This window comes from Neovison vison, chromosome 3, assembly GCF_020171115.1.
Source record: "Neovison vison isolate M4711 chromosome 3, ASM_NN_V1, whole genome shotgun sequence".
Lineage (NCBI taxonomy): Eukaryota > Metazoa > Chordata > Mammalia > Carnivora > Mustelidae > Neogale > Neogale vison.
This window is the reverse complement of record NC_058093.1, coordinates 123,666,853-123,731,220: the sequence shown is the minus strand read 5'-3', so window position 1 is coordinate 123,731,220 and position 64,368 is coordinate 123,666,853. Positions and strand designations below refer to the sequence as shown.

At 49.7% G+C, this 64,368-nt stretch overlaps 1 protein-coding gene across 2 annotated transcripts; it reads left to right on the top strand.

The window, feature by feature from the left end:
- The first annotated feature begins 23,829 nt into the window (after nucleotides 1-23,829).
- ADNP2 (ADNP homeobox 2) lies at nucleotides 23,830-51,446 on the top strand. 2 transcript variants are annotated; one of them, XM_044242762.1, is made up of 4 exons: nucleotides 23,830-23,852; nucleotides 29,843-29,964; nucleotides 42,276-42,365; nucleotides 46,795-51,446. In XM_044242762.1, the coding sequence occupies exons 2-4, from the start codon at nucleotides 29,857-29,859 to the stop codon at nucleotides 50,020-50,022; spliced, it is 3,426 nt and encodes a 1,141-aa protein (XP_044098697.1). In that variant the 5' UTR covers nucleotides 23,830-23,852; nucleotides 29,843-29,856; the 3' UTR covers nucleotides 50,023-51,446. The 2 variants fall into 2 exon arrangements, with proteins under 2 accessions (XP_044098697.1, XP_044098696.1); XM_044242761.1 differs by lacking the exon at nucleotides 23,830-23,852 and adding an exon at nucleotides 25,584-25,889.
- The last annotated feature ends 12,922 nt before the right edge of the window (nucleotides 51,447-64,368 follow it).

Sequence of the window (64,368 nt, the reverse complement as noted above, 5' to 3'; positions counted from 1 at the left end):
TCTCCCACAGACCAGTCCTGCAACTCCCCGACCCATCTGGGAGTCTTGCCCTGGACTTCTGAGCTGACGCTCACTGCTAGAATGTGCCCACGCACAGACTGACTCTCAGTCACACTTGGGGGGGTCCTGGCTTGTTGCCCCACGGGTGACTCACCAGCTGTGAATCAGGGTTCCCACCACCGCTCCTGGGGTCCCACGCTTCGCTAGGGCTGCTGCACGCAAACCTACCTTTACCGGCTTATTACATAATAAAGAGCGTGACAGACAGATGAACAGCCAGAGGAGAGCCACCTGGGGTCCCACGCGGGGGAGCTGCTGCCCCCGTGGAGTTGGGGTGGGCCGCCTGCCCCATGTGGAAGCGCCCCAGGCCCAGCCTCCGGCTCCATCTCTGGGCCCCTCCCCTCCCTGGAGGATGGGGCTGGGCTCCAGGCTTCTGCTCTGTGAGGCTCTGGGCTGGGGCCATGCGGGGTTCAGAGTGTAAAGGAGGAGGAAAGGGATTGTTGGGAGTTTGGCGGGGAGCTGAGCTCCCTCTCCTGTCGTGGGGCTCTGGAAGCAGGAGGCCGCACCCCAGGGCTCCCAACCTGGCCTCTGCCGGCCCATTCTGGGTGGAGCTCGGCATTCTAGCCCCTCAGCAGTGCCTTGGGAACCCGCATCTGCGTCCCCAAAAGTACCCGTAAACCCCCAGCTTTGGGGGTCCTGGACCTGGAGCGCCAGGCCAAGAGGCAGGGGGTGAAGCCGGGTGGGGGCCGGCGTTGCCGGAGTGCAGGGGCCTGAGGGAGCGGGTCTCAGAGGAAATCATCGTCGGGAAGCTGTTTCCCCGCGCCTGGCCAGCCTTCCCGTGGCCACCCAGCTCCCGGAAAACCAAGTGGGGCTTTCCCTCCTCTTCTGTGCTGCAGACGCGGGGGGGGGCCTGTTTGTCCCGGGAGGGAGAGCAGTTCCGAGGAGCAGCGGCCGGGAAGGCGGCCGGCAGGTGCGCACGGACGCCGGTCCCCGTGGGGCTGCAGCGCGGGGCTCCCCGTGGGAAGACCCCCGCCCCCCAGACTCGCTCTCGCCCCCGTGGTGAGCTCCGGCCCCAACCCCCACCGAGGCCCGCTCCCGCCCGGGCGCTGGTGCCCGCAGGTGCCGCCCGCCGAGCAGGTGAGTCCTTCCGCAGCCTGGGCCGTGCGCCCTCCCCGTGCCCCTCGCACCCCCGCTGTGCTCTGTCGCGGGTCCCACCAGCTCCACCCGCGGGACGCCCAGAATCCCACCGCTCACCACCTGCGCCTCCGGGCCACGCTCCCGCCGGGGTCCGACCGCCTCCCGCGGAGCAAGCGCACCGCCCGCGGATCCGCCCGGCCCGACCCTCCGCCCCCACCTCTGCCTCGCTCCACCAGCCAGGGCTCCGCCGCGATGCCACCTCGGGGCCTTTGTGGTCGCAACCCCCTCTGCCCGGGGCCACCCCAACACTGACCTCGGGGCGGCCCCCTCCCGCGCACAGCGCGGCCGTGCACCCGGCGCCGGGCCTCCACCGTCTCTCTCTCCTCCCAGCACCGTGCCGGGGGCGCCCACGGCTCCGCTCCGCCCCCAGGGCAGGTGGTCCCCTATATTTAATTTTAAAATGAAATCATAAACTTTTCCTCCCAATAATTCAGAAGTCAGTTTTCTTGTTTTTGTTTAAAAACAAACTCAAAGTGTGTCATATGTAAATGGACAGAAATCTCCCCGGTTTCAGCTGCTTGAGGCCAGCGTTTGATAGAAGGGAAGGAAAGGGGTGAGGCAGGCAGAGCAGGGAGCTGGGTGCGGGAAGCTGAAAGCTCCTGGAATCCCAGCGGCTGACGGCGAAGACGGCCTCGTGATGTAAAACTGCGTATGGCAGGTGGGAAAGTCCCAGCCTTTCGGGGGTGGCTGTGAACGTGTCCGAAACCAGGAAACGAGGCGCTGTCGGATGCGGGGGAAGAAGACGACAGTAACCGGAGACCGGGAGCGCGTGGTGAGAGCCGCTGGGCCCTGGGGTGTCGGTGGCTGCTCCTTCGGCGCCCGGTGCTGGTCTGCCCGCAGTCCTGCCGCTGTCCGCCGCGCCGGGCTCGGTTCCGGGGCCGAAGCCCAGCGAGGAAGGGCAGTTCTCCGGGAAAGGTGGGAAGACAGTGCGCGGAGGCCCAGGGCCGGCGGGTCGGAGGTGCGCTCTCCTCGCCTGTAAAATCAGACAAGAATTCAATGTTAATGCCTTCTTCTTTCTCTGCACTATATGACAACTATGTGTTTGTTTTTTATTTTGGGGATCAGGCATATATTGAGTGTAAACCGATCTGTAAGAAGATTTTCTGTGTTTATTAGAGAGAGAGAAAGCGTGAGCAGCGCTGGGGCGTTGGACAGAGGAAGGAGCCTCACCCGCTGAGCAGGGAGCCGGATGCGGGGCTTGAACCGGCCCCGGGATCATGACCGGAGCGGAAGGTCATTTAACCAATGGAGCCATCCAGACAACCCAAGTGTAAACCAATTTTTATTTTTTATTTAAATTCAGTTAATTAACATACAGTGTATTACTAGTTTCAGAGGCAGATGGGTCACGCACCTCCCAGGGCTCCTCCCGCGTGTGCCCTCCGTGCCCCTCACCCTCCGGTACCCTCAGTGTGTTTCCTGGATTTGAGAGTCTCTGAACCAATTTTCAAACGATGACTTTCTTCTCCTGAAAACATTCGTATCCGTCTTCTAAGAAAACCTTAAGAAGACCACCAGGAGGCCAGTGACTCCAGGTGTTTCGTTATTCTTCTGTTAAGGCAAGTGAATCTGGTCCACAGCGTCCGGGAGACTGAACTCTGGAAAGCCCAGGCAGAAGGGAATCCCTGGAAGAGAGACTAGAAACACTGGAGAAAACGAGGTGACAGCCCGCAAGGCCCTGTGCTTCCGAGAACCCCCGCTTGCCCTGCGGCTGGACATCGGCTTCTGTTTTCTCTCCCGCCAAAGGGGAGGGCATCATTCTGGAGATGGAGGAGGAGACGGAGACGCCCGAGTCCCGCAACGCTGGGCTGCCGCCACGCGAAAGCAGCCGTCCACGCGGAACGAGGGAGTCTCAACCGCTGCTCCTCGGAAGCCGTGTCAGGCTCCCGCACGCCTCTGGCCCCCGCGTGCTGCGCAAGCAGTCCGCACGAGACTCCATCGCTTGGTGTTTTCGTTCGGAGACGGCCGGAGTAATGTGTGTCGTCCGTTCGTCCGCGTCGGACCCACAGCCAGCAGGGCCCTAAGCTCCCGCACGCAGCCCGTCCCGCACACACGCGCTCCGGCAGGGACCGCCTTCCTGCGCGTGTACCTGGGGACTTTCTAAACGCTGAGGACGCCACGAAAAGGCACAGAGATGCAGTGACAACAGCAGCAAGAAACACGGCTCTGAACAGAGCTCGGGGAGAGCACGTCACAGTGCGGCTGGACCAAGAAGGCAGAGTCCGCCCGCTCCGCCCGCGGGGCCGGGGCACTGGTGCGGCGGCCGGTGGGCGCCGAGGAGCGAGCGCCTGTGAGCCAAGGGGTGAAGCTGGCCAGCTTGACGCTGCGGAGCCGGCTAAGCCCCCTTGGGCACACACGGGCTGCCGCTTCATGAGCGTCCCGCGCCTCACTGCTAACAGGCTTCTGTGGACGGCAGCGGGTCTCAGCTTCTGTCCAAGCCCACGGAAGTCGGGCTGCGAGCAGCCGGAGGGCCTGCGCTCTTCTCTTGCTCTGCTGCGGCTCCAAACCTGGCTCAGCCCTATGCTTGTTAAGAATGTCACAGCACGGCCCCTGGGTGGCCCAGTGGGTTAAGCCTCTGCCTTCGGCTCAGGTCCTGATCCCAGGGTGCTGGGATCGAGCCCCGCATCAGGCTCTCCGCTCGGCGGGAAGCCTGCTTCCTCCTCTCTCTCTGCCTGCCTCTCTGCCTACTTGTGGTCTCTGTCTGCCAAATAAATAAATAAAATCTTAAAAAAAAAAAAATGAATGCTACAGCGTGCGTTCCAGCTCAGCTTTGCTGTTACTGTGAGGCGGGAGCCGATCACCTGCTCCCCGTCCCTGAGCTTCGAACTTCACTCCTGGTGCTCAGCCGCTCCCCCCGCCGCTGCCACTGCTGTTGACGGAGACACTGGACAACTTTGGAACCTCTCTGCTCCCTCTTTTCTCTGAATGGCTCTGTAATTCCTTTTAAAGGGAAGCATAACTTCCCTCCTTTTCAAATTTGTCTACTAACTCACTTCCTAAAAGGGTCAGACCTTTATTCTGGCTTTTGAAATCAAACAAAGCAAATCAAATGACACTTCAACTGACAACATTAAAAAAGTGTGTTTTCTCTGAGCTTCTGAGAGAAACTCTTTACACACCTCTAAGAGAAGCCCCATGAGGACCCCCCTCAAGGGTGAGGGAACCTCAGGTTTGTCTCAGATGACTGGTACGGTGGAGACAGGAGTACAAAATGAGGGGAACGACCTCAAAAGGAGAGCTCAGATCAGGAGGCTCAAGTAATAAAAGCAGGGATTGTCGAAAGGGGCCGAAAGGGAACCTGAGCTGGGCACACAGAGCCTTGCACGTGCCAAGGGGTGAGGGGCTCCACAGGCCAGGCAGGGATTTCCTGGGCACGGAGGCCGGAGGACACCAAGCTGCTGACACCTTCATAAGCTGTTCTAATTTATAGTCAAGAGCAAGTGACTGGACCCCAAGCTGCTTGTGCTCGACCCAAATCTTATCTTTCAAGTTGTTGAAGAACAACCCAACTTGACAGCACAGCCTCTCCAGGCGTTTTACCGAAAGTTAGGATGTTGACTGGGGAAGCGTGGAGCCCTACGCTTGGAGTGGGGATCTTTCAGAGGACTGTGACGAATATGAGAGCCCTAGCTTCCGATTCCACTGCACCTCTCTCTCCGTTAGAATCCAGTGCTTGTTCCCCACCTGAAGTCGGCATTCCGTTGCTGAAGGCTTTGCAGTGTTCTAATCCAAGAAATTAGCTTGAAAGAGAAGGATGTTCTCAAGGCCCACCCCACCCACCTTCTGCGGCCTCCAGACCACTTCCCTGCGCACCATGGGAGATGAGGACAAAATCTAAACTGGGTAAAGAGACATGGACGAATATTTTCTTCTGTAGTTATCAGAAGAATCTTGGATTAAACGTTTGGAAGTGATTTTATTGACATTATACAAGAAGGAGTAGACCGTTGGCTTGAGCTGAATTTACGGATACAGATGTACTTAGCAAATACTTGGGATTCATTGTTAGCATGAGCAGTTGATTGTGACTCGTATAGTTTGCTCTGTTGGTTGACTGATAGCTTGGTGTCCACATTAAATGAACCTGAGATCCATAACTTCCTTGATTTAATGTAAAGGAAGGAATCTCTAGTCTTAAGAAGTTAGAAATGATGGAATAGATTTATGGTAATAATGGAATGGAGTGATACCCCTCGTGCATTTTCTCACTTGGTTCTGCTAAGAGGGCGCTGAAGCATTCTTTTTACCGAAGTACGGAGAAATATATTAATGAAAGGAACACTAGTCTCCTTGAAGAACTTATATAAACCATTTTCTACTTGGTAGTGGAATGCTGCTGGGCATGTCCAATTTGGTGCCTCTCTTGCCCAGCCTGACTGTGGTCCTGAGGTGGGCATCCCTGATCCAGCATTCCAGAGTCAAGCCTAGTTAGTGCTTCGTCCTTGGGTACCAGAAATCCTGGAGAAGTTGCTCATTTTGGATATAACCAAAAAAGGTGGTAAGGCTTTTCTGTACACATGAACAGGAGAAAAATTAAGGTTTTCTTGAGATGTAGGTGAACTAAAACATCTAGAGAATTGGCACCATGGTGATAGCATGTGTGTGTGTGTACCTGTGTGTGGTTACAGATAAGCAGTCTCCTTCCATCTTCGCACACGCTAAGACTTTACCTAGAAGGCTTTTACCCTCCTGTTTTGGTGGTAGTGGTCTAAACCTTCATTTATTTTCTAGATTCAAGTCAGACCTCATAGTCTCCAGGAAGTTTTCCTACACCTCCCTTCTCCCAGAAGATAGAGTATAAAGATTTATCAGCAGATTATCATTGTGTGTTGTCAACATGGATCCTCTTGACTGTCCTTCCCGCTGACGTCCTTCTCAAAGACAAGGGCTACTGGTGCTCAGTAATTGTGCTCTGGATGCTTAACGAGATATAACAAACTCTCAATTACAAAAAGGTGAATATTTCAGCAAATGGTGGACTTTTTTTTTTTTTTGTTTTACTCTTTTGGTAGAAGATTCAGATGTGAAGTCTCTGAAATATGTTTCACAGTTTATTGGAAACTAATAAACAAAGGTGATAACAAGAGCTTCACTTTGTTCCTTTTTGCATCTTCTCATCTGCTTTCCTCCTGTGACCTACTTTGTAGTAATGTAGACTAAATAAATATAGTCATATCAAAATCAACATTTGGTCTTGTGGAGAACATTTATGAGCAATGGGAATGTATGTCATTGAGCTTCTTCAATATGCTGGTATCAGGAGAGACAGTGGACTTGTCAAAAACAAGACTTTTCCCATCCCAGATGTGAGAGGTATACCTCGCCCCCTGGGAAGTTGGCAGCTGGGAAAACAGCAGTGTAATTTTAGTTCAAATGCAATTTTCTACTTAACAATCATTCTACATGGGTTTCATGCACATCAAGAAACTGTAGACCCAAGGGAATGCTTGTTTGCGCTTAACAGTATACTGAATGCCGAGTCTTCAAAGCACATTGGAAGTATTACAAATAAGGCCTGCACATGGCTCCAAAGACCCAAATAAGTAATTTTGGGTTTTTTTTCTTACCAATAGCCAACTTATCCAAAGAGCGAACATTCATTGTTGATTGAAAATGTAATGATCCACATACACTTCAGAATGTGTATTCTGCTGTTGGTGAGTGGTGTGTTCTCTGTACCTGTTCTTTAATTAATTTTTAAATGCTGTTCAAATTCTGTTTCCTTGCTGGTCTTTTGTCTAGATGTTCTATTACTGAAGTGGAATATTGAACTCTTTAACTGTTAATGTAGAGTTATTTTCCCTCCGATTCTATCAATGTTTATGTATGTTTTTGGCTTCCTCTATTTAGTGCATATGTGTTTATAACTATTATATCTTCCTGATGAATTGACCCTTTTATCAATATGTAATGCCATTTTTTCTTTCTCGTAACAATTTTTTTAAAAGATTTTCTTTATTTGTCAGAAAGAGAGAGAGAGAGAGCGTGAGTGCACAAGCGGGGGGGCAGCAGCAGAGGGAGCACCAGGCTCCCCACTGAGCAAGGAGTCTGACACGGGACTCCATCCCAGGACCCCCAGACCACGACCTGGGCCGAAGTCAGATGCTAAGTCAACTGAGCCACCCAGGTGCCCCTGTTTTTAAAAATTCAATACTGCCTCCTTTTATATTTGATTGATTTTTATTTCACCTACTTTTCTGTAATTTTTTGGTTATTTTTTTTAGTGAAATGGGGATTAGAGTTAAATCCTAAATTTATATGACTCTAGATTGAAAAGAAATAAACCGTTTCAATGGTATGCACCAGCACTGCTCCTGTCAAGCATCATTTCACCCCTTACACTATTTTTGGCACTAATTACATCTTTATGTGTTGTGTATCCATTAACATAGATATATAATTATTGTTTTATGCTTGTGGGTCATAAGTTGTATAGGAAATAAAAAGAGGCGTTATCACCCAACAGTACAATTGTACCCGCGTTTATATTTACTTGTATGTTTACCGGAGATCTTTAGTTCTTTGAGTGGGTTTGTGTCACCATCCTAGTCCCTTTAGTTTCACCCTGAATTCCTTGCAGCATTCCCTTGTAGGGCAACTAATGAATTCACTTTGCTTTTGTTTATTTGGGAATGTCTTAAGTTCTCTTTCATTCTTGAAGGGTAAGTTTGCTGGATATAAAGTTCTTAGTTGACATTATTTAAATATGTTATCCCTCTGCCTTGGGGCTTCGTGGTGTCTGATGAGAAATTGGGTGTTAGTCTTAATGAAGACCACTTGTATGTTGTGGTTTGTTTCTCTCATTCTGCTTTCAAGATTCTCTCTGTCTTTTAATAGTTTATAACATGTTCCATTGTATGTTTCTTAGTTTATACTGCTTGGAGTTCATTGAACTTCTTGGATATATAGATTCATGTCTTTCATCACACCTGGGACGTTTTGGGCCATTATTTCTTCAAATATTTTCTGCTCCCTATCTCTTTCTGCTCTTTGGGATGCCCATAATTTGTATATTGGTACAGCTGGTAATGTCTTATAAATTTGTTAGACTGTGTTCATTTTTCTTCATTCTTTTTTTCTTTCTGTTCCTCTGACTGGGTCATTTCAATTGCCCTGTAGTCAAGTATCTTGATCCTTTCAGAAGGATCTGAACCAATCTGCTGCTGGACTTTGCTAGTGAATTTTTAAAATTTGAGCTACTGTATTTTCAGATCCAGAATTTTTATTTGGTTCCTTTTATACTTTCTATTCCTTTATTTGTAGTCCCTACTGTTCATGCATCATTCTCCTGATTGCCCTTAGTTCCTTGTTCATGGTTTCCTTAAGCTCCCTGAGGCCACTTAAGACAATTAAAGTCTATGTGTAGTAAATCTAGTGCCTTGGTCTCCTCAGGGATGTTTACTGTCAATTTCTTTTTTCTCCTCTCTGAATGTATTATATATTCTTGTTTCTTTGTATGCTTTGTAAATTTCCATCAAAAACTAGTACTGGACATTTAGAATATTGCTATGGGCTACTATTATTATTATTATTGCAATGAAAAATAACAAGCATTGGCCAGTATATGAATAAATTAGAACTTTCCTATATTGCTGTAAATCAGTGCAGCTGCTATGGGAAGTAGTTTGGGGGTTCCTCAAGAAGGGAAACACATGGGGCGCCTGGGTGGCTCAGTGGGTTGAGCCTCTGCCTTCCTTTTAGGTCATGATCTCAGGGTCCTGGAATTGAGCCCAACATTGGGCTCTCTGCTCAGCAGGGGGCCTGCTTCTCCCTTTCTCTCTGCCTACTCATGATCTCTCTCTCTTTGTCAAATAAATAAATAAGGTCTTAAAAAAAAAAGAGACACCCGAGTGGCTCAGTGGGTTGAGCTGCTGCGTTTGGCTCAGGTCATGATCCTGGGCTCCTTGCTCAGTGGGGACTCTGCTTCTTTCTCTGCCTCTGCCTGCCACTCTGCCTGCTTGTGCACACCGTCTCTCTCTCTCTCTCTCTGACAAATAAATAAATAAATAAATAAAATCTTAAAAAAATTTTTTTTAAAGGGCATAATTACCATGTGATTCAGCAGTTTCCCTCCTACATACATCTCCAAACAATATGAAAACATATATCCTCATAGAAACTTGTACATGAATGTTTAAAACAGCATTTTCTGTAATAGCCAAAATATGGAAACAGCTCAAATGTTCATCAATGGGTGAATAGATTTTTTAAAATGTGGTGTTTGTTTTTACTGACAAAGTTTTTTTTAATGACAAAAACTTTGTTTTACAGTTGAGTCCTCTTCAATTGTGGGAAATGCACTGGCATTAGTAACTTTTAAATCTGCAGGTCCATCACTTTGAGAAGAGGTTCTGTGGTAACGGCAGGTGTGCCAAGCCTTCCGCTGCTCCCTCTCTAGGATGCAGAGTTGGCACATGGCAGTCACAAGCTCACAAGCAGTTACTGCCCAGCTCAGGTCCATGACAGAAGAGGCACAGTGCTGCTGGGCTCCTGGATGTTAGTGAGCAGTCAGGAAGGTTGGAACCGCCTTAGGGGGCAGGACATATAACCCCTTATCTCAGACAAGCAGATCTCAAGCTATTAGACCGCCATTATCTCTTCATTCTTTTTGTCTTAGAGACTCCCCTGGGTTAGAATGTAAAGACCTCAAGGAGAACTGTGATTAACTAATACCTGGGTCACTCACCCTCACTCACCATCTGCTACCTGAGCCCAGATTAGGGGAAAGCAAAGATCAGAAGTGAGATGGATGGTGGTGGTGGTGCGGGAAGGAGCCCGTGGACTTGAGGGCCTTTGAGAGAGGAAGGGGGGGCATGTGCTCCAACATCTTCATTTGCTTCACATTATTCTGTATCCTCCTCTCACATGCTGCTGAGATTTTATGTGCTTCTGAAAAATTGCTTATTTTGTCCTTTTACCAGTGGCTGTAGGGCACCTGGGTGGCTCAGTTGGTTTAGCATCTTCCTTTGGCTCGGGTCATAATCCCAGGGTCCTAGAATCAAGTCCCACATTGGCTCCTTGCTCAGTGGGGATTATGCTTCTCTCTCTCCCTCTCTCTCTGCCCCTCCCTCCTGCTCATGCTCTCTCTCTCTCAAATAAATAAATAAAATCTTTAACAACAACAACAACATCAACAGAAACAATGGCTGTAGATCCTGACTGAGAGACTATACACACAAATGATGGTGGCCAGAGCATATATGACAATAGGACTTGGTCAGTGACTACATCTGCTCCATTTTCCATGCCTGCTTCTGGCTCAGAGAAAGCCAGATTTCCTCCCCAAACCTTGACATTGGATTCCTGAGTTCCAGAAGCCACTTACAGCATCCCCAGGTCCACAGACTCCATTGGGACATACCTGAGGTGTCCTTTGTTCCACACTGAGTCTCTGATAAACCGAGTGATGGTGGTTGACCCCTTGGCCATAGCAAGCTTTGAATAAATAACCTCTGTGTGCTCCCATTCGCCTGGTCTCCATTTACTTCCACAGTTATGCAGGCTCTGCAAGGGTCCAGTCTGCCCTGTCACTGCAGTCCCCACCTCTGACCAAGTGTAGTCCCCACAGAGGCCCCTGTGGTAAGCTGGCGGAGGGTCTGAACTCTGCAATCTTTGACTGGAATTTCTAAGCTAGCCTCATGTTTCTTCCCAGATCTTGTTATTTATTCCTATTTGTGTGGCATCCTTGGTGGGATCAGACCATTCTTTTCCTTCCCTTTTGTTGTCTTTGCATTCTTCTTTTTTATTTTTTAAAGATCTTATTTTTAAGTAAGCTCTACACCCAAAGTAGGGCTCGAACTCACAACCCAGAGATCAAGAGTTAGGTGTTCAACTATTTGAGCCAGCCATGTGCCCCTGCATTCTGGCTTTGTGTTGTGCTGTCTTAAAGTGTTTTGGTCATAATGATAAGAATTGCAGAGTGGAACTCCAGGATAGGCCCATGAGCCTGTGGTCTGAGCCAGCCTCACTGACCACACTGGTCTATAGTTCCCATGGACTGGTGTCTTCTTGGATAGACTGCTGTTGGTCACCAATGAAACCAAATGAGGTTGTCCTTCTGCCAACCTTGTGTCCTGAGAGCCTGGCTTTGATTCAGAGAGTGTCTTCTCTGGTTTTCTACCTGCAAGGTCAACAGTTAGTTGGGGGCTGAAACTCAAGGTGCACGACCATCACATACCTACCAGCCTTCACTAGGTCTCAGGTGCTGAGTCTAGAGCCTCTCCTGTAGGACAGCTCCTACTTCTTACAGGTACTCTTGTTTATGACCTGCCTGTCTTTCTCAATGATGTCCAAGGCTGATTTGGGGCAGCCTGAGGAACATATGGCTTGAAAAAAATTGTGCTTTTGAGAAGTATTTAGAAAATAAAAGAGGTAAGTTTCCTGAGGCCCAAATGTGTGGCCTTGCTTGATTAGTGTGCAGTGCCCTCCAAATTATATTTTGAATAGAAAATTATTTCACTAGAAGATTATCTAACCAAAGCTAATGAACAACTTGACACACTTTAGCAACAACCAGCTAATTTGTCACCCTGGGGAGTACCTCCTATGCCCAGGTCCCCTCTTGTCCCTGGTTGCTCTCCATTTGCATCTCCATTGACTCTGCCCTCTTCTTCCTGTTATCCAGATCCCCTACACTTTCCCAACAATTATCTTACAACCCCAAATTACCAGTTGCCTCTAGAGATTTTTCCTTCCATAAGCCAGATATGTAGGAAACCATGGAATTAATCCTTGGGCCTAAGACAAGTTAAAAACTGTAATTAAGGATTTCTCTGAACCCAAGTAAGACCAGCAAATATTCATAGGACTTAGAATTCTTTTTCATCCATATGACCCAGGGTTGTCTGATCTGTATCAACAGAATTTCATATTCTAAACCCTATATGGCAAAAGCCAATGGGACTAACCTGGAAAGGATCCAGGATCCCCCTTTACATGATAAATCAGTCCAAAGATAGTCATAAAAGTAGGTTGACATATCCTGAAAGCCATATTTGAAACATCTCCTGCAAAATTTGGACCATAAATGCACACTATAGGGACTGTTCCTTGAATCCCAGACAACTCTTGTCTTCAACACCAAGCTGTGTCTGCCTTCCCTGTGATATCTGATGCAGACCCTGAGAAGGATTTTGATGCTGTACCTGACAAGTATGAAGATTCCATGGAAATGGACATAGGAACAATAATTGGACCAGAACCTATTAAAGTTCTACTAGCTCTTACCTCGACTAGAACCATTATCTGAACTTCCCTCATATTCCTTGAAGCCAGAAGCTAAGGAAATATCCTGTCTCTTGCTGAAGTCCTCTCATCCATGGGCTTCTTGTGCCAAACACTTGCCCAAGTATACTCCTGTTCTTTAAGTAAAGAAACAAAATGGGTGAGGATATCAACATGCTCAAGGCTTTTGGGCATCAATAAAGTTGTCATTTCCCCTTCCCACCAACCCAAATACCATCCTGTTGTCAGTTCCTCCTGAAGCCACTTGTTCAATGTGGTGGGTCTTTGCACTTTCCAGTGTGCCCCTTGATGAAGACATGCAGTGCCTTTCACTTTTACCTGGGGAGCACAACAGTACCCCGGAATGGTTATGCGTTGGGGGCTCACTCTCATGAGTCAATGCTGACACTATATGTAGATGATCATCTACATTTGCTCAGAGAATGCCCGTGAAAAGGCCTCCATTCTCCTCTGCTTCTTCTCCCAAAGGCCCTGCGAGAAAAGGGACATAAAGTTTCAAAAGATAAATTAAAATTTGGAAAAACAGAGTCCATTATTTCCCTCTCAGGAGGGAAAAGACACTCTTCTGATAGACTAAAGACTAGCCAGTCTTAACGCAGACCCCTCACGAAATGACATTTGGGAGGATTTCCAGGTGTAACTGGATATGACAGACAATGGGGGCCATTTTTATCTGATATTGTGATGCCTCCTTTATGAACTGACTATGTTCTCAGGGAGGGACTGAGGGACCTTTTCTTCTAGAGCTTAAAACTGATCAGGCATTCTGGAACCTGAGGAAGGTTCTTCACCAGCCTTGTTCCCCGGCATCCCTGACTATGAAATTTCCCATCCTCTCTTCACGGAAGAGCAATCCAGACAAGCCATTGGCATTTTTAACTCAACTTCCAGCAAAGCCCAACACTTACTACAGCCCTGGGTGGAAGCCCTCCCCTCTGTGAGGTCATCAGCTTGCTCTAATGGTTTCTGGTACACTGCCTGCTTCTGAAAATAGGCTGCTTCTAGGGACTCTGTGAAGTTCAAGTTCCCTTACTGAGAGAGTCTTCTAGCTGGATGGAATTCTGGATTGCTTCTTTAGCTGTGAATCATGAGCCAAGTTGTGAAATCTGACTTTCTTGAGTTTTACTGCTGGATTTGCTGTTAGTGACCGATGGTAAGGGCGCCCCAGTGGAGTTCAGGAGAAGTTTACTCAGATGTGACTTCCCATGGACAGAACCTCTGGGTTAGGGTCATGAAGATGCTGTTGAGAAAGATTTGGTGGGAAGGCATCCTTCACCTGCCAGTGACAGAAACGCCAGGACGTGGGACCCTTGCACTATTGTGCCATGTGTGTGTGGAGTAGGGCAGGACTTGGTGTGCGAGGTGAAGACCCTAACTGTCTGGGCTTTCCCTATTGCCAGATCATAGGGTGACAGATGTGTCCTTGAGGGACTAACCTGTGTGGCTGTAAGGACTAGTGGGATACTTTTGGCCAAAGGCACTCAGGGCTTCAAAAATTTTGCTAGTTTTAATTTAAGGATGCTTTTGACTCTTTCAGCCTTTCCAGAATACTGCGGATGGCAGAGACCATATAGTTTTTGAGCAAGTAGTATCTCTTTACAGAGTTCTTTCATGATGGTTCCTATAGTGTGTGCCTTGATCACTTGATATAAAAGTTGGGATGCCCCTGGTTGGAAACAAAATCAAAGTTTTTAGCCACTGTAAAGGGCTACAACTTCTTGGCAAGAAAATAGTTCCACCCATCCTGCAAATATGCATATAATAACTAAAACATATTCAGATCCCATAGAGGGTGGAAGCTAGATAAAACCCATTGAAGATACTTAAAAGGCCCTCAGGGTTTTGGTTCCAGGTGATGTTCCAATGCGATGATTAATTTTATGTCTGGAGATTATGGGGTAAGCAGACCAAGCATGGGTTCTATGTGTGTACTTCCAGATAAGATTAGCTCCTGAACTGGTGTGCTCTGTAAAGCAGAATGCTCTCCCCAGGACGGGTGAGCACCATCCAGGGCGCTGAGGGTCTGAGTAGAACAAAAGGAAGGGAAGATTAGCTCCTTTTCCTTCTTGCCTGCCTGTGTGAGGTGGACACAGTCTTCTCCGGCCTTAGACCAGGATTCCTACCAACAGAATGTGGACTGGAATTGCACCGCTGGCTTTCTGGGTCTTCAGCTCACTCACCAGACTGTGGGGCTTCTCAGCTTCCTTAATGGTGAGAATCAGTTAGTTCCTTATCATAAATCATCCTAGCCTGTGACTTTGCCCATGTTCCTCTCGCCCAGATAAAGAATCATTTAAACTCTGTTGATCAAACTCCAGCTAATTCTAAATTTTAATTCATTAGCCTTCATAGAGCAATGGGTAAAATACCTACCACCTGAAAGAGAACAACAGAGATCCAAGTATACAATCCCCCACGTCATGGGCAAGCCCTCTGTCCCTAGACCCCCCCATGTCACAGGCAAGCCCTCTGTCCCTGGATCTCCATGTGCCCTGGCTAGATACTACTTTTTTGGGGTGTCCAGGACAGTTGGTGTTGCTTTCCTCAGACTAATAACTTATTCACTTTAGGAAAAGTACTCTGGGGCTTGTCTGTGCACAGAGGCCCTAATTCTAGAGACCACCAGGCTGGAAACCTAACTCAGACATGAGCTCCAAAATGAGGCTTTATCCAAATGAGGCACTTAATCGAGTGCCTTGATGATTCAGGCACTTTCCCTGGATGGCTTTCTGATTCACAGTGATGTCAACAACCAGAGCAGTCTTCCCGAAGGTGAGAACTCTACAAAGAGAAGGAGGGCTACTGCTTCCCCTAGAGGAGCTGTGACCACCATTGTCCTGAAGAGCTGCAGATTGGCATAGGTTGTGATGGGTGGTGGGGCTTGCTCTAGCATCCTTGCCGGCTGGTCAGGGCAGTGTCTGTGCATGCTGGTCCTCCTTGCTCTACCGGCATCACTGAAGTGTGTGAAGCAGAACAGACCGTGCCTTGCCATAAGGAACAGCCACTTGTCTATTCAACGTTAATCCTCATGGCCTACGGGATTTTTTCTCTTGTCTGGCTTGGGCACATGGGGTTCCTAGCTCCAAAGCAGCCTACAAGACTATGAATTGGGGGCGCCTGGGGGCTCAGTCAGTTAAGTGTCTGACTCTTGATTTCAGTCATGATCTTGGAGTCATGGGATTGAGCCCCGTGTCCGGCTCATGCTGGGTGTGGAGACTACTTGAGGTTCTCTCTGTCCCTCTCCTTCTGTCCCTCCACTGCCTCTTAAAAAAAAAAAGTCAAAAAAAAGGCAATAGATTGTTCTTGTCTTTGTCATGGTGGTCATGATGCTGATCTGTCGCACCCTATCTGGCCTTGAACGATTCTGGGCAGCTGCTCTCTCAGGTTAGACGGTTGCCAAGATGACTCAGTGACAGAGCACGTCTCATGATGTGACTGGCTGTGGGGGTTCTGAGACAGTCTCCAAGCTGTGAAGGTCCCCAGCCTCCCATGAACTGGTCAGCCTCTCACAGGTGTCAGAAAGACCCAGGGGGCAGGGGAACTGGGAGACTGAACATACAAATGGACACTGAAAATCGCCTCTGCAGCCATCAGCCCAGAAGGAGCAGGACCTGGTCAATGGCTGCCAGCATCCCCTGCTTTCTCCCCTTCCAAATTAGGGCCACTGGAGAAAGTATTCTCCCCACACCTGTATGCCCCCAGACACAAGTTGTCACAGCTCTGCTTAGCCACTTCCAGCCTCCCTGTGCCAACAGCCTCCAACCGGAGCGTCCTTTCCTGCCCACTACTGAGTTTCTACCAGACGCAAGCAGTGGTGGCGGACTCGCTTGTCAGTGGAGGATCTGGGTAAAGGCAGCTGTGCATTCTCACTTGGGAGACCTTCATGTATGTCACATGACAAGCTGGATTTATGTCGATTATGAGAGCGTGTGCGACAAATGGGTGCTAAAACATGAAACTGGAGTGACCTCCCAAAGCATACGCTAGTTTAGATCACCCCCTTGCTTTAAAACCTTCCATGGATCCCCACTGCCCTTGGCATAAATCTGCTCTTTGTAACTGGACATAATCTACCCCTGATTCGTCTTCTAGCCTTCTCTCTCTGGCATCGGTAACCAAACGGATCTTTTTTTTTTTTTTATTTTTTGGAATACGTCTTGCTCTCTTTTCCTTTTGGGCTTTGGGACCGGCCATTTCTTCTACCTGGAACAATCTGTTTCTCTCTTCACTGGATTGCATCTTCAGTATAGACATGACTTCCCCTCCAGTTCCTCCCAGTGGAGGGGAAGCTTCTCCTCCTGCTGTTACCAGAGCACACCACCATTCCACTGGTTATTACCCCATTGATTACTTGGTTATGTTTTCCAGACCACTGGAAGCTGAGTCCTACCGTTCATGCACCACAACAGTCTTGACTCTGTCAACCCTCCCTGTAGGGTTACGATAGTTCATGCAGATAATTTATATTAACATATCTGAAAACTTTCTTTGGAAGAAAAGATTTCTAGAAATAATTATGATGGGATGACTTTCCATTGGCATGGGATCTAATGCTTTACCTATTGCACAGTAATACCAACATCAGCCTTTCAGGAAGACGGCATGGAAGGTGAAGAAGGAATCCCCTGCCCCTTCCAAAGCCAGAGCCAAAGAAAAGGAGCTTTGAAGTCCAAAAACTCACTGCTGGAAGGCATCCACAGTCACATACACAAAAGGTCTGTGTGTTCCCTACATTCCCAAGACCCAAGATGCAGCATCTCTGAAAGCAGCACAGATATTCTCCAAAGAGCCCACGTGAGAACCAAGCTGGATCACTATGCCATACTGAGTCAGCTGTGACGAAAACTGGAGACCACAACATTCTGGTGTTCACTGCAGATGTCAAGGCCAACCAGCCCCTCATCAAACAGGCTGTGAGGAAGCTCTGTGACACTGACATGGCCAAGGTCTGCACCCCGTCAGGGCTGATGGAGAGCAGAAGGCAGGTGTCCCCCGGCTCCTGACTGTGAAGCTTTGCATATTGCCAGCAAACTTTGGATCATCCAAACTGAGTCCATCCAGCAAAATCTAACCCTAAATCCTGATTTTTCATCCCCCCAAACCCCACCAACACCAACCATGTAATTTATAAGTTTATCCTATTGTTATATTGTCATAATAAACCTGGGAAGGTGGGTGTCTACAAAGTGATTTGTATTTTACCTTCATTATTGTGTTAAAATATAGAATCCCAGGGTAGAAGTGACTCCAAGAAGCAACCTTCCACCAGTGCCTTTTCTGTACTAGAACCTTTGTGTTCCGTTCTTTGCTCTCCTCCTCCATGTTTATAACTTAATTACCAACTACATTATGGTGACTTTAAATTTATATTTTTCCCCCAGGCTTTCATATCCAGACACCTCAAGGTCTTCACAGCCATACCCAACATGGTCAAGACCAAATCTGTGATCCCTCATTCTCTTTCCTGTTTCCACGGTCTGTTTCCCTCTCTTTGGAGGTTTTGCGTTAAAAAATATGTACTTACTTATCTTATTTGAGCACAGTTGGCACACGGTTTAGTTGCAGGTGTGCGGTAATGATGGACCACCTCTCCAGTGGTAATGACGGACCACCTCTCCAGTGGTAATGACGGACCATCCCTCCAGTGGTAATGACGGACCATCCCTCCAGTGGTAATGACGGACCAATCTCCAGTGGTAATGACGGACCACCTCTCCAGTGGTAATGAGGGACCATCTCTCCAGTGGCTGTGCTCACTGCAGGAATAGCTACCGTCTGTCACCATGCAGCGCTACGACATACTGACCGTATTCCCTGTGCCGTACCTTTTATTCCTGTGGTTTATTCATTCTGTAATGGAAACCCTGTGTCTCCACTCCCCTTCACCCATTTTGCTCATTTCCCTCCCCTCCTTCCCTCTGGCAACTATCGGTTTGTTCTCCGTGTTTATGGATGTGTTCATTTGTTTTGCTTTTTAGATTCAGGTGTAAGTGAACCATATAGTATTTGTGTTTCTCTGTCTGACTTACTTCCCTGAGCATACCCTCTAGGTCCATCCGTGTTACAGACGGCACCATCTCATTCCTTCTTATGCTGACGACTACTGCAGGCAAAATCTACACCACATGTTCTCTGTCCGTTCATCAGCGGGTGGGCTCATGGGCTGCTTCCGGATCTTGGCTATTGTAGAGAATGCTGCTGTAAGCCTAGGGGTGCATATATCTTTTTAAGTTCGTGTTTTTGTTTTCTTTGGGTAAATACCCAGCCGTAGAATTACTGGGTCATGTGGTATTTCTAATTTGTACACTTTGAGGACCCTCCATGCTGTTCTCCACAGGGGCTGCCCCGGTCTGCATTCCCGGCAGCAGTGCACGGGGTTTCCCCTTTCCCCATGTCTTCACCAACACTGCTTATTTCTTGTCTTTTTGATTCTAGCCATTCTGACAGGTGTGAGGTGATAGCTCATTGTGGTTTTGATTTGCATTTCCCTGATTATTCGTGAAGCTGAGCATCTTTTCATGTGTCTGTTGGCTGTTGCGATGTCTTCTTGGGAGAAATGTCTGGGCAGGTCCTTTGCCCATATTCAGTCCGGCTGATTAGTGTGAAGTTATTCGGTGCTACCCTTCCTGACTCTTCACTCACAGCAGGGTCCAAACTATCACCATGTCTTCCTCACTTTGCCTCCTCGATCTCTCTCACAGCTGTCTGCTTCTCTTCGTCTTCCTCCTCCCCGACACTCAGCTCTCCCACCTGGGCCCGTCCAACAAGCTCCTGGCTCTCGTTCCCACATCTTCCCATCTCGAGGGTTTCTGCTGTCGCCGCCGGTACTTTTCAGATCCAATCTCATTCTATCAACCCATCCGGTGAAAACCCTTAATGGGCTTCTCACTGGCCTTAGGACCAGTGGCTTCATGATCGGGTCCCTCACCTACTCTTGTCGTGTTTTTCTGCCCAGGCTCCGCACTTCGCTCGTCCTGGATTCTCTCATCAGCCTGCCTGGGGCGTGTCTGCCCGGGCACAGGGCCTTTGCAGGGGCTGTTCCTGCTGCAGGCGTCGCCTCCGCTCACCATGCCTCGCTGCCTTGATCCGCTAATGTTTTCTCGTCCTTCGGACCTCAGGCTGTTGCCCCCGCAAGGAGCTAGTCTAGGTCGGGTTTCTGCACTGCAGACTCGTGGAGAGCTTACCTGCTGCAGGAGTGTTCACCTCCGCTTATTTTATCTTTTTTTTTTTTTAAAGATTTTATTTACTGATTTGACAGAGAGACAGCGAGAGAGACAACACAAGCAGGGGGGGTGGGAGAGGGAGGAGCCCGATGCAGGGCTCAGTCCCAGGACCCTGGGATTGTGACCTGAGCCGAAGGCAGACGCTTAAAGGACGGAGCCCCGCAGGCGCCCCTCCCTCAGTGTATAATTAAAGTCTCACTCTGTAGCTGTTTCACTAGTGATGTTCTCCTCCACGGGATTCCAAGCTTTTATTTTCAGCTCATCAGTGTCTCCTTGGCACCCAGTAGACACACAAAAAGTATACATAGAACATAGGCAAGAAAAGCATGATTAGATGTAAGTTGTTCACAAAGTGTAACTTGCCCTCTTTTCTGTAGAAATTCCAGCGGTTTTGGATGAACCGCAGCAATATATTTTCTCGTAGATGAGCTTGTCTACAGTGTGTTCGTAGATCAGCCAGTGGTGGCGGGTGTGGCTGGGCACTGTGCGGACTCCACGTGGGGACCAGCCGCCGCGGCAGCGGGTGCGGCTGAGATCAGGCCCACTGTCTTCACCCGGGTCTGTGTCTCAGAGGAAAGGATGCTTCCCCTCCTCTCTTTACATACAAAGCCACTTTATAGTGACACTTCTGTCCCCAGGTTACGACCTTCTGGGCAGCACAAGACCCAAGGGCTTCCCTGCTTCTAAATGTGCACAAGGGCAGCACAGGCTCTGGGGCTCGTTCACGATTCTCCTCTCTTCTCTGGTTACCCAGACTGCTCTCGTCATGCTGGACAATTACATCACAGACGCTGATTCGGCTTATGGGGTGCGCGAGAGGAGAGAGTAGGAAGGACTCAGCATAGCGCCTTCACTTTTAAAGAGCGAAAATCAAAGCATCTGTCCTGGTACAGACGGCAAGTGGCGAAGGAAAAGCAGAGCAAACATGCATGTGCAGGGACATGAGTTGCTGTCATCCCCGCCGGGCACTTTCCTGACTCTTTGGACATAACCTTGGCCAGTCCCACTGGGTCTCGTTGCTCGTTCCTTCTGTGGTGGGGGGACAGTCCTCTCCACCTCACAGCTGGGGACTGTAGTTGGAAACTACCGTGCTGAGGTATTTAGGGTTGTAGTGGACTGATGTTGGCAATTTTTTTTTGAATGTGTATGTAAGAAAAGAGAGGATGGATCTACAGGTACGTAGCTGCGTCGCAAAGCAAATAGAGCAAAATGTTAATGACAAGATCTTGGTGATGGTGCTCACTGTATAATTATTTCAACTTTTCAATATGTTTAAAATTTTTAATAATAAGCTGGGAGAAAACTTTTATTCAACATTTATTAAAGTTGTCTTGTATTTATTAAAATATTTACTTATGTTATTTCTTCAAGTAACCTAGGCATCAGGAGTACAAAGGCGAAGAAGAAGACACGGTTCCTGCTGGCAGAGTACCTCCTGAGAGACAAACACATTAGCAGATGGTGATGGGACAACCCAGTAAGTACAGTGCCAGACACACAGAATGTTCCGGAACACCAAGAAGTGCCTGGCACATTTTCTGATGTTTCTGTGTGGCGTGGTGGTGGTCAGGGAGATCTTCCTGGAAAGGAGGGCAGCAGAACTCAGCTTCGCATGGCAGTGGAATGAAAATTGGTTCTGGTGTTGGGGAGGGCAGGCACTCCATGGACACTGTGCGGTATTTTTGATGGCAGGAGATGGGCTGGGACTGGTCAAGCTTGGAGAGCTTGGGTGCCATGCTGACCAGTGGGCTTGATCCTGGGAGGACGTGGAATGGCTGAAGATAGGAAGGGGGATGGCGGGGTTCAGTTAGTCTTAGGTACGTCTCGGGGATGGCTGCCTAGAGAATGAATCTGAGGAGCCGAAGCTGGAGATAAGGTGGCTGCTCGTGTTGGTGTTCGTCAGGGGGTGACCTGAATTCCGAGGTGCTGGTGGACAACAGATTTAAGGAATGTTTAGGATGTAAAATTGGAAAACTGGAGCTGGGAACATGAAGGACATGAAGGAACATGAAGCCCACGGCTTACTGTAATTACAAAGACGGTTGATGGGGTTTGGAACATTTTACATCTGAGGTGCCTGTGGGAAACCCAAGTGGGGCTGCCCCACTGGCAGCTAGAAAAATAAAAGTGAAGCTTAGGAAAGAGGTGCACACAGTGATTTGAATCTATTACTGATATTCAGAAGGGAGAGCAGAGTAATACTGGATTTCCAGTGCTAGCACAGTGCCTGGCACACAGGATGTGGGTGATGAGTATGTGTTGAAAACGGAGTGAAAGTGGGCGTCGTCCTGGAGGCCCGCAGTCCAGGCTGGGCCGAGGGAGAGAAGCTGGTGAAGAGGTAAGGCACAGTCAGAGCTTGGAGGTGAAAGGGCACGTCCGGGAGTGGTCAGGGGGAGCAGGGCTCCCGGAAGGGGAGACGGATTACAGACGAGGGGTGAGGACTCCCCGCTGTTCTTGGGTCCAACGGTTCTGGGGTCGCTGGTGACCCAGGAGGTTCTACAGAGTGGGGAGGGCCATGGCTGGAGAGCAGGAGGCTGTGGAGTCCGGGAGTCCGAGCAACCGTGGAGACCTGCGACCCGGTGCTCCCCTGGGAGCACCTTGATCTGATCAAGAGGCCCCTGAAGGCTTCAGCTTTACTTCTGAGCACAGCCACGGTTTCAAGGGTGGTATACGGGGCCACCGCGCCGCGAGCTGTGATTCGGGATCCCACTGAATGGAGTTCACGACTAGATGGAAAGACCGAGCTGTCCTCCAAGTGCGACTTGTGTCCCCATAGCGGAGCCCAGCGCGGTGTCCAGTCCGGAACCCAGCACGTTCCCGGTTCACCCGGTTCTCCAGTGCCTGCTGCGTCCCGGGTCACCGGCCGTCCTGAGGAGGAGGTCGCCGTAGAGACGGACGGGCTGCCCTCGTGCGAGGCCGACGACCGAACGCGAGGGGCCGCGCCAGGCCGCGGGCCGGGGCCGGGGGAGGACGCGCCGGGGCAGCCCGGGCAGACGCGTCCCCTGAGCCGGCTCCAAGGTCAGCGCGGCGGCGGCGCAAGCGGGGGTGCCGGGCGCGCTGCGAGGCTGGGGAAGCCCCAGGCCGTGGTCCTGCTGCCCCGGGGCGAGGAGGCCGCGGGCTGAGGTGGGCCGAGGAGCGCAGGCGTGGCCGGGGCGCGTCCACGCGGAGGGCGGGGTCTGCAGGGGCCGCGAGCGCGCCGGAGAAGGAGCCCGGGGCCGCACGCCCGACCCCGTCCCGGTGCACGAGTGCCGGCGGCGCGCGAGGCCGACCCCGCGGGGAGGGCCCAGGCCACGTGCGCGCGTCGCGGGCGCCCCGGCGGCCAGAGCGGCGGTGCGCGGTGGGACCCGCGGGCCGGCGGCGGTTCTCCTCCTCCCCCGCGACGGGCCGTGGCTCCCACTGGAAACAGACTTCTCCGGAGAGAGGGACAGCTTCCTCAGAAAAGGGCTGGGAGGTCGGGGCCCCAGCCAGGCCTGCCCCCAGGAGGCGTCAATTCCGAGGGCGCACTTGCCCAGCCTCCCGGAGCCCGAGATGCGCCCTCCAATGGCAGCGCGGGGTTCTCCTCGCAGCCGCCTTCCTATTGGCTCTGAGATGTGGGCGGGGCCACCCTGTCCTGCCACGGCCATTAGCTCCACCCCCATGCCATGCAAATGAAGTCAAAGCGGGAGTGAGCCCACGTGATTGGTCACGTGGTGAACGATGCTCTTGCCCCGCCCATTCCAATGACATCATCACCTACTCAAACTCTCTCGAGAGTTTGCGGGGATAAGAGGGAGAGGCTGACAGCCCAGGCCAGTGTGGCAGGAAGCGAGTTAGGAGCGGGGTCTACAACAGGGGACCCTCCCCACTCCCACTCCAGAGCCTCCTGTCCAGCTTCAGACAGGGGCCCCAAGGGTCCTGTGGGGCAGTGCCCGGGGGAGGGGCCCCATGCACCCTCTCCCCCCATTGGCTGGCTGTACTGGCATGCAAATGAGGGCGCGCGTCACTTCCGGAGGCAAATCGAGCGCCATTTTCTCTTTCTGGCGGTGCTGGGAGGAGGGGACGGGGTCGCGCGGGGGTGGGCGCGCGCCGAGGCGGGGGTCCCGCCGAGCGGGGCGGAGGCGGGCGCAGGCGCGGGGCCCCGGCGGGCCTCAGCGGCGCGGCGAGAGGCGGCGGGGGACGCGGCGGCGGCGGCGCTCCGGGCGCCCAGCGGTAGGTACGACCCCGGCCCCGTCCCGCGGCGACGCCCCCGGCCCTGCCCGGCCCAGGCCCGCGGAGTCCCGACGGCGGCCCCGCCCCGCCCCGCCCACAGCCCGCGGCCCGCGGCCGCCTCACGAAGCCCGCGACGCTCTCCGGGCGCGGGGTTGGCGGCCCGGCCGGCGCCCGTCACCGTCCGCGTCACGTGGGCGTCGGGGGTGGTCGCCGGGGCGGGGGGCGAGGGGCGGGCCGCGCGGGGAGGGGCGGCGGCCGGGGCGGCCCCCGGGCGCGTCTCCCCGCGGCGGGGCCCCCGGAGCCTGTGCGGGGAGCAGCCGGGAGTGGCCGCCGACGCCGGGCGCGGGGCTCCGGTGGGGCGCGGGGCTCCGGTGGGGCGCGGGCCGGGGCAGGGCCGGGCAGGGCCGGGCAGGGCGGCGCGCGCGGGCCCGGGGGGTGTGCTCACGCCGACGCCGGCCAACTTCTCGCCGGGCGCCGCCGGCCGCCCCCGACGCGGCTGTTCCGGAGCGTCACGGCGGCGCTGCGGGTCGGCGGGGCGCGCCGCTCCCCGGGCGGCCGTCTGAGGGCTTTCTCGGGGCGCGAGCGGTGCGCTGTCAGCGGGGCGCGGGGGCGCGGGGGGCGGCGTTGGGGCTGCGCCTCGGGCTGTGGAAGCGCCGGCGCTCCCGGGTCGGAGGTCGGGGCTGCGCGTCACCGCCCGGAGCGGCCCGGCGGACCGACGCGCGTCGCTGGGTTGGGGCCGGCGGTCTCCCCGCGCGCGGAAGGGCCGGACGGGACCCCGGGCACCTGTCGGGCTGTGTGACCAGAGCCGCGTCGGGTCAGCGGTGGGCCGGCCGCGAAGGCGGACTCGGGGCAGGAGCTGCGGGAGGGCCCGGGCGCCTTGTACCCCGGTGTGCGGCGCGCGTCGTGCGGGCGGCCCCTCCGCGCTGCCTGTCACGCGTGTCCGCGCCGCTGCCGCACGCGACAGGCCCGAGGCGCGTGTCGGGGGAAGGTCCGGGACGCGCGTCGACGCCGCGAGCGCTGGGTGTTCTTCAGCCGCCGAGCGGCGGGCCTGGGTCGGGGCGTTCCCCGAGGCCGGGGTCGGAGCGCTCTTGGGCACCGCCGGGCCGCTCTGTGACCTGCCGGAGGGTGCGCGGCTCGGACGCCGTGGGGCGGACGAGACCCCGGGAAGGGCCGTCGCGACCCTTTCCTGCCGACAGCGTGACGCGGCGTCGGCGCGCGGGAGCCCCGGGGGCGGCTCCGGTGTCGCGGGAGCCCGGAGCTGTGGCGCCCACCCGAGCCCGCGCCGTGCGGGCCTTTGCAGAGTGCGGCGCCGTGCCTGGCGCGGGCCCGCGGGGTCGTCCTCGCGCGGCCGCGGCCGACGGGCTGCGAACCGAGGCTGCCGGGCGAGGGCGGCCGCGGCCGTCTGCGGTGCCCGAGCGCGGGAGGCTCGCCTGCCGCGGCGCGTGCGGGTCGCGGGGACAGCGGCGAGGACGAGCGCGTGGTCACGCCCGAGACCAGGACGGTCCCGCTCTCCGGCCTAGGAAGGCCGACCTTGCCTCGGCGCGGTCCCAAGCCCCGGACAAGGAGCTCCGGGCCGCTTGCCCCGCCGCGGACGGCGCCCGTCAGTGCCCTCCCGGGAGCCGGGCAGCCTGCGTCAGCCCCGGGAGCCGGCCTCGACCCGCAGCCCGCCCCGGACCGCAGCCTTGCGCGTGCCCCAGGCCCCGCGTGCCCGGCCGCTCAGGTCGCGGTCCCCAGAGCGCGGCTCCGCCTGTGCCGCCGTGGCGCTCTGCAAGCCGCGGTGCAGCCCCTTGTTGCGGAGCAGGAGGGTGACGGTCGCGACCTTGGACGCTTCTGTGTAACCGCCCCCTGGGGAAGAAGAACCCAGAGCGCAGAGAGGGTCACGGGGCTGCGGGGGGAGAGGAGAGCAAGTCGGGCCGAGTGGAGTGGAAGGCGGCCGGCAGGAACCCTTCCCGAGGCTTCCTCGGGCGGAGAAGCAGTGCGAGCTTGAGGGTGACCTTGGGAACGCCCTCATGAGGTTCTTGGCCTCTCCTCTGTTAGGTGAGGCTTCGGGGCTTGAACTCGTGACCCTGTGTCAAGACCTGATCTGAGGTCGAGTCAGAGGCCCAACCCACTGAGCACCCAGGGCCCCCTAGCTGGGGCTTTTGAAGGCCAGAACCCAATTCGGTGCATTTCATTTTTAGTAACTTTATTAATTTTTTACTTTATTTACTAGGGTTTGATACTCTTCAGTTACAACATGCTAAATGGTCCTTCAGTCTTTTCTTTTACTGAGCCCAAGATCTACTTTACACACAGATAATGAGATCTGGAAAACTCATTCCAAATGACCTTCGCAGAAATTCTGTGTTTCCTTTGTACTCGCTGGGAACTCCTCTCTCTCACCTGTTGACCCTTCCTCCCCCCAGTCCCGCCCCGTTGATTCCAGTCTACCTTTTATGGTTTTGCTTACTTTTGGCCCAATACAGGGAGACTTTTCTTTTACCTCAGTAATTTTTTTTTTTTAAAGATTTTATGTATTTATTTGACAGAGAAATCACAAGTAGACAGAGAGGCAGGCAGAGAGAGAGAGAGAGGGAAGCAAGCTCCCTGCTGAGCAGAGCCCGATGCGGGACTCGATCCCAGGACCCTGAGATCATGACCTGAGCAGCGGCTTAACCCACTGAGCCACCCAGGCGCCCCTACCTCAGTAATTTTTTGATGCTTATCTGTTTGCCTAGACTGTTTCGGGCTCCAACTCTAATGGTCCCGTAGCCTTTCTGAACCTTTTAGCACTTTTTAAAAAAATATTATTTATTTGACAGAGAGAGACACAATGAGAGAGGAAACACAAGCAGGGTGAGTGGGAGAGGGAGAAGCAGGCTTCCCGCGGAGCAGAGAGCCAGATGTGGGGCTCGGTCCCAGGACCGTGGGATCATGACCTGAGCCGAAGGCAGACGCTTAATGACTGAGCCACCCAGGCGCCCCATCACTTTCTGCATGTCTTACAGTTTCTACTCTGTTTTATTTTATCTCTTTTGTTCCCTTGTTGTGAACACTTGCTATATATGACACTCTGTGATGGGTCCCAGATGTGCAAAGAAAACACGATTCCTACCCTACAAGGGTTAAGTCTAATAGAACTAGATACATAAATAGATTATTGGAACACGGTGCCATGCAAGCAGCCTAAACTGGGAGGGGCACCAGGTATATGCCGGGGGAGGAGGGGCCACAAGAGGCTGCAGAAATGGAAGTGCTGACTCACAGATGTTGTCATTGAAAATCTGGGGAGATAGGGCTAAACTGCTCTCTACGCATGTAGAAATTAGGATTTTTCTACTTAGTTTCACTGCCAGTGATGATCAGTCTTTACAAGTTATCATTCTGATAATAAAAGGTTGGCATTCGTTACTTTAATCTGGTGTTCTTTAATCTGATTTGACTGTTTTGTAGCTTTGATAGCTTACACGTTAAAAAACTTTGAAATAGTTGCAGATTCATAGAAATTGCAAATATAATGGGAAGAACTTTCCCCCTGAAACATCTGAAAGTAACTTGCCGAACAAGATGCCACATTACCCCAAATATTGTCTGTTTCCAACGATAAGAGCGTTCACCCGCATATCAAGAGGGCAGTTATCAGAGTCAGGAAATCAGTACGTTGTCGTCATCAAATCCTCAGGTCCCACTGAAGTTTTGCCAGGGCTCCAGTAACACTTCTGGTGAAAGAGCGAACTTAAAATTGCACATGGTATTTATTTTAGTCTCTTCCAGTGGGAAGTAGTTCCTTAGTGTTCCTTCCATGATCTTTTTTAAAAGTGTGTAGTTCACGTAGAGTTGTGTAGCCATCACCACAGTCTAATGATAGGACATTTCTGGCACACTCCAGAAAACCCGTGTCCACTCCCAGCCAGCTGCTAACCTAGCTTCTGTGTCTGCCTAGTTGCCTCTCCTGAGCATCTCACATACACCGAGTCCGAGGTGAGAGCTGCTGCATCTGGTTTCTTTGGCAGAGCATAATGGTTTGAGGGTCATTCATGCTGTGGTGTGCATCACTCCACATCACTCCGTTCTTCGTGCCAAGTAGCGTTCGTTTGTGTGGGTTTACCGTGTTTGTGTACCCATTTACCATCCGAAGGACATTTGCATTGTTTCCATGTTTGGCTGTTATGAATAGTGCTGCCCTGTATGGTCTGGACCCTGGAATACTACAGGCTCGTTATTTTGTAGAGTGTCTATTAATTTGGGCTAAGAGGTCTACCAGACTTCTGTGAATTACTTTTTCTTCGATTATTTATTTATTTATTTAGAGGGTGGGTGGGGAGGGACAGAGGGGGGGAGGGAAAGAGAATCTGAAGCAACTCGGTGCCCAGGGTGGTGTAAGTGCTTCTCTTAATGAACAGAGCTGTGGGATACATCCCCGCACATTCACAACTGTGTTTCTGTATATGTATGTATTAAAAACAGGTCACCCCTGTACCTCCCATTCTGGTCAAGTACCACAGGGTTTAGTTTAATTTTATGCCTTTTTAGATATTTTAAAAACAGCTTTTTGGAGATGTAATTTACATACCATACAATTCACCTATTTAAAGTATATGGTTCACTGGTGTTTAGTAGATTCACAGTTGACTTTTAGAACATTGTGATTGTTTCAAAAAGAAATCCTGTTCCCCTTAGCCATCCCCTTCATTCCTCCACAGCCCTAGGCAACTAGTATTCTACTTTCTGTCTTTGTAAATTTGTCTGTTCTGGACAGTGGTGCATGTGGAGCATGACTCTAGGCTCGATCTCATGGCCTGGAGATAGAACCAGAACCCAGATCGTGAGTTGGGTGCTTAACTGACTGAGCCACCCAGGCTCCCCTTTCCTTTGGTTATTATTAAGTAATTTTTAGGAGGTGCTTGGAGATCACGTCCCTATTCTGTTCTTTTTAAAAGAGCATGTGAGGTGGGAGGTACTGGGGCATTGTGTTTGGAAAACTCCGTGCCACAGGTTGTAGTCTGTTCCTGTCATTTATTTGATGCCCGAATTGTCCTATGTTTGGGTTGCGGGAATTTGCTTAAGGTGGGTTATTTGTCTTCTTGTTGGGTTATTTGTCTTTTAATTATTGAGTTACAAGAGTTCTTTTCTTTATATATTCTAGGTATTAGTTCCTTATTAAAAATGAGATTTGCACGTGTTTCCTCCCATTTTGTGGGTTCTCTTTTTGCTTTTTTGATGATTTCCTTTGAAGTATAAAAGTATTTTATTGGAGGTGCCTGGGTGGCTCAGTTGGTTAAGTGTCTGCCTTCAATTCAGGTCACGATCCCCCAGGGTCCTGGGATTGAGCCCCGCATCTGGCTCCTGCTTCTCCCTCTCCTGCTGCTGCTCCCCCTGCTCATGTGTGTGCGCGCTTGCTTTCTCTGCACTCTCTCCCTCAAGTCAATAAATAAAAATGTCAAGTTTTTATTTTGGTGAACTCCAGTTCTCTTTTTCTTTAGTTGTTAGTGATTTCTGGTTCTTATCTAAGGGTCCATTGCCAAATCCAAGGTCATGAAGATTTATGTCTGTTTCCTTTTGAGAGATTAAAAGTTTAAGCTCTTATGTAGAGAGGTGTATGATCCATTTTGAGTTATTTTTTGTGTGTGATGGAAGGAAAGAGTCTAACTGCATTCTTTGGCATGTTGATATATAGTTGCCCTAGCATAATTTGTTGGAAATTACTCTGTTCTCTCTCTCTTTTTTTTTTTTAAGATTTATTTATTTGAGGGCGAGTGGGAAGTGGGGAGGGGCAGAGGGAGAGGGAGAGAGAGTCTCAAGCAGACCCCATGTGGAGTGTGGAGTGTGGTGGACTTGATCTCCTGGCCCCAAGATCATGACCTGAGCCGGAAAAAAGTCAGACGCCCAACTGACTGGGCCACCTCGGCGCCCTGAAAATTACTCTGTTCTTCGTGTTTTACCGGCTCAGCTAAATATTTAGATGTCAGTGTAGGTACTCAATTTTGTTTTCTTTTTTCTTTTTTTTTCAGGAAAAAATTCAAAAATGTTTCAGATTCCTGTGGAAAATCTTGACAACATCAGGAAGGTACGAAAAAAGGTGAAAGGCATCCTTGTGGATATTGGGCTTGACAGCTGCAAGGAGTTGCTGAAGGTAAGAGTGCGCGGGTGGGCGGGGAGAAGACCCTGACTCCTCGGGGAGGTGAGATGGGAACTGGGCGCGCTCCTCGCGCTGCGCATGGCTGGTGTTTCAGATGACGGCATGAGAGCACAATAGTTTGTAGTTGTGTCTTTCTGACTTAAAGTGAGCTATGTGAAGCTGCTCAGATTTTCAAAGTTACCTTTACGTGGGTCTTTTTATAGTTCTTATTTATCAGATAGATTTGTTTTTGTTCTTCAAAGGGGATGTGTTGTATTATTTGTTATTTTGTCAAAAGAAGACCCTAACGTGACCCCCGGGTTGTTGGGAGTAGTTACCCAGTGGGGGTGCACATGTGGTGTGACTACTTGTGAACTTAATACATGCAGTTTTAACAGAAGTTTAAAATTAAGGTCACACTCACATACTCTGATAAGTTGTGTTCTCAGAATTTTTTCCCCTTCTTATAACTTGAGAATATATGGCTGGCATCTATAGTAAAGAGTCAGAGATTGTTAAGTAAGGCGTGGTGTGCATGTTTAAAGCCATTGGTGATTCTATACATGTTTAGGACCATGTCTGCTTTGGAATTTTTTTTTAGACTTGTGAACAGTTCAGTTCATAGTATTGGCCTGGGAAGGTTCAGTTTCTCAATTTTCAAATATCAGACACTGCCGCCTCAGAGAGCTCTTCCTTCTGAAGTGCTGCCTTCTCCGTTCTCTGCTGTCTTAACTACTCTGTTTTGCTTCAAAGCTCTCATAGTACCTCACATTATTTATTTTCTGTCTCCAAACCCCCCCCCCAATGTAAGAAGACAAGGACCTCTTTGTTTTGTTAATCCACTGTATTACCTGTGATCAGAGCTGTGGTCTGGCACATAGATATCTAATATATATATGTATATCAATATTTTAATATTTGTATTAAATATATATATATTTTTAAACAGGTAAGCTTTGAATGAACAAAAGTAGAAACCCAACTTTTAATAACAGACTGTTACTGAAAGTCCTTTGCAAATAAAAGGGTGGGGAGATCCCAGAGTGGAAGCTCTTGGTAGGCACTCCTGCTCAGGAACAGTCTTGAAGCAAAAGAGCCACAGAGTTCTTTGCATCTCTGTTTAGAAGTCACAGTTGATGCATGAGAATGAAAGCAAGGTAGTTATTTGGAGATAAGATTGGGCAGGTGGGTATAGACATAGTCCATCAGTAAGAGCTAACTCTTGGAAAGTTCCTGGACCCAGTTCTGACACGACAAGAGGAGTCCTGGTTTCCCATGTGTGGGAGTTCTCCAAAGTGGGGAATAAAATTCTTATGGAGCTTTCCTTACATAGTCAAGGTTGATTAAGTCATTCACGGATCCAGCCTGCAGTCCCCCGTACCTCCCCAGGAGTTGGGGTAGGCCTGAAGGTTCCAGCCCTCTCATCACGTGATTGGTCCTCCTGGGAACCACTTGCGCTCTTGGGTGGGATCTACAAGTCACCGTCATGAATAACAAGACCTCCACTGCACCTTTATGGCTTTGAAGCATTTTCAGAAACTGTGAATGAAGACCAGATTTATCTGAGAAATACATATTAGGTCATCTGAATGACCTTATAAATAAATCATTTCTTACAACTTTCTTATAAATCATTTTCTTACAGTAAGTGCAGGTATTTAAGTAGTATTTGTAGAGAATATATATAAATAAGCTAAGAACCCAAGTGTATGTATGTAGATAGAGGCTATTTCAAGTGGTAATATATGGGAGCCCCCTGCAGTGCTGCCTGGTGTGTGGTGGATGCTCCAAAAATGACCCCTGAAGGGATCGTGCTGCCCTTCAGTAGACGGACGGAGAATGTTCATGGGTCACGGGGCGGGGGGAATAAAGAGATGCCTTTTATCTTAATCTTGGCTCTTAGCTGATTATGTACTTTTAGACAAATCAGTTTATCTTTGGGCCGGTGTCCTTATTACAGTGAAGGAATATAGAGAATTAGGGTACTAGGATCCTCTCCCCTGTTAGAGAGATGACAGTTTAGCAGGAGCTGAGAGACAAACTCAATACTAGTGAGAAATGGGGAAAGATCACTTCTAGCTGGGGAAGCTAGAGTAGCCTTTTTTTTTTTTTTTTCTGAAGGTTTTAAAAAAAAAATTTATACATTTGAGAGAGATACAGAGACAGAGCTCAAGTAGGGGGAGAGGCAGAGGGAGACGGAGAAGCAGACTCCCCTCTGAGCTGGGGATGCCCCCACCTCCGCAGTGGGATTGAGATGACACGGGGCTCGCTCTCAGGACCTAGAGATCATGACCCAACCATCAGAGCCACCCAGGCACCCCTAGAGTAGCCTTTAGGGAGACGAGATTTGAACCGTGTTTTGTTTGTTTTTAAAGAATGGGTAGGTTTACCCGGTAGAAAGAATTAGAAAGGGTATTCCAGGAACATGGAATTTAAAACCACAACCCAGTTGGTTAACCCTCATCCAACCAGGCTGAGTGATTTCAGGAACACATTACCCTTTAACAAGATTAATCAATCATTCGTATTTTATTCTGTTTGCTGTAACATTTTTTCACTCTGTGTGTGTGTGTGAGAGAGAGAGATACTTCAAGTGTGTGTTTTCAAAGAGTAAGGATGGTCTCACATGACCTCAGAATGGTTATCAGCTGAAGTGAGCCAGTATTTTTATCTTGTCTGGTCCTTTACAGCTTCCCCTGTCTGGGAGGGACCCAGTCTAGGATCAGGCATGGCCTTCAGTTGTCATCTCGCTTTCCTTCATCTCCTTGAAGGTGAATTGACTTTTTAAATGGAATTCTGTTCCAAAATTAGTTTTTTTTATTCTTAGATAAAACATTAGTAATAACTGAAAGTTTTCATCCTGGGAGCCTTTGTTTTTGACTCTGTATAGAGCAGTATTCCTCACTAACTTCCGCTTCCTTAGTCAGCCTAAGAATGTGTCTCTTCATCTGAATTTGTTCAAGATTTATTTGCTTGGGCTGTGCTGACACAGATACGTACGTACTTCTCAACGGAAAATTGAGAGATTTGAATGGTTTGCAACTATTAAGTTAGTTTAACTATTGGGTTAAATGTTACTGATTCTTTTGGGGGAAAAGTTTTTTTTAAAATCTATAGTTCTGTATTTGATAAAATTGTTTAAAATTCAAGCAGTGGTGAAGTTCAGTTTAGGAAAATTAGAAAATATATGCAGAAACATAGATACAGAAAGACTCATTTGTAAGCCGTTACCCAAAATACCCATTGTTAACATTGTTGTGTGTCTTTCTAGATTTTTTAAGTGGGAGAGTAAACTGAGATACTCGACTAGCTTTGTTTGGTCTTTTCATGAATCTCATATTGGGAATTCTTTCCCACGTCAGATGCATTTATTCTTGGTCCCCCATAGTACTTAGAATTTCTTGGTTTCAAGCAACAGAAACCGACACTAGACCAACTTAAGCAAAAGGGAATTTACTGGAAACCCAAGGCCTCTGGAGCCTTCCCTGGAGCCTGAAGGAGCTGAGGGAACGCCTGTCTGTGGTCCTGTCCACTTCCTCACCCAGCGAGTCAGATTCCAGCCGGGTGTCACTCTGCCTTCTCCAGTTTCCAAAGTGTCCGGGACTCTCTCTGTCCCCAGAGTTACAGCCTCAAATTTTAGGCTATAGAGTTCTTTTTGAAGGCCTGTCTGAGAAAAAAATTGAACTTTTGGGAAGACAGACTCTTGCAAGAACCTTATCTTCTTTTGTAGAAGTAGATTTAAACCCTGCTTACTCATTAGAGTGATTTTTTGGAAAGCTAACATTTGACCAGTTCAAGTAGGGGCTGGCTATGGAATTTGTAGGGCACTGTGCACAGTGAAAATGTGGACCTGGGCTGGCCCCCAGGCCTGTTGTCCCATCCCAACCCACAGCATGTGGGGAGTCCCAAGGGACAGCACCTCTGTGCTGGGGTGCTCTTGGTACCTGTGGTACCTGTGCTGTGGTGGTGGTACCTGGATCCGCACAGGGTTCGAGGTCCCCACCTTGCCCTCTTCTCTCCCTCAGTCTGTGCTCGGCTTCCAGTGGAGGTGGTGATGGAGTGGGACAGCTTGGTTACCGTGGCAAGGGGTGCAGGGGAGAGGGAGGGGTTTCAGGATGAGGGCAGAGAGAGAGGTTGGGGTGAATGGAGATGGAGAGCCGGGGCAGAGTCTTTCCCAGGAGCACTGGAGGTAGGACCATGTGTGAGCTGAAGCTCCAGGCTCTGACCTGTGGCCCACTGTCCTATCAGACTACTTTTCTAAAATACAAATTCACACTTAAAATTATTAACAGTTTCAATATGGTGACAAGGGAGCGTTAAACCCCAGCACTGGCCTTTCTGAGCACAGGGCTCTATGTGGCTTCACTAGTCTGGTGCCTCTGGAGAAGCCCTCTTCTAAGACCTTCTCAGGCTGTTTTGTTTTGTTTTAAGACTTTATTTGTTTGAGAGGGTGTGTGCGGATGTGCGTGCGTCTGGGAGAGAGCTGGTTTGAGAGCGAGGACCAGCGAGCCGGGGAGGGGCAGAGGGAGAGGGATAAGCGGACCCCCGAACCCACACCCCAAGGATCACGAGCGCAGCCAAAGGCAGATGCTAAAGTGACTGAGCCAGCCAGGCACCTCCAGATTCTTAAAAATATTTAATAATTTAGTTCATTTAACCTCATACATTAAAAATATTTCAGTATGCAGTCAGTATAAAGTAAGTAATGAAATATTTTGCACTCTTTTTTCTCTTAAATGTTCCAAGCATATTGAAAGATAATTTTTATTATGATAAAATATATAATAAATAATTTGTCATCTTTCCCATTTTTAAGTACACAGTTCATTAGCATTAATAATATTCACACTGTTTTGCAACTGTCTGCTCTATTTGCAGTTGACCCTGAATATCATGGTGGGTTGGGGCACCGACCCCCCCTTCCTTTGCACAGTCAAATCTGGGTATAACTTTTGACTCCCCCCAAACTTACCTACTAATAGTCCACTGTTGCGCAGAATCCTACTGACAGCATCAGTAGTTAACAAAAGTATATGTATTATGTACTATGTTCTTAAAATAAAGTAAGCTAGAGAAAAGAAAATGTTAAGAAATCATAAGAGAAAAAAACAATAAGAGAAAATGCATTTTTAGTAATTTTTTTTTTTTGGAGAAAAAAAAGAAATCTGTGTTTAAGTGGACCTGTGCAGTTCAAACCTGTGTTGTTTAAGGGTCCACTGTGTTTCCAACATTTTCATCACCTCTGAGCATGAGACAGTAACTCTGCATCCTCTCTACGCCCGCCCTTGGTAACCTGTAATCTTCCCTCGCTCTGTGGGTTTGCCTACTGTACATGTTTCGTGTAAGTGGAATTTTTTTTGTGTCTGGCATATTTCACTTATTTTTCTTTTTTACCCAATTGCAAACATTAAACAGTTCTTTTTTTTTTTTTTTTTTAAGATTTTATTTATTTCTTTGACAGAGAGTGAGTGACAGAGGCATAGTAAGAGAGGGAACACAAGCAGGGTGGGGGGTGGGAGGGGTAGAAGGAGAAGCAGGCTTCCCGCCGAGCAGGGAGCCTGATGCGGGCCTCGATTCCAGGAGCCTGGGATCCTGACCTGAGCCAAAGGCAGACACTTAATGACTGAGCCACCCAGGCGTGTACTTTATTTTCTTAAAGACAGTTACCACTTTTTAAGATCAGTAGATCACTGCGCCGTGGGTAGCCGGGGGATGCCTACCCAGATGAAGACGGGGGAAGCCATTTAGACCGTTCACCGCAGAGCTATCCCGGAAGAATCCCAAGGTTCCAAGTGTGTAAGTGAGATTAAGAGGAGGTAGACTTGATTTCCTGCCTGAAACTCACCACAGAAGAGCCCCGTTGTCTGGGAAGGTCCTCTGAGCTTGCATTCCGCTGTGTATTGAAGTCTCTTAAACCTCACTGAGAGGGAGAGAAGAAAACTTAACCTTACCCCAAATTGTCTGCTGTTGAGTGCCAGCCCTCGTCAGTTTTCACTCTTCTTCAGGTAACTCAGGAGTTCATCGTTCTCCATTTGTAGCTGCCTTTTTCCCCGGTTCTTGCAACTGCTGCAACAGGCTTAGTTCCTTTTCCTGAAGAAATGCCCACGTTGCTGATGTCATGGCCACTTACAGGAAGTGGAGGGATGCGCCACTGCTGTGTCTGCTGCGGAAGACCGTGCTGTCCCTGGAACCTCAGGAGCTCCCACGTGCGGGTCCTTGCGTCAGGTTCCCTCGCATCTGCGATGCCGTCTCTTGATGGGTTTCAGCGGCTCTGAATTGTCTGTTGCTTTAACGCAGTCTTTCCTGTTTTTAACTATGAATATACCAAGGTTCTTCTCTTCTTCTGAAGTCTTCAGCCTCAAATCCAATTTGGTGAACTCAGCCTGTACTTTGAATAACAGGGCCAAGAAGAGTCATTGGCTTTGGTGAAAGACCAGCAACATTTTTCCTAATGTTGTTAAATTCTTCTGACATGGATTAGTAGGTTAGCCTGTGTCAGGAGCCACGACAAGATCATAGATGAGGTGAATGAAGTGATCCGCGTGGTTCCCAGTAAGTTTCTTCCAGGTCCTCCCAAACCCTCTCTCCCGACAGTCCCCCCAAGCCTTTTGCATTTGCTGCGGTTGCTTCCAGAGTCTTGGGGTCGTGGCCACCAGGTTTGTCCGTCATTGTCCCGTGAAACCAGGAATATTGTAAAAGTTGGAGAGAAAGTTCTGGTAGCCTCTGTTTATTTAGCATGCCCAGCAAATCTGACTTTCTTATTTTTTAAATCTTCATAACCATTGAAGTAGTCTAAGGTATCGCCAGAACCTAAAATCAGTTTATAGTGAGGTCTGCGTCTAGCATCTTTCTGCGGGTCGGTCATGCCTTCTGGGTCGGCTTGTTCGCCGGGGACGGTGCCAGTCCACAGTGCAGGACTTCCAGAGTTTTCCTTGTGAAGCTGGCGGTAACTTCCACACCTCCCTCCTCTCTGCTCGTCACCCCAGCGCCGGCGGCCTCAGGCACGTCCCTCCTGTGAGTGGGGCTGGCCGTGGTCGCAGAACCCACCCTGGGGGCTTACTCTGTTTCCGCCCGCGGCTCTTCCTCCTTAAGGGTCTCTGACCGGTGGTTCTGTCCGACTCTGCGACCCTGGACCGCTGCTCCTCTGTAGGGGAACTGCTGGGAAAGGTGGCCTGTGCCAGGGCACTGGTGTCCCCGCCTCTGGGGACAGAGTCGCTGACCACGCAACCACCCTAACCCTCGGGGTCACTGCCACGCCCTTCCGGCAGAACCTCTTGACTTTTTAAAAAAGATTTTCTTTCTCTCTTTATTTATTTGACAGAGAGAGAGAGAGAGATCATAAGTAGGCAGAGAGGCAGGCAGAGAGGGGAGAACGCAGGCTCCCTCCTGAGCAGAGAGCCCGATGCGGGGCTCGATCCCGGGACCCTGAGATCATGACCTGAGCGGGAGGCAGAGGCTTAACCCACAGAGCCACCCAGGTGACCCGGGGGAAAGACATTTATATGCTGTGAAATGCACTTAAGTTTCTCCAAATGATGATTTTTGATGTGCGTGTCCTCCAGTAATACAAGTCTCCCACAGAGATACAGGACAGTTCTTAGGCACCTGGGTGGCTCATTGGGTTGAGCGTCTACCTTTGTCTTGGGTCGTGATCCCAGAGTCCTGGGGTCGAGCCCCACATTGGGCTCCCTGCTCGGGGGGGGGGGGAGTCTGCTTCTCCTTCTCCCTCCTGCTTGTGTTCTCTCACTCTCTGTCAAGTAAACAAATAAATCTTAAAAATGAAAAGATAGCCATTGCTTTGGAAAGTTTTCCTCAAGCCCTGTTTTGTCAGTCCTTGTCCCCACCCCACTGGCTACCACTGTTGTGAAATTTTGTACTATGAATTAGATTTGCCTGTTTTACAGTTTTATGTAAGTGGAAATTTATGTGCTCTGTGGTTACAGTATTCTGTTACATGGATTAGTTTATTGGTCCTTTGTTCTGATGGTGGACACCTTGGCTGTTCCCAGTTTTTGGTTATTATGAGTAAGTTACTCCTTATAAAAGAATTTTTGTGAACCTCTGTTTAGTTTTATAGGAAATGGCTGATGTATGATTCTGAACTCCTGTCAGTACTGTGTAAGGGTTTCAGTTGTACCCTTACCATTTGTGGAATTGGTTTTCTCTTTTCTTTTCTTTTCTTTTTTTAAAATTTCGTTTATTTATTTGACAGACAGAGATTACAGGTAGGCAGAGAGGCAGGCAGAGAGAGAGAGGGAAGCAGGCCCCCCGACGAGCAGGGAGCCCGATGTGGAGCTCGATCCCAGGACCCTGAGATCACGATCCGAGCTGAAGACAGAGGCTCAACCTGCTGAGCCACCCAGGCGCCCCTGGAATTGGTTTTCTAAAAAATTTTGAAATAACGGGGCGCCTGGGTGGCTTGGTTAAGTGTCTGCCTTCGGCTTAGGTCATGATCTCAGGGTCCTGGGATCGAGCCCCACTTCGGGCTCTCTGCTCAGCGGGGAGCCTGCTTCTCCCTCTCTCTCCGCCTCTCTGCCTACTTGTGCTCTCTCTCTGTCAAATAAATAAATAGAATCTTTAAAAATTGTTTTGGAAAAAAGCTGTATTACAGTAGCAGAGTGTTCATTATGTTACCATACGGTGTGATTGCCAGCTGTGTGTTCTCTGCAGATCGCTTTTTTCAGATTGAGCAAGTCCCTTATTCCTACCTTGCTGAGAGCAGAAATTATGACTGGATGTTGAATTTTGGGAAAGTGATTTTTCTGTATCAGGGTAATTGTCTTTCTTAAGTCTAATACAGTGCAACGTGGTTTGATTTTCTTTTTTAAAAAATAAACTCTTAAACCAGTCTGTATCTCTGGGAGAAGTCCTACTTGGTTCTTTTTATATGTTGGATTGATTTGTACAATTTCCATTAGGGATCTTCGCATCTATATTCTTGAGTGATGTAGTCTGAAGTTTTAATTTTTTGTAATCTCTTCGTCTAGGTTTGGTGTCAGGGTCATTCTGGCCTCGTGGAACGAACTGGGAGTTGCTTCTTCCTCTTTATTTTATGGAAGTTCGTAAATTGATAATGTTTGTTCTTCTTCTTCTTCTTTTTTTTTTTTTAAAGATTTTATTTATTTATTTGGCAGAATATAAGCAAGTGGAGCAGCAGCAGAGGGAGAAGCAGGCTCCCCACTGAGCAGGGAGCCTGATGCAGGGCTCGATCCCAGGACCCTGGGATCATGACCTGAGCCAAAGGCAGCCGCTTAAATGGCTGAACCACCCAGGCGCCCCGATAATGTTTCTTACTTGCTTTGTGGGAAGGGTTTGCTTTTGTTTTTTAGTTTTATGTTTTATGTATGTAGGGAGAACATGAGCAAGGCTGGGGTAGGAGGTCTGGGAGGGGCAGAGAGTGAGAGAGCGCATGAATCTCAAGCAGATTCCCCGCTGAGCATGGAGTCCCATGCGGGGACTTGATCTCATGACCCTGAGATCTTGACCTGAGCGGAGATAGAGAGTCAGACACTTAACTGACTGAGCCACCCACGTGGCTTACTTTGCGGGAGGATTTGAAGAATGAATTCAGTTTCTTGACTAGATATTGGCTATCATGTTACCTAATTATTTTGGGGCTTTGTTAGTTTGTCTTTTGAGGAATTTAACCATTTCAACTTAAGCTGTAGATTTTATTGGCATAAAGTTCATATTATTGCCTTTTCTGTAGGAGCTGTAGTGATCTTGTTTTTTAGGTCTTCGTTTTCTCAGTACTTACGCTTTGCTTTAGAATTGTCCCACCGATTTTATTTCCTATGTTTCCACTTTCATTCAGTTTTGAAATACTGTCTGATTTTGCTCCTGATTTCTTCTTTGATCCAGGGATTAGAAGTATGTTGTTTCATTTCTAGGATTTGGGAATTTTCTAGATAGCTTTTGTTACAGATTTCTGTTCAATTTTGCTTTAGTTAGAGACCGTATTTAGTCCTTGTAAATTTATTGGGACTTAAAAGCTCCGTCTTCGTATTTCCTGTGTATTTGCTCTTCCTGGGTGCAGAGTCTGTCGGTGGTGGGTCAGGTTGGTTGACTGTGTTTGGTCCTTTCTGCCCTTCCTGATTCTTGTGCACGTTCTGCCACTCACTGAAAGAAGAGGCTGTGTTGACGTCTCCAACTATAAATTTAAATTTGACTTTTCTCTTTTCAGTTCAGTTTTTGCCTCATGTACTTTCTCTTTCTAAAGTGCATACATGTTTGGATTGTTTTGTTCTGCTAATGAATTGACACTGTTACCATTAGGAAGTGAATTTCTGTCCACGTTAATATTCTTTTTTTACCCCTGAAATCTACTTTGTGTGGTGGTAATGTAATTCCTCCAGCCTTCTTTTGATTAGGGATAGCATGACACATCTCTGTCTTTTTACCGTTCACCTGTCTTTGTATTTGAAGTGAGAGTTTTGTAGGCAGCATGTAATTGGACCTTGTTTTTGTTTGCCCAGTCTGCTAGCCTGTGCCTCTTAATTTGAATGTTTAGACCAGGGGTAGGCGGACTGGTTGTGGCCAAACCTGGCTTGCTGTCTATTTTGTAAATAAACTTTCTTGGAATGTAGCCATGCTTGTTCGTGTTTATGGCTGCTTTTCTGCATGCTGGTGGCTTTGAGTTGTGTGAGAGCCTGAACGGCTGGCAAAGCCCTAAATATTTCTTCTCTGGCTTTTAGGAGTTTCCAGCTCCTGTTCCTTACTAGTAATTAATGGCTATTGATATGGTTGGGTTTAAATCTCCCATCTTGCTATTTGTTTTTACTTGTCTTTTCTGTTTCTTTTTTTTTATTCTTTCTCTACTTAAAAACTACCTAAAAATATTGAATATTTTTTATGATTCCATTTTAACACCATTTTTAACTTATTAGCTATCTGCTTTTGTTTGCCTTTCTAATATACTGCTTCACGCACAAGACCCTTCCAAGGGGCGCCTGGCTGGCTTGGTTGGTGGAGCGTGCGACTCTTGATCTTGGGGTTTTGAGTTTGGGCCTAATGTGGGGTGTAGAGATTACTTAAAAAATAAAATTAAAAAGAAAACCTTACAATACTAGGCTTTTGTTTCCTATTCCAGCCTTTGTGTCATTGTTACCATGCATTTTATTTCTATATGTGTTACGAACCTCAGAATACGTTATTTGCAAATTAAGTCCTTGTAATTGTACTTTTCTCTGGTTCTGAATTGACTTGGTAAGCAGTGTATTAGCGTAGGTATATTTGAAAGCAATTGTTGTATTATTATCTGGCTTAACTAATTCCTTTTTATATTATAAATCTTTAAACAGCAGTATAAACTGTGAAAGTTAGAAAATACAGGTAGTCATTCCTTTAGAAAATAAAATTTAAAAAGCCACGTTCCTGCTGTTCTGAGATGACCGCTATTAGCATCTTGTTGTTCAGCAGCGTCTTGCGCGTGGGCGTGTGTGCGTCTCCACAGCTCATCGGTCATGCTTTCTTACTGCCTTTCAGTTACTGTCATCTTTCTCTGTCCATTAAATGTTCGTCCTTCTTCTCTAACACCCAGTCCATGTTCGTGTCTCCAGTTTCCGCCAGGGGTCTTACACTTGGTGTGTCTAACCCAGGGTTCAGCTGAACCCCGTTGCATCTGGTTGTTCGGTTCTCGGTGTCCAACACCCCTCCCTTCTCACCCCCTTTCTGTTGTGTTAGCCACACCCTTGTCCACGCCGTCCTCCGCTGTGTGGACTTCAGGTGTCCTCGGTCGGGCACACACCGGGAGCACCCGCTTCATACCCTCGCTGGCAGATCTTCCCGCGTGGTCACCACGGATAGAAGACGGCGTTCACGCTTGCGGCTTTGCTCTTTTACAAATTCTTGTTGGGAGGGGTACCCGGGTGGCTCAGTCCTTAAGGATCTACCTTCGGCTCAAGTCAAGGTCCCGGGGTCCTGGGTTCAAGCCCTGCATCGGGCTCCCTGCCCACTGGGAAGCCTGCTTCTCCTTGCCCACTCCTCCTGCTTGTGTGCCCGCTCTTGCCGTGGCTCTCTCTGTCAAATATATAAAATCTTTTAAAAATAAATAAGTAAATAAAAATTATGGGTGGGAAATCTCTCCTATTTCTTATAAAACTGTAATATTTAACTATAATTTAAAACTTGAATTTTTAATTGGGTTGTTTCAGCCTTTTCCTCCTTTCTCTTGCTTTTTGGGTGCTCCACCACAGTCTGCTCCCGGGCTGTGTCGTCATTTCAGTTTCCCACGCAGGTTTCATAGGTGCTAAGTGACCCCTTCAGGTTATTAAATATCACCTTCTGAAATTGCTTAATGATCTCTCTTTTTCTCCGTTTTTAAAAAGGACCTTAAAGGCTTTGATCCAGGAGAGAAGTACTTTTTTAACACATCATGGGGAGATATTTCTCTTTGGGAACCTTCTGGAAAGAAAGTGGTACGTATTTTTGTATTTGATTTTTATATTTCCTCAGAAGTTGGGGTTACATGTCACTCCAGGTCTGAAGAGCATCACGCACACTGGGGTCACTGATGAATGTGGGGGAGGCTTGTCATGCAAACATTCAGGGAAGGAGAAAGAAAAACAAAGTTAAACGCTTTATAGTATAAAGTTGTTACTTTGAGAGTTTTCTGTGTATAAAGTTAATAATGTGACGGAGTGAAACTACTGTTTGTCCTTGATCATAAGATGCCACTCATGTAAGAAGGGCCTTGGATTCTTAACTGTTCTGAGTAAAAGGGATTGCCGTGTCATATGCGCTGAAGGTTCATCCTGGTTTCGGAAAGCTCATTCAAAATGCGGATCTCTGGTGGGGCGCCTGGGGGGCTCAGCCAGTGAAGCATCTGCCTTAAGCTCAGGTCATGGTCTCCGGGTCCTGGGATCGAGCCCCGCATCAGGCTCCCTGCTCAGTGGGGAGTCCGCTGCTTCTCCCTCTGCCCCTCCCCCTTCTCATGTGCACATGTGCTCGCTCGCTCTCTCCCTTTCAAATAAAATCTTTAAAAAAAAAGAATGGCTCTTCGAGATGAGGAACACAATTTATAATAATTTGAGACTTCAAACCTGAGCAGATTGAAGCTAAATTCTCCTTATTAAAGTGTTTTCTTCTAGAAAACCTTTCCTACCACCCAGCCGCCGTAACATGAGCCCCTTCAGTATCAAGCTCAGCACGTCCCAGATTTGACATAACTGTCCAGTCTCCACCACGCTGCCCGTCTCCCCCTCCCCTCCATTTGTTCAAGCTCTGTTGGCCGTGGAACTTTTGGCTTTAAAAACATTTTTCCTGTTACTAGTCAGTCATTCTTCTGTCACCGTTTTCTTTAAAAACACTTAAAAAAAAAAAAAGATTTTATATATTTATTTGACAGAGTGAGAGAGGGAACATAAGCAGGGGAGGGGCAGAGGGAGGAAGCAGGCTTCCCGCTGAGCAGACAGGCGGACACCGGGCTCCATCCCTGGGATCATGACCTGAGCCCAATGCAGACCCTTAACCAACTGAGCCCCCCAGGAGCCCCTTTCACATTTCTATCGCCAGCTGCCCTCCGGAGTTCCACTTTCCTGCCTTTGTGTCGTGTCCCGCCTGTTGGTCCCCTGTGCTCCTTGCCCCAGCACTGCCCCCTCTACCGTCAGACACAGGACGTCTCGAAACCACGGATTCGGTGGTTCTGCTTGACGCAGCACATGGCTGCTCTGTTACGCCTTGCTTTGAAGACCTTGACTTCTTAAATCTTTCATGTCTCGCTGATGTTTCTCTTCTGAATTCTCAGAAGATCCTGTAAAGTAAAACGCAGTATAATTTACGATTATAAGCTTTTCACCAAGAAGCACCTCTGGAGCACCTGCTACAAACCAGGTGAAGCTTTCTGCGCGCCTGAGCAGATGGTACAGGTCAGGTAGTTCGCTTAAGGAGGTTGTTTTTGTTGGGGTGAAGAGGGCGCAGGCATAACCGTTTGAAACGGTAGAGGCTGAATTTGTTGACTGGGTGCTGTGCTCAGGAAAAGCACCGCTGCCCGGTGTGGCGGAGACCGTGCCTCACTTCCCCGCTGTTCCTGGGCGGCGGAAGCGCCGCAGGCTGAAGTGCGGGGATCGTGCGGCGGGGAGGGCCTTCGGGGCTCAAGAGAACAGACGTTTGTTAGACGTTTGGGTTCTGGGGACAGAGACCTGCTGAGGTTGTCCCCGGTTGTGGAGCTCTGTTAGTGCGGACCTGAGGAAGTGGCCGGACAGGCGGGCAGGGGCCGGCGCTGCGTCTGGGGCAGGACTGCTGGCAGCACCCGGTCCTCCTCGCCCTGCCGGTCCGCCGCGGGCTGTGCTTCCTCGGTTGCCCGCATCGCCCCGCTCCCGAGCCATCGCTCATCCCCGAGCTTTCCCAGCGCGCTCTTAGGGGAGTACAGGCTGTCACTGCTCGTCGGTGAGTGCCTGGGCTTGAGTGTGCTGGAAGGCCTGTGGTAAATAAGTACACGTTTACCTTCAGAACAGACTGCCAGCTGTTTTCCAGAGCGGCTTTACCGTTCTGCTTTTCCCGCAGTGATGAGGGAGGCCTGGTTACTCTGCCTCCAGGGCCCGGCTGGACTCGGTTCTGCTGGGTTGCGGTGCTTACGGGTTCACCCGCTTCGTTTCCATTTTAGTAGGTGTGTAGTGGCCCCTTCTCTGGTGTCCGTTTCCCTGGTGACTAAGGATGTTGAGCATCTTTTCCTGTTTATTGGCCTCTAGAGGCCCTCTTCGGTAAAGGTTCAGATCGTTGGCCCATTTGCTAAAAATCGGGTTATTTTTTCGTGTTGAGACTTGACCCTGCCTACATGTATCTGGATACTTGATTAGGTGTGACGTTTGCAGATACGGTCTCCTAGCTGGTGGCTTGTCTGTTTATTTTTTAAACAATGTCTTTCACAGAGTAGAAGCTTTCTTAGATAAGGCCCAGTTTATCGATTTTTTTCTTGTGTAGATCATGTTTATGTTTTCATATTTGAAGCATCTTTCCCTCACCCAAAGATCTGTTCAGCGTTAACAGTAACATACACCTGTTAGTAATTTCTGTTGGCTCTTTCATTGAGTGTCATTTTCATTGACTAACTGGTTTTTCACTCTAGTATTTCATTGAGTGTAAAACACACCATTTAGAAAAAGGTATCATGGGGGCCTGGCTGGCCGGGCTGGTGGAGCTGCTCTTCATTCTGGGGTGTAAATTTGGGCCTCACCTTGGGTGTTGAGATAACTTGAATAATAAATAACCCTTAAAAATGCGTAATTCAAGTATAGTTGACATACAGTGTTGTATTAGTTTCAGATATACAGCTGTGATTCACGAACTCTTTCATTTCTCAGTGCTGTCCACGATAAGTTTAATTACTGTCTGCTACCATACGTTACTACTAAATTATTGACCATGTTCTGAGACACCATTTTCTAACGAACTTCTAATAAAGCTAAAGCGATACTTGATTTAAGCTGTGTTACTCTGGTGACACTGAAGTATTAGTTGTAAAGTGGATTCAGATTTCTGAGATAGTAAGATACTGGAAAAATATGGAAAAAAGGTCTTTTAGAAACAGTGAAATATGGGTTATTGTTTTTTTTAGTTCGTGGTCTAGCATCAGCTGTTACCGTAGGTTTATTCTAGACCCTATGAGAAATGCTGGAATAAAGTGGTAATTCCATGTTGTTTGAACACGTTTGGGTGATTTCTTGACTTGTGGCAAGAGGGAAACCCGCATGAATAGCAAAGAGAGTGACAGAAACCGCCGAGGTCCACTTGGCAGGGCCTTGAAGCACAGGCTTAGGCCGGGGCGGAGAGCCGCTGTGCTCGCCAGCAGCGGTGTCGCAGGAGGTCTTTCTCCCCACCGACGGCGGGACCTGAGGTGAAGCGTTCCGTGGGCCCAGCTCTTCCCTTTCTGCTCCATCAAGCCAGAGCCAGGCGTTCTGTGGTTCACCAGCTCTAGGGTCTGGAGCCTCGAGACCAAAGACTTTGTGACTCTCAAACCTTCACAAACCTGCAAATGTTTGGCTGTTTAACTTCCCATTTCTTAGCTGGCCGGCTCTTGTCCAGACGTGTGTCCTCATATCCAAGCTTGTGGAATTCCCCCGTTTGCCCTAGAGAGGACTTCGGCCTTCCTGGTCTGTGTTCCAGCCTGGAACTCCCTCAGGACTGTTGTGGTGCCTTAGGTACAGCCCTGTTCCCTTCCCACTCGTTACGTAGTTTACTGGACACCTGCATGTGGTTGGCTCTTACCTTCTCTGGGAATGAGGGAAGTAAAGGTAATGACAGGTTTAACCATTGGCATGTTAGGTTATTTGCAGGTGAATTCCAAAGGTTTTAGAGTTCGGAGTAAAAACAACATTGGAACTGTGGGAAATGGGATGAGAAGGGGAGAAATGAACTTTCTCTCCCGGAGAACTGAGTGAATTTCTTGTCCTGGGATGACGAGACTGTGGCTCAGGAGACGGCATGGAAAGGGTCCGGAGCCAGGCTCGGGGGGCCAGGTCCTGTGTGTACGGTCGGCAGCCGGGTGCATTTTTAGATGCTCGAGAAGAAAGACGTGAATAGTTTTGTGACGTGAAAACTCCGTGAAAATGGAATTCGTGTCTGTGGCTTTATTGGCACAGAGCCACGCTCCTAGGTTGGCGTGTCGTCTGTGGGAGTTTTGGGGTCACGATGGCAACACCAAGGAGTTGGCGTAGAGGTGGAGTTTCCTCTCTGGTCCTTGGAGAGCGAGCTTGCCCCGGTTTCACAGAAGCACGCTTCCCGGAGGGGTGATCGTGTCGTGTTACACAGCACGGTCAGTGAAGAAGAGCCCTAGGCCTTGACCTCTGGAGGGTGTAGGACCTGACTTGTTTATTGACGTCTGCTTGACTGTCTTTTTTGTTTAAACAGAGATACCGCACGAAGCCGTACTGCTGCAGCCTTTGTAAATACTCCACGAAAGTGCTCGCCTCGTTCAAGACCCACTTACATCGGTGCCACGAGGATGACATCGACCAGGAGCTGGTGATCCCCTGCCCGAGCTGCGTGTTCTCCTCTCAACCCAAAACCGTGGGACGGCACTTCAGAATGTTCCACGCACCTGTCCGGAAAGTCCAGAACTACACAGTGAATATTTTAGGGGAGACGAAATCTTCGAGGAGTGATGTGATAAGTTTTACGTGTTTAAAATGTAACTTTTCGAACACCTTGTACTACAGCATGAAGAAGCACGTGCTGGTGGCTCACTTCCACTACTTAATTAGCTCCTACTTCGGCCTGCGGACTGAGGAAACGGGCGAGCAGCCGAAAGCTGAGGACAGCCTTGCTGCCGAGAAGGTGCCCCCGTCTGACAAGTATTATTGTAAAAAGTGCAGCGCCAAGGCCAGCAGCCAGGACGCTTTGATGTATCATATCTTGACAGCGGACACACACAGGGATTTGGAGAATAAGCTTAGATCTGTGATTTCCGAGCACATTAAGAAGCCTGGACTTCTGAAGCAAATGCACATCGCTCCCAAACCAGCGGCCCCTTTGGCTGTGCCGCCAAACAGCAGTGCTCCGGGCCTCGCGGCCGCATCCCCTTGCTTCCGTCTCTCCTTGCCTCCGAGCAGCCAGAGCCAGCCCGTGGTCCAGCCCGTGCAGGGCCCGGTCCCGCCAGTGACGGTGGCCGTGGGCACGTCTGCAAGCCTCACCCATTCTCCGCCTGCCGCGGCTCAGTCCCGCGTGACTCTGGTCTCCAGTCCTCTGCCTCCCTCCGCCCCGCAGCCCGTCTTTCTTTCTCGTGGAGTCCCGCTTCCGCAGTCAGCAAACCCTCCTGTGTTGCCCTTGAGTCAGCCAGTGGGGCCTGTCGGTAAGCGTGTTGGAGCTGGCGTCCTCCCCGTAAACCCGACCATCCGCCCCGGGGCTTTACCCCTGAGCCAGCCTGTTGGGCCTGGAGTTCTTTCCGTCAGCAGGCCTGCCGGGCCTGGCGTCCTCCCTGTCAATCCGTCTGTCACCCCCGGCGTTCTTCAGGCCGTGTCCCCAGGAGTGATTTCCGTGAGCCGGACGGTCCCATCGGGGGTCCTTCCTGCAGGCCAGATGACCCCTGCTGGAGTGATCCCTTCGGGACAGACGGCCACTTCTGGGGTTCTTCCTGCTGGCCAGGTGGTCCAGTCGGGGGTTCTCCCCATTGGCCAGACGGCCCCCTCGGGGGTTCTCCCCGCTGGGCTGACGGTCCCGTCACGGGTTCCCGCTCCCGGCCAGACGGTCCCGCTGAGGGTGCTGCCCGCAGGCCAGGTGGTCCCTCCTGGGCTCCTTTCTCCCAACCAGACAGTCTCGTCCGGTGTTCTGCCTGTGAGCCCGGGTGTCCGTTCTGGGGTTCTTCAGCTTAGTCAGCCGGTCGTGTCCGGTGTGCTCCCTGTGGGCCCGCCGGTGAGACCTGGGGTCCTGCAGCTTAACCAGTCTGTGGGCAGCAGCATTCTGCCTGCAAACCAGCCGGTGAGACCAGGCGCTTCTCAGAACACCACGTTCCTCACGTCGGGCTCTATCCTCAGACAGCTCATTCCTACGGGGAAACAGGTGAATGGGATTCCCACGTACACGCTTGCCCCCGTGTCTGTCACTTTGCCTGTGCCTCCGGGAGGCGTTGCCGCTGTCCCCCCGCCCCAGGTGCCCCTCCAGCTCCTGCAGTCGGGCACGGCTGCCCAGATGGCCAGCTCCATGGCCGGCATGCCGTCTCCTCCGGTGGTGGTCAGCGCCACCCAGAGTATGTTCGTTCAGGCCTCTCCGTCGGCGGCAGAAGCGAGCCAGGCGCTCAAACAGGCGAAGCAGTGGAAAACCTGTCCGGTTTGCAACGAGCTCTTCCCTTCCAACGTCTACCAGGTTCACATGGAGGTGGCCCACAAGCACAGCGAGTCCAGGGCTGTGGAGAAACTGGAGCCCGAAAAGCTGGCTGCGTGTGCCCCGTTTTTAAAGTGGATGAGAGAGAAGACGGTCCGGTGTCTCTCTTGTAAATGCCTGGTGTCCGAGGAGGAGCTCATCCATCACTTGCTAATGCATGGCCTGGGCTGCTTATTCTGTCCCTGCACTTTCCATGACATCAAAGGCCTTTCTGAGCACAGTCGGACTGTGCACCGAGGGAAGAAGAAGCTACCTGTGGATTACAGCAACCGAGGTTTCCAGCTGGATCTCGACGCTAACGGCAACCTGATGTTCCCCCATCTTGATTTCATTACCATATTGCCGAAGGAAGAGCTTGGGGAGCGGGAAGTCTACTTGGCCGTGCTGGCTGGGATACACTCCAAGTCCCTTGTGCCCGTGTATATCAAAGTGAGGCCCCAGACGGAGGCCGCCGCCGGGAGCTCCGGCAAACAAGCGCTGACTTGTCCCTTTTGCTTTGGCACCTTGGTGACGACCGAGGCGTATGAATTGCACTTGAAGGAGAGGCACCACATCACACCAACGGTCCACACCATCCTGAAGTCTCCGGCGTTCAAGTGCATCCACTGCTGTGGGGTCTACACCGGCAACATGACCCTGGCCGCCATCGCCATCCACCTGCTGCGCTGCCGGAGCGCCCCGAAGGACAGCAGCTCGGACCTGCAGGTCCAGCCCAGCTTCATCGAGAACAGCCAAGTGCTCTTAGTCAACGGCGAGGTGGTCCACGACTCCAGTTTCTCCGTGAAGAGAAAGCTGCCCGACGGCCACTCTGGGGCGGAAGAGCAGAGGGGGGCGGAGGAGCGACCTCTCGTCCTCAGCAGCGACGCGGCCCCGGCCCCCGAGAAGGTGGCGAGTGCGGTGCCTTTGAAAAGACAGAGGAGTGAGGTGAGGACAGAGGGGCCGCTCGTTAGTGAGGACGCGCTCCAGATTTTAGCTTTAAACCCTAAGAAATACGAAGACCGTTCATATGAAGAAAAAAAGCAGTTTCTTAGAGACTATTTCCACAAGAGACCGTATCCTAGTAAAAAGGAAATCGAACTTCTTTCTTCACTCTTGTGGGTGTGGAAAATCGACGTGGCTTCATTTTTTGGAAAAAGAAGATACATTTGCATGAAAGCAATAAAAAATCACAAGCCTTCTGTACTTTTAGGCTTTGATATGTCTGAACTTAAAAATGTTAAACACAGGTTGAACTTTGAGTATGAGCCACAAAACCTGTAAAAAAACAAATTAGGCAATCTAAAGTACTAGATAATTAGTGGTTTTTCTCAATCGAGATTGAAAATGTTATTTTCTTCACTGTATGTCAAACTAATCAACTTCAGTGCTTTATGCTGCTCTGTAGATTTATTTCAGGTGCTCGGAAAGACTTCTGCGTAAGAGAAGCCAATAGTTCTTTCAGATTTGTTGTTTCCTGCAGTTTGATTTTGTAACAAGGATTTTTAGTTCTTCCCCGTCATGTAAATTAAATCCTTGGATCTTTCATGCACGTCTTGTTTCCCAGTAGTGTCAGTGTGGTAGATGAGAGCGGAAATCTGTGTCTGTCTCCGTTGAAGGGACTTGAGGAACCGCCTGGAGCTGCCTCCGTGAGCTTCACGCGCGGCGGCCAGTGGCGAGCGTCCGTGCTGAGAAGCGAGTTCACACCCGCTGATGCGTGGGCTTCCCTGAGACGCAGTAACTGACGCTGGTTGCTTCTTCGCGAGGTACTGGCCAGCTCCGAGGTGATGATGATGATTTACACTTCTTCAGGGTTGTCCTAGCAGCTGTCGTTTTGTTATAAATCCTAGAAAACCAAATGTTTCCTTTGTTAAGATTGTGCCGAATCTGAAGCCCGCTATTTAGCTCATAAGAGTAATTTTACAAATAAAGCAATTCGGTGGGTGCAGAAATGCTTTTTGGTGTAGACTTCTCCCCCTTTTTATATGGTGATAAGTCATTTTTCCATTCAAAAGTAAGACAATAAATTTTTAGTGCCTTTAGCATAAATGCTGAACACACGCTCCTCCTGACCGGGAAGTTGACAAAAGCAGTGGAGGGAAGGACCACGTTACTCAGGAATCAAATTTTACCCCTGAGTGTGTTACTGACTGAAATGCAGACATAGGTTTTCGGGGGACAAAGCGAAATGAGTAGAGGGAGGGCTGTCTCCGTGTTGGTATATTAAATCTTGTGACCGTTTCCTAGAGGTAAACACATTTGTTCTGGAGAAATGGGCTTTCCTGGAGCCCAGGGGTCTGGCTTGACGGGATGTGGCATCGTTAAGGGTCTCCACGGTGTTGCTGCCCTTTGTGCAGTTAAGCCGCCGGCCTTTCCCTCCCCACACACAATAACTGAAAGGCCCAGAACCAGCCGGCGTAGACCTTAAGTCCTGTTCCTGGTCACACCCGGCAGAGGCACCTGTCCAGCATACTCAGAGGATGTGACGGTCTCTGGGAAATAAGATGATGTCACCATGTGGATTTTAAAACATAGAATACTTGCATGTGATTGCTATAATGTGCATTTTTGAGGCAGTTGTGAAACTGGTCTGTGATTGTTGGTGTGCTCTGTTGTAAATCCAGAAGAGCTTGTCGAAGTTTATTTTTTTTTTAACCTATTGTTTCAGAGTGTCTATTTTGAATTAAAATTTGTTATATCACTGCAAACAGAACCGTTTAATTCTTTCAACAGGTACTTCACTGTGACTCCAGAGCAATCTGAATGTGGAAAAGGACACCACATTTATTTGCTAAAAACATTACTTGTTACTGTGAAAGCATAACCCAAAAGGGCCAGTGAGCCACCTCTGTCCCCACAAGAGACGTGGCTAGAGATTCTTGATGCTTCTGTAATGTTGGCCTCCAGCGGTCGAAGCGGATGTCGGGGAGCCACGAGCGTGGCTGTGTCGAGGCTGCGCCGGGCGGGGTCCGTGCGCTGGGTGTTGTGCTGGTCGCTTCTCTGGTGGACGCTCCTTTGATCGCGCCCCCCCCCGCCGCCCCCCGCCATCAGCACGCCGCCTCCCCCAGGGACTGTGTGCCTCCCGGGAGGCCCGTCGGTCCGCTTCCCGCCTTCTCACGCAGCTGAGGGAACTGGACGTGACCTCTTGGGTCTCAGCCTCACCTGAAGGCTCACGAACATTCTCATCAAAAAGCCGCGAGTGGATGGCCTGGGAAGGGCAGTGGCGTGGGCTGGAACGCAGCGGGGGCTGGAGGGGGCCCAGAGCACTGCGGCACGGCAGGACACCCCCCCCCTCTCAGGGCTGCAGCGCAGAAGGCACGGGGTTGTGGGGAGGGGCTGCCCTTAGCTGCTGCTGTGACACGGGCCCGGGGCGAACCTCTGACGGCGGGCGGCACCGTGCTGGGAGCGTGCAGGGCTGGGCCCGGCAGCCCAGGCGGGCAGGAGCCCAGGGCCGCGCCCAGGGCCGGTCCCCGCACGGTGCCGCAGTTGCAGAGGAGGAGCTGGCCCGTGGCACGGACGCCGGCCCTCCCATCACCCCCGTCTCGGAGACCGAGCAGAGACGAGCCGTGAAGAAGCCGGTCTGGCCCCAGAAAGCCAGTGGGGAGCCGGAAGACCCTTGTCCACACGCCAGCAGATAACCCCAGAGACAGAGACCCCGCAGAGCTGCTGTGCCGCCCCGCTGGACTCGCATTTCTGGGCAGAGCTGGCTTTCCAGAGCTCTCCTAGGACGTTCCACATCAGGAAAGTGCTAGGGCCACCCGGCCTCGTTGGTGTTGGGTGCCCGTCCTCCCTTCCTCAAATTCAGGCCAGTTCAGTCTCCCTGCAGAAGTCCACGTGGTTCTCGTTCTTGGTGAAGTTCTGAGGCGCGGCTTCCGGAAATGCTGGGCCGCAGCTGGTCCTTCACCGACCTTGTCCTGCTCGCAGAGGCAGCGGCCCAGGCGAGGCCGCCCCAGGCTCCCGGGCGAGTGCGACCGTGGGGCCGCCGCCCACCGGCTCTTCCGCCCGCCTCCTCCGACAGCCCCTTGTGCCCGGCGATTACCGCGTGCGTCTAGATTCTTAATCGCTCACTAGACAAAGCGACACAGAACTCCTAGAAAAAGAAGAGAAATGAGGCCTCAAACTCCAGCCTGGTTTTTATTCTAGTTTTTAAGCCGTGTGCCTAGACATTTGTCAGCTGTCGCTAGGAAATGGGCTGAACTCTTGAGTTACCGTTGGCCCATGATAGCGCCACTGTGTGGGGCTCTGCTGGAGGGCACGCTGCACCCTCAACGGTTGGTCCTCAAGGCACCCCTGCGTCTTACACGGAGACGGGTGCCTATGGGGGGCCACGCGTCGGGAGGGAGCCAGATGGTGGAAGGGCAGCCGTCTGCCGGGAGGAGAGACTGGTGCCTCTTACTTCATCTGCATTTCACAGCCGAGAAGTGGGGTCACAGGTGGAGGCACCAGCTGGCCCAGTTTGTTCTCGACGTCCCGTCCAGGCAAGCACGGACAAGCTGGTCACCCCACTGAAGGCCCATTTACTCCCCAGGGTGCCCCGTCCCTAACAATAGTGCCACATTGCCTCATACTCTGCCTACTGTCTGCAGACGCAGGCCTGGCTCTTCGTGTCCCGAGATCTATAGGGCATCCTGCTAAAGTAGAAAGACCTTAGAAAATTGACCAAAATCAGACTAAACACACGTGTGTGTCCACCGTATTGTCATCCTGAGAACGAACGCTGATGCCAGCCATTCGTTCAGGTGACCTGCGGACACATTCTGAGGGTCGACCGTCTAGAAGGTGCTAAGTAGTAGCTCAGGGGAGCTTTTCATAGCCTTTAAAGAAGGTGTTCCCCTGACCGCTCTCTGTCCCACTCAAAATCATGAGCTTTATGTTTATTTTTAAATAAAAGAAATACACGGAATCCTTTTCAGGAGGGAAGTTTTTCCAATAAAAATTTAAAATTTTATTAAAATTGAAATTATAAACCAAACTTCGGCAACCATATAAGCATATTTACTACAAGTAAACTAAAGATTGTGTGGTCTTCTGTTCAAATACAAATTCAGAATTCTTTGTCATGAATGAATATGTTTTTTCAGAAATTGGTTGTTTATAGCTTACAATCCATGATCTGGGAAGTCTGATATAATGTTAAATAATTTACCATTTACCTACAAGTAAGCTAGAGAAAATTGAATGACTAATAGCACCGAATAGTAAGGTTTTAATGGCTCAGTTTTTCTTAAGACAACTTTTCCGTATAGGTATGTAGTTCTATCTCAAAAGAGAATATTGTTAGTTGAGCTATAAAATCCAGAAAAATTTTGCCAGTTTACAGGTAAGTTGTCTCATTTTGCTTCCCAACCTCCTCCAAAGCAGCATTCAGAAATGGAGATTGAAGACATGGAATTTCCTGCACTGTCGATGAAATAGTGGCTCAGAGAAAAGCTTCGGAAAATAAGCAGGAACGCCCATGCTCCAGCACCCACACACGTGTGTTAGTGTGATCACCCCAGACGGTGTCCGTGGGCGTGGGAGAGAGCTTCCAAGCAGATTTGGTTTAGGGTCTTGTTATGAGGGAAGTGTCTTCGGTCCTAAAAAGGGCAGGAGACATCTAAAGTTGGTTGTTTGTGGAAGAGGACGCCTGAAAATGGGATATCCAGAAGAGGGCATTTGAAGGGAATTCCGCACTTTGGAGGGAAGCTAATTTCTGGTTATTTTTGAAAACTAACTTTGGGGCGCCTGGGTGGCTCAGTGGCTTGGGCGCCTGCCTTCAGCTCAGGTCACGATCCCAGGGTTTGGGGATCCAGCCCCCGTGGGACTCCCTCTGCCAGCTTGTCTTCTCGCACACCCTGCACGTGCTCTCTCACATTAATCAAACACACTGTGTCTAGGGTTTATATGTGCTCTCAGAGGACTGAGTGCGGTGAAGATGTGTCAGTAAGGTAGCTTACACAGTGGAAGCCTGCTCATGGACGCGGGAGTTTCGGACCTACTGGAGGAGCCCCTGGTCAGTCCCAACCTGGGACAGGCCGCCCCACTCCGGTCACACGACACCATGTTGCACCCACAAAGGCCTTTCAGCTACATTCAGTTCCAAGGTGCTCTTGTAGTGACTTAGAAAACCGAGAACGTTGGGCGCCTGGGCGGCTCCGTCGGTGAAGCGTCTGCCTTCAGCTCAGGTCATGGTCTCAAAGTTCCGGGATGGAGCCCCACATCAGGCTCCCTGCTTGGCGGGGAACCTGCTTCCCCCTCTCTCTGCTTGTGTGCTCGCCCTCACTCTCTCTGTCAAATGAATAAACCAAATCTTAAGGAAAATTAAGAACCTTGTAAGAACTGACATTGCTTCTACAGCGGCTCGAGGGGTCCGTCGCCGGGGCTCAGTCTATTTCACTGTGGACTTCATTTTTATTTGCATGTGGTGGTCGTGGCCGTTTCATCCAGGAAGGTTCTGACTCAGGTGAGCAGGAAGCGTGAGTCACACGCCAGCACACGCTCCCACCGCCTCCTAGCCGAGTTCCCGCTGTTCCGGTATCTGCGCACAGTCTGCGCCGACTGATCTGATGACTAGAGATAAAGTGGGAGATACTAAGAATAGATTTATTGTTACTGAAATATTAAATGAGTCAATTCAGTGTTTTAAAAACTAAAATGAAAAACTTGGTAAATTCAGTGTGAGACCTATTAGGTAATAAAAGTTTAATGATTTTGGGACATTACCCTGTGTGTAAATTCTAATCTGTTTGATTCCCACTTAGAAAGAAATCCTTAAATGTACATTTAGAACCGGATCCAAAATACTTACCATAATGTCTGAGGGACTTAGTATAACTTAAACAATATCCCCTGTCTAATTTCTCCATATTTAAGAAGTTCTGAAAATGAACTTACTTTAATCATATTGTATGTGAGAACGGATGCCGAGTTCTTGTCCCGTATGTTGGATTTTCCATTTACAAAATGGCAAGGGATGGGACAGGGATTCCTTCTGTGTTTCTTAAGAAATGGTCTCAGTATAATCCTAGTTATTTTCCATGCACTAGAAATAGCAAGTGGGTCTTTGTCACTTCCTAAACAGTTCATTAGCAAGCTGCTTGCTTGCAGTGCCCTGCGTAAGGATAAATCAGCCTGTAACTTGCTTTCCCACAGGACTGTCAGGGGCTGCACAAAAAGACTAGCCACAGGGCACGAGGCGGGGGCGGGGGGCGCGCAGTCAGTTGTGCGTCCAGCTCCGGATTTCAGCTCAGATCACGGTCTCGGTGGTGGGTGGAGCCCGCGTCTGGCTCTGCGCTCTGTGCCGTCCGCTTCAGGTGCCCCTCCCCCTGCTTGTGTGTACTCTCTCCCTCAAATAAACAAAGTCTTAAAAGAATTATATATTATATACAAAATAGAATAGACTAGACAGGCAGATGCAAAGAGTTGGGAACATGGCATATTCTCCATAACCATGTTTGTGGCTTTGCTTTTTTTAAAGCAGGCTCTGTGCCCAACGTGGAGCTTAAACTCAGGACGCCAAGATCAAGAGTCACATGCTCTCCCCTCAAGCCAGCCAGGCGGCCCCGTAAGAGTCGTCTTGCTCTCTGACATCGAGTCTGCCTCAGTCCAGGTTGTCGGGTTGCGTTGCATAAATCAAACTACTTGGATCAGCATAAAAATCTTAGAAAAATCATAAAAATCAAGGAGATTTCTCTCCGTGCTCCTCTCTGCACCCCCTCACTGACCTGGTCTGTCCGCCTATGACGGTAACAGTGTGCAGGAAGAGGGTCAGAATGGTTAATTTTCCTTCCTTCAAGATTTAATATTTAGGGGGGACCTGGGCAGCTCAGGTGACGAAGTGTCTGACTCCTGGTTTCGGATAGGTCATGAGCTCAGGGTTGTGAGCTCAAGCCCAGAGTTGGGCTCTGTGCTCAGCTTGGTGTCTGTGCCTCTGCCGCTGCTCCTCCCTCCCACCTTCACTCTCTACCTTGAAAGAGAGAGAGAGAGAAAGTCTGTTAAAAAATAACTAAAATTTAATATTTATTTAAAAAATTATGCTGCTACCCTTAATTTGATAATGTTCTATTCCTCCAATGGTGTCTTCTCATTAAAACTTTGTGGGCCTCCTCTGAGATTATCAGCAATGTTACAGTATTTTATAAATATTTCACTATAGGCATAATATCGCATCTCTTTCTTCCTAAAGCAAATTTGGACCAAATTTCCCTGGGTCTATGCTGTATACATGTGTCTGCCTCACAAGGCTTATGTTGACTTAGATGACATGTCTGGGAGGAGAAAGATGCTAAGAAAGAAGCAAAGGGCGGCTTGAAGCCCAGTAAAACAAGATGAAGGGCTTCGGCTGCTGAACACACTCCTTGTGGGTTTCCCACAGGCTCTTTGCGGACATCGGGCGCCCTGCTTCTCCGTTGTCTGCTTCAATCACTTGGGTCAGGGGAAGGTACGCTTCCATTTACAAGACCGGCAGCTGCTGCAGGTCCAGTATCTAAAAGGATGGGGCCAGAAGAAGTCACTCTGACTATGTAAGTTTGGCTGAACGGGGTCTTCATTACTGCATGACGTGGGCTTCTAAAATATGCGAGAATCAGTCATTAATGCTGGACTGAAAAACTTCTAGAGACTCAACCCATCCACTTGGAGGCTCCTAGAGATTTAAATTCTAACACGTGGTTTCTGGCCAGGTGCTCCTAGCCTGAGACGGGAAGAAAGTAAATAGAGCAAATAGTTTTTTTTCCTCACCTTGAAAATTCAGTTGGAATGTGAATATGGAGATAGCTTGAATTCCATATAGCTTGTAATTCAAATATACGACCACGTCTTCGCGTTTAAATCCGGCGGCGCTAGAGGTGGAGCCGTGTCCACCGTCTGCCGAGCCACACTCACCGCCTCTACCCGAAGAGCTTCACGACTAACGTCTAGAGCTTCGGTCTGAAATAAACATTACTTCAGGGTTAACTGAAGCTGTGCGTTTAGTTAGTGAATGGGATTGCTAAAAAGCTCCTAATGACCGGAGAGAAGGGCGTCGGTTACTAGCTTGATCATTCCAAGAGCAAAGCTGGGGACAGAAGTTGCTTCTCAGAAGTGACCACTCGGTTAGCTCCGTTCTTGTTCCTCGTTACTGCCCTGTGTGCGACCTCGGGGGGACGGGGGAGCAGGGGCTGGGGTGCTCTCCATCACGAGCTCTTTTAAAAGAGTTTATTTATTTGACAGAGATCACAAGTAGGCCGAGATGTGGCAGGGAGAGAGGAGGGGAAGCAGCGAGCGGGGAGCCCGATGCGGGGCTCGATCCCAGGACCCCGGGACCACGACCCGAGCGGAGGGCAGAGGCTTCACCCCACGGAGCCCCCCAGGCGCCCCCGTCACGCGCTCATTTCCAAGCGCGGATCTCGGTCCTCCGCGGCGTGCCGGGCTGCGTGCGGGCGGCCTGTACGAGTGTCCGGCGCGGGCCGTGTGGACGGCACAGCCACCCCGTGTCTCTCCCGCAGCCGCCTCGGGAGCGCCGGCAGAGCGGGCGGGCGACAGCCGGGGCGACAGACGCAGCTCCGCGCGCGCCTGCATCGCCGCGGGGGCGGAGGGAGGACACGCACCACGGGGTCGGGAGCACCGCGGAGCAGGGAAAGTCCCAGGACGACTCCCGAGAGCCGCCGCGAGAAGTCGGTGCGGTGCTGGGGTTTCCGCCTGTGCGGCCCGTGCGCGCCCAGCGGGGCCTCGTCCGTCCGGGGCAAGCGGCGCCGCTTTGTCCGCACGAACGAGCCGGCGGGCGCGCAGGGCTCCGGGGCTTTCCTGCGGGGCCGCGGCGGGAGCCAAACGCAGCCTGTCGCCGGGCAGGGCAGCGGCTGGTCACGAGGCGGGCGCGTCTCCGCTCACTGGCTCAGACGGTGCGGGGGCGACCAGGACCCGCAGGCTGCGCGGTGAGCGCGGGGGCCACCGCCCTGCCCTGAAATCAGAGTCTGGCCTCTCCCCACCGAAACGACGACGGCCTCCCCGAGGAGAACCGCGGCGGCGCCGGGAGCGGACCCTAAACCGGGCTCGGGCCTGCGGCTTCACAGCCCGGCGACCCCGCGGAGGAAGACGGGGTCCTCGTGCGCCCGCGGCCCGGCAGAGGGAAGGCGGCGCGCAGGGCTGCGGTCGCGGACGCGGCACTCGGGGTCCCGCCCGCGCCGTGGGAAGCCCGCGCACCCCCAGCGGTTGCCCCTGTGAGCGCGGAGGCCGGTCCCCACGTCCACCGGGGCGGGCGTCTGCGTTGCGCACGGTCGGGCCCGCCCGGAGGGCGCGCGGCTGAGCCGGGGCGCGGAGGCGGGTACGGCCGTGTCCGCGGACGCGCGTTCCCGCGGGGGCACCGAGCCTCAGGGCGCCTCCGTCCCGCGACCCTGCGGTCCTGCGAGGTGGGTGACGCGAGGGCCGGCTGGGCTCGCGCCCCGAAGGCCGCACAGGTTCTGCGTCCGCGGGAAGGGCCGGGTCCCGTCTGCGCTGCTCCCCTGGAGCCCGAAGTTCGCGTCAAGGTCCCTGCGCCCCCCGCCCCGCCGACGCGCTCCGGACCGCGCTCAGGTCGGCGAAGGCCCAGCCTGGCACGTTGTGGGGACACCAGCGTGGCTGGTGACAGCCGTCCGGGGCCCTTCGAGCACAGACCCCACAGACCCCCCGCGGAAGCACGGGGTCGACGGGCGCCCGGGCCGCGGGGCAGCGGGACGGGCGTGCGCGCGGAGGGCCTGTCCGGGGACGCCGCGCCGGCCCCCCCCCCCCCCCCGAGCCGCTCCAGTGCTCGCCGCTCGCCATTCGCGCGTCTGCGCTTTCCCAGTTTCCAGTGTTCGTTGACACTGCGGGGCCCTGGTAGTTCCAGGAGGAGAATTCACGGTCCGTCGCTTCGCACGACCCGGCGCTCGCGGCAAGCGCCTCCCTCATGCCCGCCCCCGGCCGCCTCCTCCCCAGCCACCCTCGGTTTGTGTCTGTCCTGGAGTCTGCTTAGGGTTGGCCTCTCTTTGTTCCTTCCCCAGGTTCATCTGTTTCGTCTCTTCATTTCCACTACGAGTGAAGCCATCGGAAATTTGTCCTTCTCTGACCCGTGTCCTACGGCACAGCACCCTCCAGCTCTTTCCGCGTCGTTGTAAATGGCGAGCTTTCATCTCTGACGGCGGCGCGTGGTCCCGTGGTGGGGACACCGCCTCTTCTCCATCGGTCATCGGTCCGCGCAGGTCTGGGCTCTTCCCACAGTTGGGCTCTCATGGGCGTTGCTGCTGTAAGCGCTGGGGTACAGGTGCCCTTTCAAATCGCACTTTTGTGTCCTTCGGGTAAGTCCCCAGGAGTGCAGTTGCTGGGTCGAGGGTAGCTGTTTCACTTCTTGAGGAACCTCGGCAGGGGCTGCACCAGCTTGCGCTCCCACCGGCCGTGTAGGAGGGGCCCGTCTCTCCGCATCCTCGCCAGCACCTGTTGTTTCTTGTGTTGTTCATTGTAGCCGGCCTGGCCGGTGTGAGGGTGTCTCATCGTGGGTGTGGTTCGTATTTCCCGAGTGATGGCTGACTTTTAGCATCTTTCATGTGTCTCTTGGCCCTCTGTATGTCTTCTTTGGGAAAATGTCTACTCCTGTTTTCTGCCGGGTGTTTTTTTCTTGTTGTTGTTGTTTTGTTTTGTTTTGGTTGTTTTTAACAGGGTTATTTGTTTTTTGGGTGTTAAGTTTGATAAATTCTTTATAGATTTTGAATACTAACCCTTTATCAGATACATCATTTGTAAATATCTTCTCCCACCCCATAGGCTGCCTGTTAGTTTTGTTGACGGTTTCTTTTGCTGTGCAGAAGCTTTTGATCTTGAAATCCTAACAGTTCATTTTTGGTTTTGATTCGCTTGCCTTGGGAGACATGTCTAGTAAGAAGCTGCCGTGGCCAATATCAAGGAGGTTGTTGCCTGTGTTCTCCTGTAGGATTCTGATGGATTTCTGTCTCACATTTAGGTCTTCCAGCCGTTTCGATTTTATGTCTGTGTGTGCTATAAGAAAGCGGTCCAGCTTCATTCTTCTGTATGTCGCTGTCCAGTTTTCCCAACGCCACTTGTTGAAGACCTGGTCTGTTTTCCATGGGACATTCTTTCCTGCTTTGTTGAAGATTAGTTGGTCATATATTTGTGGGTCCATTTCTGGGTTTTGTACTCTGTTCCACTGATCTGTGAGTCTGTTTTTGTGCCAGTACCATGCTGTCTTGGTCATCACAGCTTTGTAATACAGCTTGAAGTCCAGAATTGTGATGCCTCCAGCTTTGCTTTTCTTTTTCAGAATTGCTTTGGCAATTCAGGCTCTTTTCTGATCCCACACAAATTTTAGGGTTGCTTGTTGTAGCTCTGCGAAAAGTGTGGGTGGTACTTGGACAAGGATTGCATTGAACGTGTAGGTTGCTCTGGGCAGCATAGACATTTTAGCAATATTTGCTTTTCTAGTCCCTGAGCATGGAATGCTTTTCCATTTCTTTGTGTCCTCTTCAATTTCTTCCATAAGAGTTTTATAGTTTTCAGAGTACAGGTAAACTTCCTTGGTTAGGCTTATTTCTAGGTATCTTACTGTTTTTGTTGAAATTGCAAATGGGATCAATTCCTTGGTTTCCCTTCTGCTTTTCTACTGCTTCATTATTGGTGCATAGAAATGTAACATATCTCTGCACATTGATTTTATATCCTGCAACTTTGTTGAATTCATGCTTTAGTTCTAGTGATTTTTTTTTTTTTGTGGAGTCTTTCAGGTTTTCTACAGAGTATCGTGTCATTTGCAAATAGTGTAAGCTTGACTTCTTCCTTGCTGATTTGGATGCCTTTTACTTCTTTCTGTTGTCTGATTGCTGAGGCTAAGACTCCCAGTACTGTATTAAATGGTAATGCTGAAAGTGGACATTCTTGTCTTGCTCCCGACCATAGGGGAAAGGCTCTCAGTTTTTCTCCACTGTGGATGATATTAACTCTGGGATTTTCATATATGGCCTTTATTATGATGAGGTATGTTTCTTCTATCAGTACTTTGTTGAGGATTTTTATCACGAGAGGATGCTGTATTTTGTCAAATGCTTTTTCTGCATCTATTGACAGGATTATATGGTTTTTATCCTTTCTTTTACCCATGTGGTATACCATATTGATTGATTTATGAATATTGAAACTCCCTTGCAGCCCAGGAATAAATCCCACTTGATCATGGTGAATGATTCTTTTAATGTCCTGTTGGATTTGATTTGCTAGTGTTTTATTGAGAATTTTTGATAATCACCCTGATAATCATCAGGGTTATTGGCCTGTAATTCTCCCCTTTAGTGGGGTCTTTGTCTGGTTTTGGAATCAAGGTAATGCTGTCTTCATAGAATGAGTTTACAAGTATTCCTTCTATTTCTATTTTTTGGAATGGTTTGAGAATAGGTATTAACTCTTTTTTAAATGGCTGGTAGTATTCCCCTGGGAATCCAACTGGCCCTGGGCTTTTGTTTGTTGAGAGATTTTTGATTACTGATTGGATTTCTTTGCTGGCTATGGGTATGATCAAATTTTTCTGTTTCTTCCAGTTTCAAATTTGGCATTTTATAGGTTTCTAGGAATTTGTCCATTTCTTCCAGATTGCCCAGTTTGTTAGCATGTAGTTTTTCATAATATTTCCTTATAATTGTATTTCTGTAGTGTTGGTAATAATATCTCCTCTTTCATTCATGATTTAATCTATTTGGGCCCTTTCTTTTTTCTTTCTTTTTTTTTTTTCTTTTTGATAACTCTGACTAAATAAAACTTAACAACTTTATTAATTCTTTGAAAGAACCAGCTCTTCATTTCATTAATCCATTCTCCTGGTTTATATTGTCGTTTTTTTATATCATTTATTTCTGCTCTAATCTTTATTATTTCCCTGCTTCTGCTGGCTTTAGGATTTCTTTGCTGCTCCTCTTCTAGCTCCTTTAGGTGTTAGGTTAGGTTGTGTGAGACTTTTATTGCTTCTTGAGGTAGACCTATATTGCTGTATACTTCCCTCTTAGGACTGCCTTTGCTGTATCCTGAAGGTTTAGACAAACATATTTTCATTTTCATTCGTTTCTATGTATTTTTTTATTTTTATTATTTTTTAAAATTTTGTGGTTGACCCCCTTCATTCTTTAGTAGATGTTCTTTAACCTCCATGTATTTGTGTTCTTTCCAAATTTTTTCTTGTGGTTGACTTCAAGTTTCATAATGTTGTGGTCTGAAAATATTCATGTTATGATCTCAGTATTTTTGTACTTTGTTGATGGCTGATTTGTGACCCAGTATGTGATCTATTCTGGAAAGTGTCCCCTGTGCACTTGAAAAGAGTGCGTATTCTGCTGCTTTAGAATGGAATGTTGTTGTTGTTGTTAATGTTAATGTTGTTAACATATTTGTTAAGTCAATCTGGTCCAGTGTGTCATTCAAAGTCATTGTTTCCTTGTTGATTTTATGCTTAGATGATCTGTCCATTGCTGTATGTGGAGTGTTAAAGTTCCCTATTATTTTATTATTATCAATGAGTTTCTTTGTTTAAAATTAGTTGATTTATATATTTGGGTGGTCCCAGTTGGGGGCATGTATATTTACAATTGTTAGGTCTTCTTGGTAAACAGACCCCATAATGATGATATAATGCCCTTCTTCATCCCTTGTTATAGTCTGTTTTAAAGTCTAGTTTGCTTGGGGCACCTGGGGGGCTTAGTTGCTTAAGCTCTCAACTGCTGATTTTGGCTCAGGTTGTGGTCTCAGTGTCATGGGACTGAGCCCTGTACCCTGCTCTGTGCTTGATGTGGAGCCTATTTGGGGTTCTTTCTCTCTGTTCCCCTTCTGCTCCTTCCCCTTCATGTGCTGTCTCTCTCTCTCAATAAATAAATAAATGCAAAAATATTAACAGTAAATAATAAAATCTAGTTTGCTGGATATAGGTATGGCTTTCTTTGGATGTCCATTAGCATGGCAGATGGCTCTCCATCCACTCACTTTCAAATCTTCAGGTGTTTTTAGGTCTAAAATGAGTCTCTTATAGGCAGTATATAGATGGATCTTGTTTTTTTTATCCATTCTGATACCCTATGTCTTTTGATTTGAGTATTTAGTCTATTTATATTCAGAGTGATTGTTGAAAGATACGAATTTAGTGCCATTGTGTTACCTGTAGAATTGGTGTTTCTGATGATGCTGTCTGGTCCTTTGTAGTCTTTGTTGCTCTTGTCTTTTTTTTTCTCCACTCAGAGTTCTCCTTAAAATTTTTTGCAGGGCTGGTTTGGTGGGAAATCTCCTTTAGTTTTTGTTTGTCTGGGATTCCTACTGAGTTCTACTTCCTGCTTTGCTTTTGGGGTGAATTTCTCTGTCATGTCATTTTGTCCAGAAGAGAAAAGAAGAAAGAAAAAACCCCCACAAACCACAAAACAAAACAAAACAAACCTGGATCCTGGTTGTATTTTTGTCTCCTTGTTAAAAGAATCTAGATCCCAGGGGCACCTGGGTGGCTCAGTAGGTTAAACATCCAACTCTTGATTTTGGCTCAGGTCATGATCTCAGGGTTGTGGGACTGAGCCCTGTATCAGGCTCCATGTGCAGCATGGAGTCTGCTTGAAATTCTCTTTCCTCTGCTCCTCCCCTTGCTTGCATTCTCTCTCTCTCTAAAATAAATAAAATCTTTATAAAAAG

What these genes read in the sequence shown, in the direction of transcription:
- ADNP2 (XM_044242761.1), top strand. Translation starts at nt 25,862, where the DNA reads ATGAGGTTCTTGGCCTCTCCTCTGTTAG. An exon ending in GCTGCAAGGAGTTGCTGAAG is followed by an intron (nt 29,965 to 42,275) that starts GTAAGAGTGCGC and finishes GTTTTTAAAAAG; the next exon opens with GACCTTAAAGGCTTTGATCC. An exon ending in AACCTTCTGGAAAGAAAGTG is followed by an intron (nt 42,366 to 46,794) that starts GTACGTATTTTT and finishes TTGTTTAAACAG; the next exon opens with AGATACCGCACGAAGCCGTA.